General features: G+C 39.1%; 2 protein-coding genes and 1 long non-coding RNA gene across 3 annotated transcripts; 2 read left to right on the top strand and 1 right to left on the bottom strand.

Annotated features, from left to right (window-relative positions):
* Window positions 1–21,395: 21,395 nt before the first annotated feature.
* Window positions 21,396–24,405, bottom strand: LOC124255672 (glutamate receptor 3-like). Its single transcript, XM_046689568.1, has 4 exons — window positions 24,232–24,405; window positions 22,560–22,822; window positions 22,133–22,257; window positions 21,396–21,448 (listed from the first exon to the last, which is right to left on the bottom strand). The coding sequence occupies exons 1-4, from the start codon at window positions 24,403–24,405 to the stop codon at window positions 21,396–21,398; spliced, it is 615 nt and encodes a 204-aa protein (XP_046545524.1).
* A 4,403-nt stretch (window positions 24,406–28,808) lies between these two features.
* On the top strand, window positions 28,809–44,810 carry LOC124255681. The gene is made up of 3 exons (XR_006892730.1): window positions 28,809–28,819; window positions 29,488–29,494; window positions 44,579–44,810. It is a non-coding gene; the product is annotated as an uncharacterized LOC124255681 (long non-coding RNA).
* Window positions 44,811–47,005: 2,195 nt separating this feature from the next.
* On the top strand, window positions 47,006–49,468 carry LOC124255670 (amiloride-sensitive amine oxidase [copper-containing]-like). The gene has a single exon (XM_046689567.1). It carries the CDS (start codon window positions 47,006–47,008, stop codon window positions 49,466–49,468), a length of 2,463 nt encoding a protein of 820 aa, XP_046545523.1.
* The last annotated feature ends 22,621 nt before the right edge of the window (window positions 49,469–72,089 follow it).

The raw sequence follows: 72,089 nt of genomic DNA, 5'->3' as shown, positions 1-72,089 counted from the left end.
CAGTTTCATATGTAACTCTTCGTCAGACTAATTCCCAGTATCGAAGTCCAGTCCACGACACACGCTATCCTTTCTTTGCTGAACTAGCATCATGAAAGCAGTGTAGCCATTTTGCAAGTTAACAACACTGTTAAAAAGCTAAGATAACCCGATGTTATTAGTTAACAGGCGGTTAAATGTACTTAAAGGCTGGTTAAAAGATAACAGAGTTTTGAACAACCGGGCCCAGGGATATAGCTTGACCAATCTAATAATGTCATATTTTGGGTCCGAAATCAGGCCTGTGAGTGCTTTCAACAATGTTTTGGGTCGTTGTCCTGCTGGAAAATCCAAAAATTTCCATAGAACACGTGAGCAGATGGAAGTAAATGTCCCTCGAGAATATCTGTGTACCGCTCACTGTTCATATTCCCTTCAAATACACAGAGGGGCGTTTCCCCTAACACAGATATGCCACCCCACACGTTAAATTTCGGACTGTACTTTGGGCGCTGATACAAATGTTTTTCAGTTTGTTTGGTCCAGAATTGCAGTGTATTAGGAAACAGCCACACAGAACTTTCATCTGAGAAAATCACATTGTCCCGGTTAAAATTTCTATGCTGTAAGTATCAGTTCAACCTTCGCTCCTTTTTGTTCAGGTTTCATGATCGGTGATGGAATTCCTCGACTTTTCTGCAAACCCATTGCATGAAGCTAAGTTCTAATTGTCTCCTTACAGACAGCCACAGTTCCTCTATCAATCATATCCAGCCTTAAGTTTTCTAAGCTCCTTCGTTTGTTTTTAGAAACAAGAATACCAAGGGCCTACCTGCGCCTCCCTGGTGCTCAATGCCATATCCATCTGCAATATTTTTCAAAACACGATAAACAGTGGACAAAGGGATGCCTGTTCTACTTGAAATCACTTTAGCTGATCTGATGTCCTTGTTATAATATTCTAAAATCAACCTCCTCTTCTCTAAATCATCCATACTGAGGATCACTGCAAATGCCGTCTGCTAGCAAGTAAACAAAGGGGGATAACTCTTCACAAACTAATGAAAAAGGATAACAGAGTTGTCTCTCTTGAATGAAACCAAGCACTTGATAGCTGGTCAAGGTTGTTTATACTAGAAATCCAATTAAACATATTCCTAAAATTTTCAATAATTTCTGGTCATACTATACATATACAGATAGATAGATACAACATGTTTACACAACATAGGGTGGGAAACTGTACAAAGATAACAATGTAACACTTGTTGAAAAAAAACCCCTTTTTACCAAAATATTTCTGTGTCAATCCCTCAATCTGTAAATTTATTCATCAAATGAAATGTGATTACATCAACCACTCACCCTTAAATTATGCAAACTTTTAAAACAGTGCTTGTGCCTCTACAAATGATATCATGTGAATATATTATATTTATTTGTATAAACCTGTACGTACTCTATATCACTTTTATAGTTTTTCTTTTAGAATTAAATTCTGGTTTGTTCTGTTAATTAAATAAAGGTTTAATAATTCGTTCACAATTTAGGCTGCGTTTCAGATTATTGGATTTAACTGATAAGTAAGAACTAGGACTTTATAGAGTACGTTGTCATAGCAGCAGAATATATCTTTACAAACCTTTAGATATATGTTCGTCTACTAAAATGTTTCTGATCACGAAATGTTGATTAGTTATTGTCTCCTTTCTCGAATATCAATATACTATAACCATTAACTGATTTCTTTTTCATTTTCTCAGGTCTTACAACAACTATGACTCCAGACAACGGTGAACCCTTCCCACATTTGTTGCAAAGACTTCAGTGGAAAAAAGTTGCCATATTACTTCATGGAGAAAATGGTAATGGCCTTGCCTTGTAAAATCACCCGTATATGACTGACGCCTTCAGCTGTTGGCGATCTCTAGCCATTTTTTAATATTGTATTGTCCAAATAGTGCTATTAGTTTTAACTTTCTAAGCTAGTTTTAATTCAAATTGTGATATTCTAGTTGTTTTACTGTCCTTCGTCTGCAGGTTTTTATAATATATATATATATTCTATTTCAATGTCAAATGTTCTCGTCACGATATGGCTGAAATATTGCCGATGTGACGTTAAATAATAACTCACTCATGACTGACGCACTTTAAGTAATTTTAGGAAGTATTATCAGCCTGTTTACAGATACGCAAAAGACCACAATGACACCATTGACCATTAATGACAAACACTAAGTAAATAAGGACATTAGTGACACTATCAACAAATATATTAGTAGCCTATTTTCGACAGAGATATACATAGTATGCTTTGCTTATTTGCAGAGAATGACTGTTCAGTACCTGCTCTTGTCCAGTCATTCACCAACAGTCCCCAGATTCTTGTGTTTGACCTCAGTGTCGTTGACACAAATAATACTTTACAGACCATCCACGAGGCTCTCTTCCCTGACATACACGTGGTTGCTTCTATGAGTCAAGGCCATGTGACCAAACTATTGAAGCTGGTATGTATTTTCCAATTCTCTTGTCGTCAAGGCTACGTGAATTAACTGTTTTCTTGTGAAATGCATATGAGTTTCATTCATGCAAACCCAGATTGTCATATGCTGTGGCAATGCAGAAAAAGGTACTGTCTCTGTCATTCAGGTTGATTCCTTTGATGCAAATACAAAGGGACTGACTGACTTTCGACATCATTCAAAGTGGCTGCTTCTTGCCGACGGAAGCAATGTCCCTGAGCTACAAATCCTGGACTTGGAAAATGTGGTTGTACTTCGTCACCTTAAGGTGTGTGTCTAAATATTCAGTTATGATAATATTTGTGACGATTTGCATTTGGTTGAAAGCATGGTTCTATTGTCTTGGATGGAAATATTGGTGTATATAGTTACAATTATTGCTGTGATACCATTGGATACATGTACAACAATAACAACAGAAATGTGTCGTCCTACAAATTTGACTTTATGCAACATCAAGACAAAGCCATACCGGTGTTTGTGCAAGCCATATATTCAACAGATTGCTATGGAAGTTGTAAGTGTGAGTTACGGAGACACTGTCATCTGGTCACTTTGATGCCTGTAGGAATATTGCCTTCTTCGGGGCTGTGTATATGTCATAAATAAAGCCTGTAAGCATTGAAACTATTGCACGTCCTGCATGCAAACTGTTGAGGGAGTACCAAACATGGGTCGTTGTTTGGCTCAGTACCAAACATAAATCATTGTTCAGCATAGGACAGTCTTCATATCTTGTTTGTCACAGATTATAAGGTCCATATTATTACACTTAAACGTTACTACTGAATTACTGCAATTACAAACATCTGGTAGATACTCTCACTCACTTTAACTTGCAGGCACCCATATAGAGCCACCTCCTCGTGGTGGTTGCTGGATAACGCTAAGCGCTCTTCAACCCCCCGAGTGGACCCGGGGGCATAGTGGTCCACAGCACCCAATTGCTGGTCTTTAGACCGAATTGGGCAACGTGTTTGCCGTGGGTTGCGCCCCTGTGTCGGTGGAGGAAGGGATTCTGGTGGCTGAGGGCAATAGGAGCCTGGAACCGTGTTCCTACTGCCCAACACACCACTTCGGCCCTAACTTCACCTAGACGGGTGGTAGAATGGGCCCGGTTCTACCAATCGGCTGGTCATGCCAGGCCCTGTGCATAGTTAGTATTATTGCACAAATTTAATATATTATTTGGTCTTGGCTTTTCAAATTTACAATTATTCATGATATTATATTGGCGGTGGCTCATGGGCAATCTGGTGATGTTGACCGCTGTATTCTATATGTTTCTAAGTTATTGTTATGGGCAGAACCAGCCTGCCGATAAACTTAGTAAACAGATATAGCTATTTATGTCATATTTCCTGGAGTATAGCACCCCTGTATCCCTGATGTTTGCATGTTGGAGATCCGATGCAGTTAGACACCGTCCTTGTGTGACCCTCCATGGTGGGTGGGGAGCAGGGTTGTCGAATCTCTTTCACATAATCATGGCTCACATATATTCTTGTTCTATCCGAAATGGAAAAAAGAGACGTTTGGAGGCTGAGATATTGTCGTCTGATGATGATATTTCTCTACCTCAAAATTCAAATTCTTGGGCAAGATATATTACTGTAGAGTCCCAGAACTGTTCTTAAATGGCACTCCCATTAAAGTTGTCAAGGAGGCCAAGTTCTTGGGTATAATTTTCGACTCACATTTAACTTTTCTTCCGCATATCAAATCCTTAAAAACTAAATGCCTGAAGGCACTCGATTTACTGCAAGTTGTTTCCAACTCAAAATAGGGAGGGGATCAAGCTACCCATGGTTCCATCGTTTATGGTGGAGCCTGCAACAGCAACCTCAAACTATTAGATTCTGTCCACCACCAAGGTCTGAGACTTTGTCTTGGGTCCTTTAGAACCTGTCCTGTTGACGGTCTCTACGTCGAGGCAGATGAACCATCTCTTACACAACGCCGTATAAAATTATCTTTACAACATATTACAAAACTATTTTCTAACAAGTCTAACCCTGCTTATAACTGTGAGTTTAATCCCCTCTATGAGGATTTATACACCAAGAAATCTTCTCTTTTTCCACCCCTTGGGCACAGATTTAAACCATTCCTTTCTGCTGCCGGCATTGAGCTGGAGAATATTTCTCCTTCGCGTTTGCTTTCTTCTCCTCCTTGGCAATTAGTGAGGCCACACGTTAACCTAATATTAACCACATTTACAAAATCAGAAACTAATGAATTACAGTATAAACAAGAATTTAGTCAATTAAGAAACAAATATAATACATACAAATTGTTATTTACAGATGGGTCCAAGGATGGTGGCGCAGTGGCTTGTGCCACTGTCATTGGCTCCAAAACAATATCTTCTAAATTGCCCGATAACAGCTCTATTTTCACAGCAGAAGCTAACGCCATATTAACAGCCTTAAAATATATTAATTAACACCCTAAATATAAACAATACGTAACCTTTTCCGATTCTCTTTCTTGCCTTCAGGCTATCAAAAATATTTTCTTCCAAACATCCACTTTTAATCGAAATTATTGAATTGTATAATGATCTTGCTGCTGGCCAATACGACATCGTCTTTTGTTGGTTACCCAGCCACGTTGGCATTTCCGGGAATACAATGGCCGAATTTGCTGCCAAGGCAGCACTCAACAAATCTGTGACACCACTTCTAATTCCATACTCCGATTACAAAGCAACCATTCGCTTATACATGCGTGATCTAATGCGGGGAAGTGGGACACCCAAGTAGGCATTACTAAATTACATAAAATTAAACCAATAATCGATTACACTTACTGGGGTTGTCAGTCTAGATTTAAAGAGGTCATCATGCGACGATGTTGCATTGGCCACTCAAGGTACACCCACGAATATTTGCTAAAAGGTGAGGATCCTCCGTTTTGCATCCCTTGTGATGAGAGAATCACGGTCAAGCATGTCCTGCTTGACTGCATTGAATTTTCCATCACAAGGGATAAATATTTCAAACGTTAAAACTGTGAAGGATCTTTTTAGTAAAGTTAACTATCATTTAATCATTGAGTTTTTAAAAGAAATAGGATTGATTGATGAATTTTGATTTATATGTTTTGTGAAATGATAAATGATATTTTATAATCGGTAGAATAAATAAGCAACTAAGATAGTTAGTGGCTGTATCCTCGAAGGGGGTTAAAGTACTGTAAAATTATTGTCCTCCTGAGAGGGTACGTAAGTCCCAAAACTTTATTTCTACACACCTTGTTTAATCGTAGAATATTTGTTGTTTTATTATGGCTAAATATTAGTACAGTCGCCAGTGGCTAGGGTCCATGCAGGTAGCCAAATTACTGTAAGTCCTCATGGTCCCTAGACTGGTGATCTACCTTCAGTTGTTGGCGATCCTCAGCCTTATTTATATGATATTGTCCTAATTTGAAATCCTATTTTAGAGATATACGCTAGTTTCATTTCCTATCACTATGATATACTAGTTGGTTTTATTGTCCTTCGTCGACAGGTTTTTAAAATTTGCGATTTGTCATGAATTTATAACTGTCTTAAGTCACGATATGGCTGAAATACTGCCGCTGTCACTATAAACTTTAACTCACTCACTCATTTAACTTGTTTTCCACAATATTGTTTCCTAGTGTTGGATACACAACGTTTTCACCTTAAGACGTCATTCTACTAAAACCGAGCTGGTACCAGTGGCTGACTGTACTTCAGGAAACACCATGGGATGCTATTTTCCTAATGTTGCATATCGTTATAACAACCGACATCTGCTGGTGACCGTTCTTTCTGAGGTAACACTATAAATGGCTTTTGTTTACTCAGATATGCTATTTGTAAAGAGACCTTCAGTCATCACCAAATTCTTTACTTGCGTTTATATCCCAGGGAAATTGAGGCATACTCGTGGTATTGGTCGAAATGTTTTCAAATTCGGACTGAAATAGAAGTTCAGACTTCACAACAGACATCTTTCGTGACCGTTCTTGATAAGGTAATAATATGGATGGAGTTGTGTTCACTCAGAGATGCTATTCACCCTGAAACATATTAATGAACAAATTCATTGTTTATTTTTACAGCCCCGATCTAAAAAAGGTCAGGGACATGGAATTATACCAAGAACATTTTTTTTCAACCGACATCTTCAAAAACTATTGTTTGAAATGTTTTCAACTTTAGGGACCACCCCCTTGTGTAGTGCAAATTTTAATACTGTATTTTTACAAAACTGAAGTTTGAAATGTTTGTTAAACCAAAATAAGGAAAGTATTAGTCGCAATGTTTCCAAATTTTCAAATGTCTGTAGGAGAGAAGCAGTGCCAAGTTTGGTTCCTATTTTCTCATTTTTGTAAGAGTTTGGTCAATTTACATATTTTGAAATTAAACAGAAAACCCATGACAATGTTTTTTCAACGAATATCTTGAACACATTTAAAGGAGTATTTTCATATTTGGGGACTTCCTTCCATATATACTTATGAAAGGTTCACAGCACAGTTTTGTTATGTTATGTTGAATTTATCAAGAATTATCACAATTCACATCTCTTGAAACCTGGGGAAATAGTTTCAGTATTGTTGTGAACCTGCAGGTTGGGGTCAGTTGACTCCCTCTGGATTGTTCACTATGTATCATAGTAATCATTGTTTAATTTCGTTACAGTCAAAGGTCTACATTGTGAAGTCCACAAACGATGGGAAGACGCAGTATAAAGGATATGCAATAGATATCTTGGATACAATCGCCGACGTTCTTAATTTCAGGTGAGGTAATGTCAGTTATATCACAATCTGTCAATAGTTCACTCACTTTACTAAAAGACATTATTTCGGTTGTGCTCGTGTATTTTGGCCTCCATCTAAAACATTTCTCCTTGCAGTTACAGTATCACTGAACCACAGGATCAGTCGTATGGACTTCCTGTCAACAACACCTATGATGGAATTGTGGGGCAGCTGAACAGAACGGTAATTTGGACATGCAAACTATATCATACCATTTGGTTGATTGCTGTTTTGTAACGTCGTCTGAACATAAATTAGAAAATGCTCAGTGTTGTCTTGGTTAGTTGCAAGAGCCAAGTAGACGGTAACAAAGTGCCTGGTGAGATGCCCTATTGCCTGCCATAATGCCCTGATAGAGTGGTACATTTTCAAGCCATGGTTTACCAGATTAAACTTGAATATTTATCCCCCCGCCCCGCGGGGGATATAGTATTAGGCTATATAGTATTAGTATTAGGCTCCGTCCGTCCGCCCGTACGTACGTACGAATTTGAATATCTTAAGAACCGTTCTCTAGATTCTTTCCAAATTTGGTACCTAGGTGCATCACAGTATAAGAAAGGTCCAAGTCAGGTTTGGTGACCTTCATTTCAAGGTCACAAGGGGACTTTCACGTTTTACCTGCATGTTAAGCTATCTCAAGAACCGTTCACTGGGTTTTCATAATATTTGACACCAAGCTCTATCAAGGAAAGGCGCAGGGCCCAGTTAACCTGAATTGTCAGCAAGATATTTCAAGAACGGTTCACTGGATTTTCTTCAGACTTTAAAGACTTCACTTAAATGTTTTTCAATAAGCAATTACTTTAGTACTATTTTTGCATATTTGATACACTATGCCATTCATGTCAAGGTCAAAGTCAGTCTTGAAAATATGTGTGTGTTTGAACACCTTAAGAGCAAGATATCAAGAGAGGTTGACTGGTCATGTTATTGTTGACATTTAACTTACTTTCATTACTTGATAAGTTTGATTTAATAATTTGCGGCGGGGGGATTATGTCACCTTAGTGACAATGCTTGTTCAAACTGTCATAAGTTGTTGGTGTTGCTGAGCATATTTCTTTTGTTTACGCAACAACTTAACACTTCGTGGGAGTACTACACATACGACTCTTTATGAAGTAAATGTGCGTGAAAGAAAGGATGTATTTTCAATGTGTTTGTATTTTTATAGGAAGTGGACATTGCTGCTTGTGACTTGGCCATAGAAGAAGGTCGTTCTTCGTTCATAGACTATATATATCCGCCAATCAGCACGGAGTACATGGATGTTGTGTATAAGAGGCATGACAAAGAAGGAAGTAGCTCTCTTTATCTTTTGGCACTCCCACTCAAACCCAACGTGTACCTCGTTCTCTTTCTGATGACTGCATTGTGCCCAGTTCTCTTTGCCCTATTCGAAAGTGTGGATATATTCTTGCATAAAACACCTGCAGAGTCTGAAGGTGTAGGGCTTTGCCTTCTAATGAAAGTCAAACATAATCTGTTTCATGCTTGCTGGGAAGTCATTGGATCAATGTTTAAACAGGGTATGTATAAACTGAAGTTCATGTTCAATGACAGGTATATTTTAAACCTGAAAATAACATTTTCTAATGAATGACATTTACATAGCTGAATACACGTGACACAGAGTCTTGCGGATAACAGTACAAGCTTGGCAAAGAGTCTTGCGGATAGTTGAATTAGCTTGACACACAGTCTTGCGGATAGCTGAATAAGCTTGCGGATAGCTGAATAAGCGTGGCACGAAGTCTTGTGGAGTTGAAAAAGCGAGACACTCAGTCTTGTGGATAGAGCTTAATAAGCTTGACACACAGTTTGGTTTGCTGAACAAGCTTGACAAACAGGCATGTGGAAAATGTTTTGTGATGCTGAAACTTAAGCTTCATGCATAAATACAGACAGAATCAGTCGAGGCGGTGGCACCTCCAGGCCAGGTGGGTAAATTGATGGAAGGGAACTGTGATTTTTACCTTTGTTGAATATCAGTCCATCGAAAAACCTGATAACTTCTTGGTCAGACTGTTTGTTTTTACTTTAAAAAATTGAGCGTAAGCAAACAGATCGGGGACACATTATTTGCACTGTCAAAATATCTGACTTTGCTTTCAGTTTTTATGAATTTTCTAAAATGTCTAATGATTGATGATTATAGATGTAAGTAAATGTTAAGTAACAAATGCCCCTTGGATCAAGAAGTTAAGTTTTCCCTTAGGTTTGACCTGTGTCGATAACAATTGTTTTGACAGAACTGAACTGTTGGTTCGTAGCATACCGCCAGTCTAATTAATAAACCTTTACTTATATGTCTAAATGTATTGTGCAGGCTTTAGAAAATATCCTAGGAGTGTGTCGGGGAAGGTTTTGATGACGTCGCTGTGGATGATGTTGATGGTGATAACTACAGTCTATTCTGCCAACCTGGTCGCCGCTCTGTCCGCACAGACTGATGTTAAACCGTTCTCTGACCTAGAGGGACTACTGGACAGTGATTATTCTGTTGGTTTTCGAACATTCGGTATCTCCCATCATATATTGAAGGTATTTGCGTACTAATTACGAGGTTTTGCGTTTTATTAGTACTGTGGTGTTTAAAATGGTTTAAATTTATTCCGACGTTGACGTGTTTGCCCAATTGGGTGTTTAAAGGCATAATGTCACACATTGTTGACAATATTTTGGCCTATATTATATATATTTGGGCATATTTCACTCACTTTAGCTTCCTATTGATGCACAAAACAGACTTGTTATCCCTTACGACTTGCCTGAAATCGATAATTGAAACTTCGAGGCGGACAGCTTTTAAACAATTGCCATATATGGAATGTAAACAATTGCCCTTTGCATCGAAAACTGTCGCACGGGGTGTTGTCGGTGTTTGCCAAACTGGTTTCAGTACAAGTTGTGGTAGGATATTCGTAAAGAGGACATAACTCTATGTGATTCGCGTGAAATAATGTTCGGCCAGTAGAGGGCGCGGGAGTCGATTTAATGCAACGTTTCACTAATTCATTCTAACTTTTAAATTTATTATTGTAACCTAAATACGTAATTTCTTTAGGAATAAATTGAAAGGTAGCTTCCCTAACGGCTGATAGCATTATTGAAAGAAATGCATTATGTATTTTTAGAGAAATGTGATATGACAGTGTGCCTTTAACAGGCGAAATGACATAGAATAAGTTCAAGGTGTGAGTTCAAATCCACACTCTTTAAACGTTTGTGACCCATAATAACTAAAGTTAGCTATTGTAACATAATTAAGAAAATCATATCCTCATAACATTAGAGACACCCTGTTGAATATTCTGGTAGCTTGGCTTGTGACACTGTATGTCTGTATACATTTCAGTCATGTACATGTGGTAATAGACTGGTTGAAAAGGTCCTGTCTTGATTTCCTACTTGGTATCTGGAATGATCAGAAAGAATAAATATTTGCTGTAAATTTGTTCATTGTCTGTCACTTTTCATTTTAACCATCAGACAAGTAACCCATCAAGTTTGTATGGAAGACTATGGTCAAAGATAAAAGCCAACGACCCAGTGTTCTTGGAATCCTCGACTGAAAATCATCTGAAACGAGTGGAACGTGAGAAATATGCGTTGTTGATGTACTCATCAGAACTAGAGAAGAGCATGGCTGATGACTGCCAATTACAGGTTCTGGGAGAGAGACTAGTATACTTACAACTAGCATTTGGATTGCCCAAAGGGTCTCCTCTAAAAGCGGATATAGAGAAAGTGTAAGCTGTGACAGAACCTTTAAACTTCACAAACACAATACAAAGTGTTTTTTAAACAAAAATATAAATATGGATAATGGTTATCAGCAAACAATATGTTAAACTTCTACTCAATCTGACATATATATTTGAAACATATTTAAGCTGACTTTATTTGGTCGTATTTCGCTGAAGATGATTACATAATCGTCATAGAAACGAATAAGGGAACACATGAACGTACAAGTGTTCCTTTAGTTATTTCCAGAATTCCACTCACAGTGCAATACATACCTTGTGAAGAAACTTGGAAAAGAGTATATGTTGTAGATAACCTCACAGACGCACTACATGTAACATGAAATGATGTCGGAGTTGCATGCTTGTAGTCAGGCAAAGTTTTCATAGATCTCATTGTATTTTGGCAGAATGTCTCAAATGAATGCGGCCGGCCTTCTGGATCGATTCTGGGGAAAGTGGAGCGTCAAGAGAAACCTGACACATTGTCCGGAAAAACGAATGTTGAAGGCAATCACAATTAGCCAGATCGGAGGTGGCGTCATCATCGTGTGCGCTGGGACTGCACTCAGTATCATTGTGCTGTGTCTTGAAATACTAACACACTCAGTAACAAGATAATCTTATTTTGGATCCGAAGAAGAAAACAGTAAAGTAATGAAGATGTTTATTTCATTGAAAAGACGCTTTGAAAGTGGAAGAAAATGTTTGACGTGTTCATGAAACTTAATGACAATAGATTATGTCATCTGTTAAATGGATTCTTTTGTTTTAGGAACTAAAGGGGCCAAGGGTGGATGAGTGGCTGAGTAACATGTGCTTGTTTGTTGTTTTAAGCCACCCACCAGCTGTATGGCGGTGGTCTGTAAATTATCGAGTCTGGAGCAGACAATCCAGTGATCAACAACATGAGCATCGATGTACCCAACTGGGATACGAAGAAATGGCGTCTTAATTTTAAGCTTCCCATCAGTGCATGGATGACAGCGACTTAACTCAAAGCGAACTCAAAGCTGAATCCATTGGGCGATTTGGACTCATAAACACGGGTTTGAATGGAACTGCTAGGTTTTTCCTAAAACAAGGTACGAGTATCCTGTTCCAGTGGTGCGTGTCCGCACAAACACATGCAAAGGAAAGTCAATGATACACCTTAAAAACACGGGAATATTGATTAAACTCAGAATAGGCAAAGACGGAAAATCATTAGGTCGCTGAAATCCCCAACAAAGCTTGCCGACGTTAATTTCTTTCAGGTTGTAAATAATAATATATGAATAATAATATAAATTTTCCATTTTCAAAAATACAACTAGATTTCTAAATTAGCTGATAAGAAATGTACAAAACTATAACGTCCAGAAGGTTTTGTTTTCGTGTTATACATATGGAGCAGTAACACTAACCTTTACTACAATCAAACTTGTCAAACAATGCTGACAAGTGCAATTGTACTAGCCAATACTATGTCGAACGGATATAAGTACACTTTCTGTTTCTTCTTATTCAGTGTCATTATTCTCTGTGCACACCAACGTCAGATAATACACAAGATCATCAGATGGTGCTTCCTGTGTTCCATTCTCAACATCTGAGCACAAGTGAATGAAATAGACGTAATTAAAGTCAACGTATATGCAAAATAATATGTGAGACTGTATGGCATTTGGGATTAACGTGTCTTGTAAATTCAATTGTAATTTATAACGCTGCTTTGAGCATTATTTCAGCTATGTAACATCAGGTACGGACTGAACACACCCTTGTGGAATCAAACCCAGGAAGTCGGCTTGTGCAAGCGAACATACTGGGGACCTCTTCCACTACGATGAATAGTGAGGGAGTGAGAAGAGTTTTACGCCTCATGTGGGATTATTCCAGCAAAGACACGGCGGGGGACTCTAGAAATGGACTTTTCACATTGTATCAAAGTGTTCGGCGTGACGAGCGAACGCTTTAAGCACTACGGCTCACACCGCCCTAAACGATGAAGAACACAAATATAGAACATGTATAAAGTTAATTCTCCTGAGTATGTCCGTATATGCCAAGAAATTACATGATAACAAACTCAAAAATTGATTACCTAGTTATGCAAAAGAATACAAACAATATGTAACACACACCGAACAGTGAAGCCAGGCTAGTTGCGCACGCGCGTACGCGCGCACGCACAAACTGTACACCTGAAAAAGCCGTTGAAAAAATACGGTGAATGCAAGCGCTTCTATTAAATACAAAATACAAAACAGGCTGTAGATCGCCAACAACTGAAGGTAAATCGTCACACTAGGGACCATGTAGTATGAAAAAGTCGTTGAATGAAATGGGACTTACATACCCTCTCAGGGGAACAATCATTTTACGCAACTTCAACCACTTTGAAGGTATTGCCACTAACAGTCTGAGATATTAATTCATTCTACCAAATTAAAATTCATTTACTCATCCCATAACAAAATCGAAATTTATCAATTAAATCAATTTTCTTTAATTAAACCAATATATAAATGAACATGTAAATTATTACACAGGAATAGTTTTCCATTGTGATGGAAAAATCAACAGTCCAGCGGAACATGCTACGTGTTGTTTAGATACTATGGCAATTTTAACAAAGGATTCCAATCCTACTAAATGATCGATAGTAATACGATTTTTCCGGAAACCATAATGTATATTAGTGATTAAGTTATTGGTTTCAAGATACCAAATATATAATTGTCCATTCGTTCCATGTTTCTTTTCAGACACAACTCGTTAAAGATATTGGTATGTACTCTGTGTGATCCCGGCCAGGCTTTGGAATAGGGACTACTATGGCATTATGTCAGGAAGGTGGAAAAATCCCCGACGTCCATATTTTGTCAAATGTATCTAAATCTGTATTCCAGACATGAATCAGGCAAATGCTTCAGGCTCTGATAGTGAATATCATCAGCCCCCGTTGCTGTATCATGAGCTTACTCAAGGGCAGTATGGAGCTCATGTAATGAAAATAACTCACTTAAGTCTTCACCATTGTCTGATTTTTAAAAATTCTTTTCTATTCCTGATGTTTTTTGAAATTCAGGTGCTTAATTTAATAATGAAGAATGTTTGGCAAAAGTTTATTTGCAATGTCAGTTTTATTAGTTAATAAATTATCACCGTCCTTTAGATGGTGAACAGTAGATTTTGAACCTTTGGCTTTGTAACATGTTCCACACCTTTGACATGGGATACATTATGGAAACATATACTACCCATCAAAGGTTTAGACTCACTAGTGTAAATGTAGCCACTAACTTAAGTCAACTGGCACCCATGAAGAGCCACCTCCTCGTGGTCGGTGCTGGGTAACGCTAAGAGCTCTTCAACCCCCCGTGTGGGCCCGGGGGTATATTTGGTCCACCAACCTGTTAGCCGTGGGTTGCGCCCCTGTGTCGGTAGAGGACGGGAGTCTGGTGGTTGAGGGAACTGGTTCCAGGAACAGTGTTCCTTTGCCCAACACACCACTTCGCCCCTTTCTTCACCTAGACGGGTGGTAGAATTGGCCCGATTCTATCAATCGGCTGGTCACGCCAAGCCCTGTGCATGGTGAACATTTATGCACACATTTGGAATTTTGAAATGTATCCTGTGGTCTTGGCCATTAGGTTTTGACAATAACACAAATTATTGATTTGTTAATTTGCCTAGAGCCCTATATGGCAGAAGGCGGTGGCTCATGGGCCAATCTGGTAGGATGCATCTTTTAAAGATATTTTCTGGCTTGAGTATACCCTTCTAGTATCCCTGGTTTCGTCTGTTGGACATGTTGACACTCCATGGTGGGTGGGGAGCTAAGGGGATGAATCACGTATATTTCTATCATGGCACCCCCACTCAAAAAACGCTCACACGAATCTAATGATTCGTTGTCTTCAGAAGATGAAGGTCAGGCAACCTTTAACAATCCTGATAACTGGCCTCGTTTTCTAGTTATGTGTGCTCCTGACGGTGGCTCTTTAAAATTGAACCCCTTTGCTGTATCAAAGGGCATTGAAGGTTTGGCCGGAGACATGAAGGAAATCAAAAAAGTTGAGATCTGGTTCCCTGCTAATCGAGTGCAGGAAACAAATACAGTCACAAATTCTGCTCAAAACAAAATCGTTAGCAAATGTTCCTGTGGAGGTGTCCCCTCACAGGACGCTAAACAGCAGCAAGGGCATCGTCCGGGATACTGGATGTTGCCTTTCAGACATGAGCGAAATTGATATCATGACTGAACTGCACTCCCAAGGAGTGAGTCAGGTCAAACGATTTACAGTTAAAAAGAATAACGAAGTTATCAAGACTAACACGTATCTATTCACATTTTGTCTACCAGTACACCCACAATCTCTGAAAGCAGGGTATGGCAAATTGAGAGTGGATACTTTAATCCCCAATCCCTTATGGTGTTATTTCGGTTGTTGGCGATCTATAGCCCGTATTTTATATTGTATTGTCTTCTTTAATTGGAATATTTTAACTTTGCGCTAGTTTTATATTTATAACTGTGATTTTCTAGTCTTTGTACTGTCCATCGTCGACAGGTTTTAATCTTCACAATGTTTCTACTTTTTATTGTATGGCTTGTTTTCGTCACGATATGGCTGCAATATTGCCGATGTGACGTTAAATATTAACTCACTCACTCACTCACTTAAGGTGTTATACTTGTCAGAAATATGGTCACGGAGCCAAGTCTTGCAACAATCCAGCTGCATGTCATCGATGTGCTGGAACATGCGAAGACAGTAACCTTTGTGACAAAACACCTGTTTGTGTCAACTGCGCGGGTTGCCATCCTTCTTCATCCCAGGAATGTCCTTCCTGGAAGTTGCAATCAAGAATTTCCTTGTCCTTGAGGACATGGATGTGTCCGACCATAGCCATGGTAGGACTCATAGTTTGTCGCACTCAAGGAAGGTGAGGGGTAGATCTCCTGTTCATCCGCCGAAGAAGTAATGTCTTCTCCTATAATTCGATGAAATTGTAGAGGACCCCGGAATAATTTAACGATTTACAGCTATCAAACCAAGATTTAATACCTTCAGCGTTCTGCATCCAAGAAACTTATCTGAAACAGAAAGATAACTTTGACTTCCGTCAGTTCAATGCATATCACTGTTTTTCTCCTCCGGGTGATTTAGCTTCTGGTGCATCATCCATCCTGGTGAGGAACACTATTATTCATAGCCCAGGTCCACTTAAAACGAATCTTCAAGTCGTTGCAGTTCGACTTACATTACAGGTTGCTTTTACTTTATGCTCTTTGTACATTCCGCCTTCATCGGCTGTTCAACTAACCGATCTGCAAGCTCTTTATGATCAACTACCTAAACCCTGTATAATCATGGGTGATTTAAATGTCCACAACCCGCTCTGGTGTGGCACTAATACAAACACCAAAGGTAAATTACTCGAGGAATTTATTTCCAATAATGATTTATGCATTTATAATGACGGCTCAAATACGTATTTACATCCTGTCACAGGAACATCTTCAGCTCTTGATTTGTCTATTACTGACTCCAACCTAATGAGTGAATTTGAATGGTCAGTTCACGACGATCTCTTTGGTAGTGATCGTCTCCCAACAATACTAAAACCCGTGAATCCATCTGATGTTCCTCCATCATCGAGATTGAATTTTAAAAAAGCTAACTGGCCTCTGTATAAAATTCTCTGTGCTGAGAAACTAAAACCTGAACTTTTTAATGATATTCCTGATGCCATACAATGTTTTTCAGATGAACTAAATGATATAGCTGACGAGTGTATCCCAAAGTCCTCTGCAATTCCACATGTACGAAAACCATGGTTTAACGATGAATGCAAACAGGCTAAGAAGGCACGGAAGAAAGCCGAGCATTATTTCCGTCGCCATCCTATGGTCCACAATTTAGACAAATTTAGAATTTTAAACGCTAAAGCACGGCGTACTTTCAAGCAAATTCGTGCACGCTGATATCAAAGGTGTGGAATATGATCCAGAAAATCAAAGATAAGGGGTCTAAATCTAGCATTCACCATCTGAAAGATGGGAACCAATTATTAACCAATAAATCTGATATTGCAAATAAGTTTGGTGAGACGTTGGCCAAACATTCTTCCTCATCTCATTATATACCTGAATTCCAAAAATATAAAAAAAAAACAAGAAAAGAAATCTTTTAATTTCAAATCAGATAACGGGGAAGACTACAATGAAACCTTTTCGATACATGAGCTTCATACTGCTCTTGATCAGGCTCACGATACTGCTTCATTATCAACTCCTGAAGCACTTACCTGAATCATGTTTAGAGACGCTCAAGATAATTTTGATGACATTTGGAAATCTGGAAAATTTTCTTCGTCGTTGCGTGATGCTATCATTGTTCCCATACCTAAACCTGGACGTGATCATACTAATCCCTCTAATTATAGACCAATTTCACTGACTAGCTGCGTTTGCAAAACCATGGAACGCATGATCAACAATCGACTTGTTTGTTACTTGGAAACCAATAACCTTATAACTAATATACAATATGGTTTCCGTAAAAACCGTAGTACCATCGATCATTTAGTACGTTTAGAATCTTTGGTGAAACATGCCATAATTATTAAAAAAACATGCAGTGTCGATCTTTTTTTATTTAGAAAAAGCATACGACACGACATGGAAACATAGGATTTTAAAGGATTTGCATGATTTTGGATTACGAGGCTGTTTGCCTCAATTTATGTCCAACGTTTTAAATGACAGGCAATTTCAAGTACGAGTGGGTTCAACCCTGTCTGACCATTACAATCAGGATCAGGGTGTCCCACAAGGCAGTATGTTGTCTGTCAGATTGTTTAGCATCAAGATCAATAGTTTATCAACGGTTTTAAATGATTCAATTGATGGATCATTATTTGTGGATGATTTCAATATTTCTTGCCGTGGTAAATATATGTATACTATTGAAAGGCAACTACAGTTATGTTTAAACAAAATAAATAAATGGCGACTTGAAAACGGCTTTAAATTTTCTAAATCAAAAACTAATTGTATACATTTTTGTAGAAAATATAAGCCTTATAAGGACCCAGAACTATCTTTAAATGGCACACCCATCAAAGTTGTAGAGGAGGCCAAGTTCTTCGGCCTAATTTTCGATTCCCATTAACATTCCTGCCACATATTAAATCCCTTAAAGCTAAATGCCTGAAGGCACTCGATTTGTTAAAGGTTGTCTCCAATTCAAAGTGGGGAGGGGATCAAACAACCCTCCTTCACTTACATAGATCATTGGTGCGATCTAAACTTGATTATGGCTCCATTGTATATGGTGGAGCCTGCAAAAGCAACCTTGAACTACTTGATTCTGTCCACCACCAAGGCCTAAGGCTTTGTCTTGGGTCTTTTAGAACTTCTCCTGTTGACAGTCTCTATGCTGAGGCTGATGAGCCATCCCTTAACCAACGTCGTATCAAATTATCATTACAGTATATAACATAACTCTATTCTAACGAGTCTAATCCTGCATTTAACTGTGTTTTCAACCCTCTTTATGAGGATTTATACAACAAAAAGTCTTCTCTTGTTCTGGGCTAAGAATTAAACCGTTCCTTTCTGCTGCCGGCATTGAGCTGGAAAATATATCTCCTTCCCGTATTCTTTCTTTTCCTCCTTGGCAACTGGTGAGGCCTGAAGTTGACCTAACTCGGACAATGTTTAAGAAATCTGAAACTAATGAATTACAATATATACAAGAATATAATGAATTAAAAAAGAAATATAATACATACAAATCCTTATTTACAGGTGGGTCCTAGGATTGCATGTGTCACTGTCATTGGATCCAGAACAATATCTTCTCGACTACCAAATAACAGCTCTATTTTCACAGCAGAAACTAACGCCATATTAACCGCTCTTTAATATATTCATAAACACCGTAAATATAAACAATACATAATCAGTTCCGATTCTCTTTCGTGTCTTCAGGCGATTAAAAATCTTTCTTGTAAACATCCACTTTTATTAGAAATTATTGAATTGTATAATGAGCTTGCTACTGGCCAATACGACATCGTCTTTTGTTGGTTACCCAGCCACGTTGGCATTTCTGGGAACACAATGGCCGATCTTGCTGCTAAGGCAGCTCTCAACAAATCTGTGACACCACTTCTGATCCCATACTCTGATTACAAAGCTGCTATTAGATCTTATATCCGTGATCTGATGCAGAAGAAGTGGGACACCCAAGTAGGTATCAATAAATTACATGATTTGAAGAGGTCATCATGCGACGATGTCGTATTGGCCACACAAGATATATACTCATGAATCCTCCGTTTTGTATCCCTTGTGATGACAGAATCACAGTCAAGCATGTCTTGAATATTCCATCACAAGGGATATATATTTCAAATCACGAACTATGGAGGATCTTTTTAGTAATATAAGTCCTCATTTAATTATTGCATTTTTAAAAGAATTAGATTTGTTAACTGATTTGTAAATAGCTAAATATTTCATGATTGGAAGTTTGAATTGATAACTAAGATTGTTAGTGGCTGTATCCTCAAGGGGGGTTAAAGTACAGTAAAATTATTGTCCTCCTGAGAGGATACGTAAGTCCACAAACATTCAAAGCAAATTGAAACTCTCTGCTATTTTTAATCGTAGAATATGTGTGCTTTTAAATGTATGGCTAGATTTGTCTACGTTGCTAACGGGTGAGGGGATGGTGCAATTCCAGCTAGGGTCCATGCAGGAAGCAAATGTACTCTAAGTCCCCATGGTCCCTAGTATGGTGATCTACCTTCAGACGTTGGCAATCTATAGCCTGTTTTTATATTGTATTGTCATTTATAGTTCCAATATTTTAGATTTAATTGCTAGTTTTAAATGGATATCTGTGATACACTAGTAGTTTTACTGTTCTTCGACAAGAGGTTTTTTTAAATTTCTAACTATATTGATCTCTAATATAGTTATAAACTGTTCTCGTCACGATATGGCTGAAGTATTGCCGATGTGACGATAAATATTATCTCACTCACTCACTTAAGCTGGTTTCATAGTGCTAGCCCACTGAGATACCATGACGCAGTGAAGCATGAATACCCCACTCAGACACATTATACTGACTCCGAGCCGACCAGTCCTTGTTGTACCCATTACAGCCGAGCAACAGGCAGGGACCAACAAGTAACATATTTCAACGTCTTTTGGTATGACGCGGTCGGGGATCGAACCCGCGACCTTCCGCTCTCCGGGCGGACGCTCTAACCACTATACCACGGAGGCGGTCAAACCAACAAGAACCAAAGTTTGACTATCAAGAGGACTTACAGTGCTTTTGCTTCCTACCTGATTTTCTAGCAGATTGTCTCCCTTTTGTTGTCAGTGGCTAAGGTTATGTTAGCCAATATTAGATGGCCACAAACCAGTCGAAATTCTAAAACACTAGACAATATTCTTTAATCAACAATGGACTTTTATTCCAGTGGCAGAAGGGCGCTACTTTACGCCTCCTTGTGACACAACCATCTGTGATGTCAGTTGATCATAATATTAGTCTAATTTTAAAACACATATCAATTGTCGAAATTGATGTATCAGGGGAAAAGTGTACTGTATTACACTATACCTGGGGGGTACAGCGAACTGTATTGCTTTTCTAAGATGCCAAAATGTAAGATACACAGGGATACATCCACGCAGAAAACAAACGGAAAAGCGACAGTGCCGGTGACCTAAATTAACAGTCCTCGTCCAGGACTCACGTACAGGCTATTCCAGTGAACGGTATTACAATGTAAGACATGGAACAATTGAGTATACACTGGGTAGGTAAATGCCTTGGTCTCGATTAATGGCTGGCTTCTTTTCTTGGATCTGGATGCTTCCTCTTTTCACAGAAGTTGAAGTTGGTATGTAGAATCTTTATGTTGGTTTGTTCCAGGGAATATGGTGGTCGGGATTTTTGATGATACATTCCAAAAGGGCAGATTTCATGACAGATTTTTTTGCGGAGGTCTTTTGTTCCTTTATGCTTCTGGCTATTGGGCCATGCAGTTGCATGCTAATTTGTACACACATCATCTAGGGTTTAGGGTTATATCTCCCACCCTGCGTTGTTTAAACGTGTTCTATATGTATATGTATGTATGTATGTATGTATGTATGTATGTATGTATGTATGTATGTATGTATGTATGTATGTATGTATGTATGTATGTATGTATGTATGTATGTATGTATGTATGTATGTATGTATGTATGTATGTATGTATGTATGTATGTATGTATGTATGTATGTATGTATGTATGTATGTATGTATATTTTCACTCTCTGCTCTGTCTCAGCATTGACCTAATGTAAGGAGCAAGGATTAGCTCTGGAAAGTCGCATAAAGCATAAAAAGAAGTTCTTATCAATAAAAACGTGTCATCTTTTCACGTTCGTCCAACTTCTAAATGCCTTTCAAGAATGTAATGTGTCCACAAGTGATGTTAGCCGATTGAAGCAACTGCAAACCAAGAAACGGGTGGCTACGGAGTAGTTTACTGTAGAAGACGATGACAACTGACCTGTATCGTGACGTCGGTTACCAAGGATACGTTTCATTACGAGGGGATAGACGAGCATGGCGTAGTAACGTCAATACAGGGTGACGTAATGGAAAAAAGTGTACGATATCGCCGATATCCTTTAGCGAAGCATCTATGAATCAAATTTCATGAACACGTCACGCTACCGAGTCAGTATTCATCTTGTACTGAAGTTGTAGATCCATACAATTATCATCATTCTTCATCTTGTTACTGAGTGGGGGCGGTGGGGTAGCCTAGTGGTTAAAGCGTTGGTTCGTCACGCCGAAGACCCTGGTTCGAATCCCCACATGGGTACAATGTGTGAAGCTCATTTCTGGTGTCCCCCGCCGTGATGTTGCTGGAATATTGCTAAAAGCGGCGTAAAACCAAACTCAGTCAGTCAGTCAGTGTTACTGAGTGAGTTAGTTTTTCAAGACACAGCACAATGATACTGAGTGCAGTCCCAGCACACACGACAATGAAGCCACCTCCGATCTGGTTTACTGTGACTGACTTCAATACTCTTTTAGCTGTACAATGAGTCAGGTTTCTCTTGAGGCTCCACTTTTCCCACAGTCTATCTAACAGCCCAATCACATTCATCTGAGACATTCTGCGAGAAGACAAAAAGAAATTACAAATGCATTGCCATTGTAAAACCTGAGCCGAAAAAAGCTTATTATGGTACTCTTGATATTACTTTTGGCACAATATATCTAAATCATATTCCACGAAATACAACCAAATTAAGTATACACAAACGTGTGTTTTTTTTCAGACAAAGCAGAAGAGCTAGGCGTATCAGAATGAATACATCCTAATATACCATTTGCTTAAATTTTTTATCCATACTATTTTATTAATGTTGAAAAAGCACTTCGTATAATGTTTATAAAGGGGTTTGAGATAACTTACATCTTCTCTATGTCAGCTTTTAGAGGGGACCCTTTGGGTAATCCAAATGCTTGATGGATAAACAATAGTCTCTCTCCCAGAACCTCCAACTGGCAGTCATCAGCCAAACGCTTCTCTAGTTCTGATGTGTAATGCAAGAAGGCGTATTTCTCACGTTCCACTCGTTTTAGGTTATTTTCCAGCGAGGATTCCAAGAACAGCGCTGGGTCGTCGGCTTTTATCTTTGACCACAGCTTTCCATACAGACTTGATGGGTCACTCCGCTGGTTAAAAACGAAGAGTAATAGTATTACCTGGAGATGTACACCAAGTATATACCGAAGTGAAATAATTTACACCAACAATATCCCATATTTGCCCAATACAGATTTTATACACCAGAAGAAACAGTGCTGCCATATAGGAACTCTAGACAGGTGGGGATGGAGGATGGGGGTGCTTGGTGAGAGCTATTAGGGTTACCCAGCACTCACCACGAGGAGGTTGGTCTTGACGAGTTCCGGGGGGATTACAGAAATATAAGTTGGACAGATGCTGATGCAAAGGCATAGATTATGGTATTGTGAAATTATTGTCGCCTGAGAGGTCATGTAAGACCACGTCTTAATCCTACCACAATTTTAATCGAAGATAATTCGTAGGTTTAATTTATGGCTAAATGTGTCCACATCGCCAACAGCTGAACGGATGATGTAACGCCATGGGATTCTGAATAGTGCTGTTGTTTTGACGTTACATGATAGTGTCAATTCTAACTGTGATACTCTACTTGTTTTACTGTGCATTGGTTTATAATATACATATAATCCTTATCAATGTCAATTTTGTTCTTGTCAAAATATGACTGAAATATTGCCGATGTAAAGTTAAGTATTAGCTCACTCACTCACTCTTGTGTAGGATACAGAGTTCTAACAAACCATCTAATTTCTGTAACCATGTAAAACAAGTTTTCGAATCTCGAATTTTGTCTGAAAACAATCAGGCCTGCAATTAGTTCTACTACGATTAACAATTTATCGTTTTCTGAGTGTTTTTGTGAGTGAGTGAGTTTGGTTTTACGCCGCACTCAGCAATATTCCAGCTATATGGCGGCGGTCTGTAAATAATCGGGTGTGGACCAGACAATCCAGTGAGCTACAGCATGAGCATCAATCTGCGCAATTGGAAACCGATGACATGTGTCAACGAAGTCAGCGAGTCTGACCACCCGATCCCGCTAGTCGCCTCCCACTACAAGCATGGGTTACTGACGATCAATATTCTTACCCGGATCTTCACGGGTCAAGTGCTTTTGTGATACACATATCATCATCCAAAAGTAACAAAAATGCATGTGCAAAGATTGCACAGTAACAATTTGTATAATGAATTTGTAATACTAATTCATAAATTACGCCAAAATAAAGATTGAATATATTTCATTTGCAATATATGAAACGTTTAAGAATTCCCTAGTCATTAAATTTCTAGTAAAATGAGTGTCCATTTTGAGATTCCATTTTGTGTGAAATCACGGTCGAAGAATGACGATACAGTAGTTCATGGAATGCTGATCCAAACCCTCCAATGGGAGAAACGCGTTATCGTCGGAATACATTATCAACACTTAAAACACCAAGTATAAATTAAAAAAGAATAACCGGTTTTTAGAATAATGCACGCAAAATACCTTCAGTATATGACTGGTGATACCGGATGATCGCATACCCACAGCATAATCACTGTCCAGAAGACTTTCTAGGTCAGAGAACAGTTTAACATCTTTCTGTGCGGACAGAGCGGCGACCAGGTTGGCACAGTAGACTGTCGTTATCACCATCAGCAACATCCACAACGACGTCATCAAAACCTTCCCCGACACATTTCTAGGATATCTGCTAAAGCCTGAATAGGAATAGTACTAAAGAATGATTACCATTGTTGACATCCGAACAGATGAGCTCTGTCAAAACATTTGAGCTTTCTCAGTATGGATTACCCTACAAGTCATAGTCGTCTGATTCTGTCTGTACTTATGCATAAAGTTTAACATTCAAAATCACAAAGCATTATCCACAATCTTGAGTGTTTGTCAAGCCTATTCAGCAATGTAAGTATATAGTATGTCATGTATTAGAAAAACGTTGAAATGCACAACTAGTGTCACTCACTGTCAAACATAAAAGTTCCAAATATATCGCAATACGTATAGCAGACAGGTACATGAATTGCAATACATTACAATACAATTTATTTGCCAATACACATCCCTAATCCTTTACCTGTCATTTATAATGAATTTCATTTTATACATACCCTGCATGAACACGGATCCAGTGACTTCCCAGCAAGCATGAAATAGATTCTGTTTGAATTTCCTAAAAAAACATAGACCAACACCTTCAGATTCTGCAGGTGTTTTGTGCAAGAAGATATCCACACTTTCGAACAGAGCAAAGAGAAGTGAGCATAGTCCTGCCATCAGAAACAGAACGAGGTACACGTTTGGTCTGAGTGGGAGTGCCAAAAGATAAAGAGAGTTAATTTGTTCTTTGTCATGCCTCTTATACAAAACATCAAAGTATTCCGTGCTGATTGGCGGATATATATAGTCTATGAACTTTGAACGACCTTCTTCTATTGTCAAGTCACAAGCAGCAAGGTCCACCTCCTGCAAAAGTACAAACACAGTGTATAAGGCAGTGTAATATACATCCTTTCTTCCTCACTTATACACATCCCAAAGAGTCCAATGAGCATAGCTATCCTGAAGTGTTAAATTGTTGCGGAATCAGAAAAATATACACAAGAAAGCATTTGATGATTTACAAAATTTCAATTTTGTAAAGTTCATATTTACCACGAAAATTACAAATTTTGTAAAGTTGATATTTACAACGCTTGTCAATTTGGGAAAACTTTAGGAAAGATTTTACCACTACTTCTTTCAGTTTCTCTTCAATATCTCTCTCATGTCGATGACAGGAGGAGTGAAAAGAGTTACTTTTAGGCAAATGTTGTTCTGTTTGAGTGGCCATACAAAACCGATTTCATATCACATTGGAGAAATACTTATTGCTTCTTGCATGAGAGAGATTTATGCATAAAACGAAATGAACTGCAGGAGCAAGCCATATTTTAATATAATCCATTTAAACGCGTAAAGAAATACCATAAATATTGTCGCTCAATAACTGTTTTTGTGGGTTTTTTTCCTTTGCAGTCATCTGTGATCAACATGGAATGAGTTCGTTGAATATAGTAGAACTTAACTGAATCGTTATCCTTCTTGTTCTGTATTTCAAAATTGATATTGACTGAAATTACCGAAGCTACGTCATAGTATGGCTTACAGTTCTCTTATCCGTTTCATCACATGGCATGTATTGCATTCGATATTTAAATCTGCACATGACAGCATGACCTATTTTACTGTTTCAGTTTAGTTTGAAGTATGAAATCATTTTCATTCTTCGGTTACAGGTACCACTAGTCTTTCAAACAATATCGTCATTATGTTTACAGACGGCCTGATTTTAATAGTTTCAGTTTAGATGTTACAAATGAGTATATGTGTTCAGTTGTAATGGATGGATTGTATACTGTTCACTTGAATTGGTAGTAGGGTTTCTTTGTGCAATAAATGCTTGCGATGGGGAATTAAGTTTTAAGTAAGCCCTTTGCCTTGAGACACTTTTTGGGATGTAGATTTATCTATGTCAAAAATGTCAATAAAACCATAACATGTAACTGAGAAAACTGTTTCTTCTCAAACGTTATTACTCTTCACATAATATGTATTTGTAACATTTATTGTATTGTGTGACCGCCTCCGTGGTGTAGTGGTTAGAGCGTCCGCCCGGAGAGCGGAAGGTCGCGTGTTCGATCCCCGACCGCGTCATACCAAAAGACGTTAAAATATGGTACTTGTTGGTCCCTTCCTGGCGCTCGACATTAACGGGTACAACAAGGACTGGTCGGCTCGGAGTCAGTATAATGTGTCTGAGTGGGGTATTCATGCTTCACTGCGGCATGGTGGGCTAGCACTATAAAACCAGCTTCAGGCTGGGCTAGTACAAGCAGCCGCAAATACACATACACACGCATGCACGTCGTCATATGAGCGAAAGATTCTCAAGTACGACGTTAAACCCAATTTCACCTCACCTATTGTATTGTGTATGTTATACAATAAAGTCACATTCTTCTTTTTAAACATTACAAATGTTAAGCTGAGCTAAAATTGATTGCAGTATCGTCATAATAGCGAAAATGCACCATTTACATATATCACCAAATCAACGCTTTCAAGTGATTACAATTAGCCTTGGCTGCCTGTTCAATCTGTTTGGTGCACAAGAGCATGTAAGTAATCGAATGGTAATATACGAAATACAAGTGTGAGGAAAACTATCAGACACATAGTCACCTGTCCATACCATTGCAAGGATAGTATGTGAACCCGCTATCACAATGAAGTTACACGCCACAAGAGAGAAACATAATTTTCAATTGCTCACCAATTGTAACATATGTTATATTTGGGATTACACTTTCTTTGTAAAGAACAGATTCTAGTACTTTTGTAGGGTTGAGTCCCATCCGGGATTCGAACCCCCACCCTCAGAGTCAGGCACATAATCGCCAGCACACAAAGTCAGACGCCTAGACCGCTCAGCCACCGCGGCTTCCACTAGTGGCAAAGCACACCAATTATCCCCCTTTGTGAATATTTGCAAAATAGGCATTTGCCTCTTACAACTAACAAAGAGGCATCTAGGCGTTTTATAATCTGTGTTCAGGCGATATTACAAACAGCCACCCATCAAATGGTATGTTATAGTCTTCATTCCCAATTACCGTTCTATTTAGCTGCCCCACAATTCCATTATAGGTGTTGTTGACAGGGAGTCCATACGACTGATCCTGTGGTTCAGTGATACTGTAACTAAAAGAAGGAATGTTTTAGATGAAGATGGCTACAGTCATATGAACAGTCAAAATTCACTCGCGACTTAATAAAGTGAGTTGTGTTTGAATGAAACCATTGACAGAATGAAATGTATCTAACAGTTTCTCACCTGAAATTAAGAATATCGGCGATTGTATCCAAGATATCTATTGCATATCCTCTATAACGTGTCGTTCCATTGTTGAGGGACTTCACAGTGTAGATAGTTGACTGAAAGAATAACAACAGTGCCGCCCAATGTGTGTACATATTGGCTGAGGTAAACAAGCATTCTTTTAAACGGGTTTTGCAGAGTGAACAATATGTGTGTATAAATATCAAAAGCACCACAATGTTAACATTTTCAAAATCCTATTTACAATGATTATTATGTTATAACGAACAAAACAGAGGAAGTCAATAGACCTCCAACTTGAGCTGAAAACAAGAAATGTAAATTGTGATAATTCTTGATAAATGTGACAAATTGAAAAATCCCACAATACAACTCTGCACTGCGCCTTTCTGTGTGGAAAGTGATCCCCAAATTTGAAAACAATCCATTAAAACGTGAAAGTCATGGTTTGAACAAAATTACCATGGGATTTCTTTTCACGTTCAACATATGTGTATTGGCCCAATTCTTGCGAAAATTAGAAAAAACACTTGACACTTAACTTTCTTTCAGACAAAGTCGCAATTTGAAAACATTTCGACGAATACTATATTTAGTATACCTCAATTCCCAAGACTATGTTATTTTGGGGATGTAAACGAAAGTAAAGAATTTGGTGATGAATGGAGGCCTTTTTCACAAATAACATCTCAGAGTAAACAAAAGCCATTTATAGTGTTACCTCAGAAAGAACGGTCACCAGCAGATGTCGGTTGTTGTAACGATAGGCAACATTAGGAAAATAGCATGCCATGGTGTTTCCTGAAGTACAGTCAGCCACTGGTACCAGCTCGGTTTTAGTTGAATGATGTCTTAAGGTGAAAGCGTTGAATATCCAGCACTAGGACACGAAATGGTGGAACTCAAGTCTAAGCATAACATATAACGTGAGTGTATCTATACTCAAGGATTTTTTAATTACAGTAGTTCAGTAATAAACTTCATGTGTACCCCTATGGCACGTATGATCTGTGAGAGGTGAATGAAAAGTTTTGATCTCAGTGACGATTGCTGTTTAGTACAGTTTGCATGTACAAAGTGCAATACTGTCAATGCTTACAGGCTCCTTTTAAGATGTGCACACACACAAACGGAATACATTATTTCTGCAGGCATTAACGAGACCAGTTCTAGTGCCAGATGTATAGCACTGTGTATAGACCTGTGGGTATTTAGCGGCTGTGGGTATTTGTAGATGGTCAGAGGACGACTCGGGAACAAAAAGACCTTAAACTGCCAGCACACAGGATAAAGATGATAAAATAACTCATTTGTCAACATTCTGGACAGTGGACCAAACGTAAGATTGGTTTCAACTGCGTTCCAAGGCTGTTTTCAACTGATCAGCCAGTGACAAACCAACAGTTAAACCAGCGTCTTCTTCAACAAACAACACAAAGTCCGTTCCATCAGCTGGCTGGGTGATGACTTCAGCTATTCTGGGAACACAGTGGAATCTTACCGGAGGAACACTTCCCAAAATGTCAGATCGGCAAAAGTATGCTTACCTGCGTAGGCACCTGCATTCAACTGATATTTTTCACAAATATTATCCTTAGTCCCTATTTAGATACACACCTTAAGGTGACGAAGTACAACCACGTTTTCCAAGGCCAGGGTCTGTAGCTCCAGGACATTGATTCCGTCGGCAAGAAGGAGCCATTTTGAATGATGTCGAAAATCTGTCATTCCCTTTGTCTTTGCATCAAAGCAATCAACCTAAATGAGAGAGACAGTTATTATGTTTTCAATGACACGGCATTTGACAATGTATGTTTGCATAAATGAAGTTCATATACATTTTTAAGCCACAAGAAAAGTTTATTCGTATGATTCTTATGTCAAGAGAGAGGGTAAGTACCAACCGTCTTCATTAGATCTGTCATATGGCCTTGACTCATAGAAGCAACCACGTGTATGTCTGGGAAGAGAGCCTCGTGGATTGTCTGTAAAGTATTATTTGTGTCCATGACACTGAGGTCAAACACAAGAAACTGAGGACTGTTGGTGAATGACTGGGCAAGAGCAGGTACTGAACAGTCATTCTCTGCAAATAACCAAAACATACACTGCATATCTCTGTAGGGAAAATACATGTAACGTGCTGATATATCTGTTTATAGTGCGACTAAGGGACTTATGTTATTAATGTTTTTAATTACATGGCCAAAACACACCCTCACCAAAACAAAAACAAAATGAAAAGCTTCATTCGTTTAATGTTATGTAGTCTAATGTCTGGTCGGTCATTCATGTATCTGGAAACAGACAATACGTCCTAACATTCAAATGCACGTAAAGTGCGTTGGTCATATGCTATAGTGTGCTATGATAAGTAATTAAATGGAACACCAGATGTTTACCAGGCGAGGTCATTACCTTTTGTTTCATGAAGTAAAACAGCAATTCTTTTCCACTGAAGTCTTTCCAGCAGATGTTGAAAGGGTGCACTGTTGTCTGGAGTCATTGTTGAACGACCTGACAAAATGTAACTCAAATTATACCAGTTTCAATGGGAAGGTTTGCAATAATAATAGTACTGACCATCCCCGAAATATCGCAGTATTCATTTCAAGTGAGTGAGTGAGTGAGTGAGTGGGTGAGTTAACTTTTTAACGCCGCTCGCAGCAATATTCCAGCTATAAGGCTGTAAATAATCAAGTCTGGACCAGAAATGTCAGTGATCAACAGCATGAGCATATATCTACGCAGTTGGGATACGATGACATGTGTCAACCAAGTCAGCGAGCCTGACCACCCGAACAGTTAGTCGCCCCTTAAGACAAGTATGGGTTACTGAAGATCAATTCTAACCCGGTCTTCACGGGTCTCATCTCATCTCTCTAAACGTTTCACATGGTTATCAGGATCCTTATATCAGGATTTGTAGTTTTTGTGTGTGAAATATAATCTAAAAAAACCCGTAACCTCTACTTTCCTATATGTCCGCTGTTTTTATCACCAATATCTCACTATTTTGATTTGGCATCCTTCCCTGTTGAAAAGTAAACAATCCAAACCTAGACAAAATATAAGTGACTCAGATTTTGTGAAAAGGAAGATAGGCACATAGAGCAGGATCTTCAGATATGAACATAAGGGTTTCAGTGTAGGTTTCCAGTATTTTGATCTTGCATTCAAGAAGGAGTGCGTGAGTTAATATTTATCGTTACATCGCCAAAATTTCCTCCATATCGTGACGAGAACAAGTAATTATAGAACATTATAGATGACCAGAGATCACCATACCAGAGACCATGGGGACTTATAGCACTGTTGCTTCCTGCATGGATTTACATCATCCATTCAGCCGTTTGTGATTGTATTTAAATTTTGCCATAACTAAAAATCACCAAAAATACTAAGTTTTAAAATATTTGATAAGTTTCATTTACCTTGAATGTTTTACCCGCACGAGAGGACGCATGAAGAGACATATCGTCTAATAGTCAAAAGTCACCATGACACTACAAAGTCAATATTTTTGATATGTTTACTTCTCTGACTAAACTACAGCTTTGTGTCCTTTCAGATGAATGGAGGCAGTTGGAAGACAGGTAATTTGAAATGCGACATATATACGACTGGTTATGGGCACGAGTAATTCAATCGTGGACATTCTTCATATATTGTCAATTTGCATCATAATAACAAGCGTCTCAAAATATATATCACCTAAAACTGGCATATTTTATAAGAAATACTTGCAATGCCGGAATACTAACATGTTCATTGTGATCAATCCTCATTTAAAATCTAGTCAGTTTTAAAAGCAAAACAAACGTACCATGAGAAATGCCGTCTCCAGTGAAAATAAAAACGATGATCAGAATAACCTGCCTCATCATGGCACAGGACTCCCTGTCATGTATTCTCCACAGAGAGAGTGTTCAATATGTCGCTGGGTACGAGCGAGATTGGACTTAATGGCGTCTAAATTTGAGCCGAAGTCTGTGACTTCTGTAAATACATTCACTTTCGAATTCCTTTGTTTCCGTTCATCGTGTGCGTTTATGAATCGATAATCGGATCATCTTCACTGATAAAAGTACAATCACGATGGCAACCCTAATGTAGTGTCTTAGATAGAATGACGATGGTTTGGGTGATTGTATTTTTACAAGATTCGCATCAACAAAGTATGACTATTTTACTTACAAATCATTGTACACTGGCTGCTGCCTAGAATCTCATTCCATATACACTTACTGAGAACGCATGGTCTAGGCCAGTAACCGGATTTTCCATTATTTACATTTGGGCCAAGCACGGGTAGAAGACGTATGTCCTTATACTGTACGACGTTCTTGATAAAATTGTATATTTTTATTGTTAATTATATTTTGTTCGTGAAAACATTTAGATACACATCGTTTGTAAGTAAGATGTTAGTTTTAACTTATTGCATAACCTTCAGAAACACCTTCAGGAAAATCACTTTTTATTAGGCTTATTTACTCTTGAACATACGTTCGACTATGTTTTGTCTTACAAGCGATAGGGACCAATTTATCTATAATTCCAATTAACGTTTATAGTGTTCAATTTCAGTCTGTCACAATGAAAGTCATTTAGTGGTACGTTGACATATTGACCAGCACTTAAATGCTCCTTGTGGTAAATACCCAGTCCGTATCATTTTATCAATCAATATGTTATCACCGTTTAACATCCGCCCATTTCATGCTGGTAAGTGCCTTCGAATTGACATGTCATCGCCAGTGAATAATCAGTTTTGGATAATGTCACATATCACATTCAAATTATTGGGATGGCTGAAGATGATGTTTCACACAATCTGTTAAGCAATGTCCAGTTCTAATAATTGAACGCACTGCTCACTGTTTTTACCAGGTATTTCACCAAATTGAAGCATCGCCATATTTAAAGTTATCACTGTACAATGATGAATGAAAGAATAAATATTTAACGTCACATTGGCAATATTTCAGCCATATCGCCAATTGGATGTTGAAAAGGAATACGTGCATGTCATAAAACCTGTCGTCAAAGGACAGAAAAACAACTAGACTATCACAGTTGGAATTTAAACAAGAATGTTCAGTTAAAACTAATAGCACGCCAACCGCGCCCCACAAATTACTGTGGACTTATACGTCGCTGAGCCTGTAGTATTAGAATTATATTCTTTCAGTATGTTTGTACCTTTATTTTATCCATGCATCTTTGAGAGAGACAGAAATATATAAACCCTCTGCGTCTTCTCTTCTATCGACTGGAGTTTCCGGTTTATCAACCACTTGGTTATCTGCTTTGGTTATAGGTATGTTGTTGCATGGCAGAAGTACTGCTGTTTGGTGTAAATGCGTATATTTTTAGGGAATGTGAGTGAATTGCTGGTGCTACCTTTATTGCAGAACATACGTTCCCTTTTCGCGAACACCTGGTGTCATCCATGGTTTTAAGAGGTCCATACATATGATAACACAGCCGTTTCGTCATTTACGCAAGAGGGATTCTGTTTTGAGGGCAGTCAAAACGTGTGGCTGAGTGGTTTCTATTAGTGAGTGACTGTGTGAGTATGGTTTTACGCCGCTTTTACCAATATTTCATAAATATAATGGCGGGGACACCAGAAATGGGTTTCACAGAATGTAGCCATGTGGGGAATGGAACCCGGGCCTTCGGCGTGACGATCAAACGCTTTAACCAATGGGCTACCCCATCGCCACTTTTAAGACTTCAGTGAAAAGAGTTAAGATCCTTTTGTTCATTTTCTTTGGTCAGTTAGTTACTCGTTACTCATCACACTTTCGTTAATGCAGTCATGTGATCAGATAGGTAACGCGCTATCTTCACCGTAATGAAAGCCTTAGGGACATTGTCATGCTTTCAGCTGTCGGATGTCAGGAATAGCTGGCAAATATGTTCACAACAAAGCCCAGGATCGATCTATCAGAAAGAATATGAAGTGGATCCCAAACAGCCCATCAAATCGCTGTCGATTCATGACGGGCTTTTAGGGTACCATCATCCGTTATCTATGCAATGTGATTCTGGTTGTTAATAGCTGGACAACATTATCGTTTATTCATCTGAACATCACCACAAGGAAACAACAAATATATACACAATGTCTGGGGTGTTGTCATTTCCATTATAACACTTTCCAACATGGCATCCATTATCTATGCATTGTGATTCTGGTTGTTAATAGCTGGACAACATTATTGTTTATTCATCTGAACATCACCACAAGGAAACAACAAATATATACACAATGTCTGGGGTGTTTTCATTTCCATTATCACACTTTCCAACATGGTGGAAAGTCAATTTCGACGTTCATGTTTGCATGTTTTATAAACTTGCTGAACAATTCTCAGATTGTTCCCATGGTTCCTAGTATGGTGATCTACCGTCAGTTGTTGGCGATCTATAGCCCGTTTTTTTTATTGTATTGTCTTCGTAAATAAAATAGTTTTATATGTCCATGCTAGTTTAAGACTCCATCTGTGATACTCTAGTTATTTTACAGTCCTTCGATGACTGATTATTTAGCAACTTTAATTTATTGTTTATGTAAAACATTTCTCGTCATTATATGGCTGAAATATTGCCGAGGTGACGTTAAATTCTAACTCACTCACTCACTCACTCTCAGATTGTTATAGACGTTCTGTTGTTGTTAAATACATTCGCGATAACAGATCTGTTTATACTGTAAATATTAAACACCGGTGAATAGGAATACCAGAGCTGAATGTCATCAGCAACAGATTCCATTTGGTGTTAATGGGATTGATAAGTATGAGAATGGACGACTGAAATCAAGCTATGACACCAGGTGTTTGCGGACGGGTCAGCTGTCTATTACTTCAAATAAAACCAACTATCGGTTACACCTACTAAGGCTGTCAGTCCAGATTTGAAGAGGTAATTGTGCGACGATGTCGTATTGGCCATACGCGATATGCACACGAATACTTATTAAAAGGTGAGTATCCTCCGTTTTGTATCCCTTGTGATGAGGGAATCACGGTCAAGCAAGTCCTGCTTGACTGTTGATTTTTCCATCACAAGGGATAAATATTTCATTGCAAAGACTGTTAAGGATATTTTTACTTCTGTTAATTTTCATTTAATTATTTGTTTTTAAGGAAATAGAATTGATGCATAAATTTTGACATATGTTTTGTAAATAGATACATATTTTTATAATTGGTAGTTTGTCAATTATCAACTGATATTCTTAGTGGCAGTATCCCCAAAGGGTGTTAAAGTATTGTAAAATTATCGGCCTCCTGAGAGGGTACGTAAGTCTCAAAATTTTCAAAGTCAATTTAAACTTACCACTTTGTTAATCGCAATATATATGCCTTTATAATTTATGGCTAGATTGTCTAAAATTGGGAATAGCTGAAGGGATGGTGTAAACCAGCTTTGGTCCATGCAGGAAGCAAATGTACTGTAAGTCCCCATGGTCACTAGTTTAGTGATCTACCTTCAGTTGTTGGCAATGTATAGCCTGTTTGTACATTGTATTGTCTTCTGTAATTAAGCTGTTTGAAAGTTACATACTAGTTTTATATTCATATCTGTGATATTTTAGTTGGTTTTACTGTCCTTTGCTGACAGTTGTTAAAAAAATTACCTTTATTATTCTAAAATTATTACTTGTTGTTTTAGTCACGATATGGCTTAAATATTGCCAATGTGACTTTAAGTCTTAACTCACTCACTGTCCTAACGGTATGTCTCATGCTTAAAATAAAATATGGTATACTTTCAAAACTGGCGACATTAACGATGGGCCTAAATTATCAGGGGTCGTTTACGTCATAGCAATATTCCAGCCACGTGGCGGGTGTCGGTGAACAATCGAGTCTGGACCAGACAATCCAGTGACAAACAGCGAAAAAGGATGATTTCACAGAATAATTACATAGTGCATGTGTGATAGTTTTTCCGCAATTCTGATAAGAAATCTGTAAAGAGAGGGATGGGAATACTTGTTAAAGGGGTGTTTCCCGGTAAACTTTATCTTGGCAAGCGTATTTGAATACAGAGCGGGGAACACTTACCCGCACTCCAAGATCTTACACAGTCTTTTGTCCATTTTCTGAAACATGTGTCGTAACCGGGATTTGGGTGTTAGTAAACCCTACTACCAGTTACCTATTAAGATGGCCGTTCCGCATTTTCAGGGGTGATGTAAGCTCAGGTTACATACTCGCTTGGTCCGTCCGGGGCTTCTACGTTTAGGAGTGAGAGGTCTGACGACCGACACTCCTAACTACTACATTACATTCATGTACTGGTACTCTGGCATTACAAGGAATAACTCAACGCTAGGTTCTATACTCACATAGGTTTACTTGATCCCTCTCTTCATTACAAGGTGACGTGGTCAGGACAGGATAGGGCAAGCTCTTCACCAGATATGGAACTGATCGATCGCGATGCGAACGTTCTGCTGACTTTGTAACCCGCACCACTTTCTAGTGCTAACCCTACTTTTTAAGGTGTTCGAGCCTGCTCCACCCTTGTCACATGACCAGATACAATCCCTCTGATTCGTTTAAAGTTACATCATTCCATGGTCTCATGTCGTACCTCGTGATCGGAAAATTACTGTAAACTCATCGGTGACTCACCGTTAATTGCTACTTTTAAGAGTCTTTTCTGTTCTGTTACTGACAGTTATCCTGTTCTCTATTCCTTAGTTTATTACCAAGCAGTAACAACATTGATTCTATGACTAAATAATCGTACTTCTCAATAATGGATTTGTGATACGTTTCTTGAATAACGGATGCATTTTCGCCTTATAACACATGTAACTAATGCATTTAATGAAACTTAATTCTCATTTTCCACAGAAAGTTAAGGAGACGCACCAAGTCTGCTTACAAACGCTTATGTTTTTTTCTGTAAGGTTTTAAAAAAAATCATTGAGGTTTCCAGAAAGTTAAAATATATTTACGGATGAGTAACCGCACCAAGTCGACAAAACACTGACAGCGAATCCACCAAACGCAAAGGGGAATATTTATCTTCCACGGTGCAAATAAATGTTTGATCTGAAAATAAACACAATGCTTAAATCCTGTTCTGAAGCTCAAGCTACCATAATTTAATTGAGAAAAGACAAAGACGGCTCAGAGTACATTTGCATCTAGATCCAGATACGCCGCTGTTATGATACAGATACACCTCTGTAATGATCCAGATACACCGCTGTTATGATCCACAGATACACCGCTGTTATGATATAAACACCATTCGGGGGCTGGTAAATATCATAAGATCCAGCTCGGAAGTATTTTTGTCAATAATCAGTTCCAAGAACTATCTATAATCCAAACGAAGCGGAGGTAAAATGTCTCTTGTTGGCGTACATGCAATTGCAATACATATACTCTTCACACAAAAAACTTGACATAGAATTTTTTTTGAAAATATTGGCATCATATGTATGAATAAGTGAAAACATGAGAGTAAGTTTGTCCTTATGGTTACGTCACCTAAAAAGTAGTGTCTCCAAAACAGGCTCTTTCGGTAAACATGGAGGGGTGAGTCACTTTAACAAGCGATAGTAGTTTCATATTGCTTTTTTATGGACTTAAATATCAAAGTTTGATTCAAGAGGACTTCTGCCTATCCCAAACACACAAAATGTGTCTTGCATATTTTGTTTCCTGATTTTGCATTTTTGGGGGGTACCAAGATAAAACGTCAAACAAAATTGGGATCGTGAGGCTGGAACATAGCAAAACCAATTCGCTTGAGGTTGACAGATAATATGTAGAAAAATAAAACATAAAACAGCTGCATTTGTATTCTTTTCTAGGTGTGGCTTAGGATATTTTAACGCCCCTCGTACAGTCCGTTTTTATTTTGTTTGTTTAGATAGAAATGAAGTTTTAGCGATAGATGCTAGTTTTAAATTCTGGTTCTGTGATATGCTTATTGGTTTTGCTGTCCTTCATTGACAGGGGGTTATACTTTATATGAATTTATCATGAAATTAGAACTTGTTTTAGTCACGATATGGCTGAAATACTGCCGATGTCACTTTGTCAGTCCTCGTAGATCCATTCATCTGCCCATGTCATGAGCATTACGTTTGCAGTTACATAGAAATGTTCATACAATTATTTGCTTTTATCGTAAATACTTGTGGCCTACATCTTTTGATCATATCTAAGTTCTACAACGCTTTATTACATACATTCTATTGTGGAAAAAAGGATGCCTTAGTCTGATTGGTTAAAATGAGGTATGAGGTTAGGCTTGTTACACAATACATCGTGCGGCAAAAACGCGTTCGGCTTCAAATAAAATTTAGAGACTATCAATTCGGTCTAACATTCATCTAATTTCCAAACACAGTATGTTTATCTCCTAATTATGTTTTTGCCGCACGACCACATGACCAGTGACCTAAATCAGTACACTTTACTGCACGTATTGAACAATGCGGCATTTATACATGGACATTAACGACATTTATTATTATGTTAGGCTTTCATAACATCGATGTGAAATAGGTGAAGTGTGAGTGGGTGAGTGAGTCTAGTTTTAGGCAGATTTTAACAATGCATCACAGGGGATAAGTATTTCAAAGCATCACCTTTAAAGGATCTTGTTAACAATGTGCGTGCAGATGTAAAATTATGCTTTTTAAAGAAATAGATTTGTGTAATAAATTTTGATTATCTTTCAACTGGTAGATTTGATAACTGTAATTGTTAGTGGCCAGACCTCCTCTATGGGGTATGTAAGATGTGCTCCGAGGTGAGGTGAGGTGAATTGGGTTTTAACGTCGTGCTTGAGAATATTTCGCTCATATGATGACGTGCATGCGTGTGTATGTGTATGTGCGGCTGCTTGTACTATCCCAGACTTAAGCTGGTTTTATAGTGCTAGCCCACGGAGATACCATGCCGCAGTGAAGCGTGAATACCCAAATCAGACACATTATACTAACTCCGAGCCGACCAGTCCTTGTTGTACCCGTTAATGCCGAGCGCCAGGCAGGGACCAAGAAGTACCATATTTTAACGTCTTTTGGTATGACGCGGCCGGGGATCGAACCCGCATTAATGCCGAGCGCCAGGCAGGGACCAACAAGTACCATATATTAACGTATTTTGGTATGACGCGGCCGGGGATCGAACCCGCGACCTTCCGCTCTCCGGACCGACGCTCTAACCACTACACCACGGAGGCGGTCTGCTCCGAAGAGGGTATGTAAGACCACATCTTTCAATGTACTATTTTTTTGCTCTGCTTTTAATCGTAGAATATATGTTCTTTTAATTTGGATGTTTTGTCAACAATCGCCAAAACCTTAGCAAATGATGTTAATCCTGCAAGGGCCCATGCAGGTAGCCAAGGTAGTATAAGTCCCTATGTTCCCTTGTAAGGTGATCTACCTTCAGTTGTTGGCGATAAATGTCCTGTTTTTATCATGTACTCTTCGTATAGTGATGTCGTGTTGTGGTAAGACACTAGTTTTAGAGACAGTCTGTGATAATCTATGTATTTTATTGTCTGCATTGATTATTATGTTATCTAACCGTATTTATGAGTAATTCATAGGTAGTAATAGTATAGGTAAGAACCGGAGGACACAAAACAGTATAGCGATGGATTGCCCAAGAATTCAGCAAGGGTACGCAACGCTATAGTATAGCAATACAACACAGCATTTTAGGGAATGGTATAGCAATAGTATGGATGGTAAAATTAGAGATCGCTGGAATTCAGATAGAATTCAACAAGGGAACACTATAGTAAAGGATTCCTGGCAAGTATAGCACATTTAGCAAGGAAACACATTGCACCCATTCGGGGAATCGAAATCGGACCTTCAACGTGAAGAGCGAACACTTCACACACACACACACACACACACACACACACACACACACACACACACACACACACACACACACACACACACACACACACACACACACACACACACACACACACACACACACACACCTCCCTCAATTATATAGCGAGGAGTTGCTAAAGGGTAAAGCATTGGTACAGTCCAACAGAAGGGATGTTCTGAGTATGGGGACAGTACCAGAGTACAAGTGGACTAGAGAGACACAAAAGTTCAAACCCTCCAGTAACACGTGTTCAGTTACCTTTTTAAATTCACCAGCAAAAGCAACAGAGTGTGTAAAATAGTTCACGAATGATGAGCAGTTCTTGACTGTGTCGTTTTGTAGGCATTGTGCACATACATACTTTGAAGAGATCCTATAACCTTGCCGGGATTTAATAGTTTGTGGTTCATTCACTTACGTAAGTGGATAATTGCGGTCTTCAGTAGCCGCGTATTTACGACAGAGATAAACAACATATTTGTGGGAAACACTAGCCTTCGGCCGCAATGGAGCTGGCATATTCTTGACAACAAATAACCAACCAATACAACAAGGGGTGGAGCTCTAGGGGTAGGAAGGGAGTGTCAGTATTGGTCGCTGGTGGCGGGGAGGGGATTGAATTTATACGTTGCCGGCGTTGCACTTAGTGATAGTTTGACAAATGTTCTTGCAAACAGCTTTTCGGGGACGACTGTTTGTAGTCTGTCTCAGGAGTGTGTCTTCAGATTAAACAACACGCATGCGTTAACGTGTTAACGCCCAAAAAGCACAACCATTGGAAACAACGACAACCCAAATGTTATCCCTTGCTTCCTCTTCATACACCCGTAAACACTTGCTAAGGACCACATCATTAGCTAAAGATGATATTGGAAATGTTGACATGTTTTAAGGCAGTGTCTCAAACAAAAATCAAACTTTGAAATGGTCTTTCCCTTACCAGTATCAACATGTGATATATTAGGGATTTCAAATTCTCAGATTTTAGACCCATCTAGTGACCACATACTTACTCAGCAAAGTATAGATTCTTGTAGGAAAAATGAGTACAAGATTCTGTACTTTACTGAGAATGAGTAATCCCAAATACAGTATATGTTAAATTTGACCACTATCTAAACGGTGTCTTAAATGTAATTGTGCGCTGTTGAAACTGAATTTGAGACAAAGGTTATCACCACTAGAATTTCTCCATATACATGTATTCCTAATTGTAAAGGGACTGCATTGCTGCTATATTTTGACAGGCCACGAACTAGAAAAATCTAAGAAAGAACACAAAAGTATCATTTCAGTTACTGGTATTTTTACTCATGAGCCCACCCGCAGCCATATTTAATAGCTGAATGACGTTACATTATTAACACGCGAAGGTTCACGATGTAACTATTCAAATAGCACGGTTCATGCATGGTATTTAAGAACCAGGATCTGCTCAAGGCTCACAAGCCTGGCTAGCTAACACCGGATACTACACTGTGGGAGATTTGGTTTTGCGCCAAGGTAAGGCGTTTACCGGAGAAAGTCAGGATGTTTTGATAAATTGTAATTTGGGGGCGTACCTTTCTAAAAGGTCTTAAGATTTATTATCAAACAGAACGATAAAACATGTATAGTAGGCTTTTGACTCGATTTATATTACTTTCTTCAGATATTAAGGCTTTCTCTATATCAATCAATCTTTATTTACAGTACTGAAGAGGCCGTAGGCCTATAGTACATTTTACATACATACAGTACTAGAGGGTGCAATATAAAATAATAGATAGTAAATAATATCACATCTGTAATGCAGAGGATCTCATATTCATGGCATGGTATATACATTGCGAGATATTGTGTGGCTGTTTGATTTTGGGATGCGATGAGGGTATAGAATTTGTCTTTTCGGGGGTTCAAGTAGAAATATTTCTTTATGTATTCTTTTCTGATATTTGCATACAATGGACAAACAACCAAGAAATGATATTCATCTTCTACCTCCTGATAAGTACAATATTTACGTGGTATCCCTAAACGCCTACCTTTTTCTATTAGAAGATCATGGGAACTACATCTGAAACGGGCTAATGCTGTTCTGAATTTCTTAACATTAATGTCTAGAAGATATTTTTCTGTACGAATGAATGCTTTAAAACAGGAATAATGGTTTAACTTAATGTGTAAACGTAGTAAAAAATGCCACTTTTGAAAATACATATCTTTTAGCTTTTGTGTTAAATCATATAGAAAATGGCGGCAAGTTATCGAAACATGAGAAATGGTTATTGAATGGGAATCTACTAGAAATTGTACCGTCTTATTAATATTTAGGTGTTATTTTTTCAAGATCCCTGTCATGGATTTTTCATGTAAATAGTGCAGCTTTACAAGCGAAAATTTTGTTATATAGTGTGCTTAAATCTCTACATATATTTAATCCATGCCATATGATCTTTTTTAAGAATCTTTTACTCCAAAATTAGTCCCATTTTCCTCTATGGTTCAGAAATATGGGGCTTAGATAATTATAAAGAAGTTGAAATTTTACAAATGTTTGCATGTAAACGATTGCTGGGGGTTAAATCCTCAACGTCGAACCATGTTGTCAGAGGAGAATGTGGACGTTATCCAATGTATATTTTTACTTATGAAAGGGCCGTTGCCTACTGGTGTAAAATATGCAATATGTCTGATACGAGATTTGTGAAAAAATGTTATTTATAAGTTATTAGTTCTAGATTGTTTGATTGTCCAAAGGGTTTGCGACAAGGGTATGTTTTAAGCCCGCTATTGCTCTCATTCTTTATTAATGAATTGGCTCTAGATATTGAATCCACATGTTACCCAGGTATACAGCTTCACCCTGATATTGTACAAATGTTCCTACTACTTTTTGCTGATGATATGTACTTTTTGCAGACTCTGTATTTGGTTTACCAAAACGTATAAATATTTTAGAAAGTTTCTGTAAAAGTCATCAATTAACTGTTAACTTGGAGAAGACCAAGATTGTTATATTTTAAAAATGGTTGTAAATTATCAAAATATTAAAAATGGCATTTCAATGGAATTCATTTGGAAACTGTTTCATCTTTATTTGGGTATTTTATTTGCGCTGCTTTGCAAGCCAAGAAAATTGCATATGACATTCTAAAATCTCTTTTTACGTTTAATCCACTTCCATATGATTTATTTTTTAAGATATTTGATACAAAAATTAGTCCGATTTTTTATATGGAGCTGAAATATGGGGAGTTGATAACTTTAACTGACTGACTGAGTTTGGTTTTACGCCGCTTTTAGCAATATTCCAGCAACATCACGGCGGGGGACACCAGAAAGGGGCTTCACACTTTGTGTCCATGTGGGGATTCGAATCCGGGTCTTCGGCGTGACGAGCCAACGCTTTAACCATTAGGCTACCCCACCGCCCCTGATAACTTTAAAGAAGTCGAAGTTGTACATATGTTTTGTTGTAAACGGTATTTAAATGTCAAACGGTCGACTTCGAACCATGTAGTTAGGGGAGAATGTGGCCGTTATCCAATGTATATATGTATATATCAAAAAAATTGTTAAATATTGGTGTAAAATATGCAAAATGCCCGATTCCAGATTTGTAAAGAAATGTTATAATATGTTAGTTTTAGACTCTGTAAATGGTAAAACAACTGGGCATCAAAAATTAAGAATATTCTTTGCTCTTTTGGATTTGGCTTTATGTGGGAACAGCAGCAAAATTTAGGTGAGGTGAGGTGAGGTGGTGAAGGTGAGGTGAGGTGAGGTGAGGTGAGGTGAAATTGGGTTTTACGTCGTACTTGAGAATATTTCGCTCATATGACGACGTGCATGCGTGTGTATGTGTATGTGCGGCTGCTTGTACTAGCCCAGACTTTTATAGTGCTAGCCCACTGAGATACCATGCCGCAGTGAAGCATGAATACCCAACTCAGACACATTATACTGACTCCGAGTCGACCAGTCCTTGTTGTACTCATTAATGCCGAGCGGCACGGAGGCGGTTGCAAAATTTATGTAATGTCGATGAATTCATATCAGAATTTGTTTTTAGACTAAGAGCAAGTTATGAACAAGAATGGCACACATCGCTTGTCAATAGTCCTAAATGTTCACTTTATTCTTGTTTTAATATCTCATTTAATGTTGAATTTTACATAAAAGATTTATCAATTTCAAAATTCCGATCGGCCCTTGCTAAATTCAGATGTTCTTCACACCGCCTCCAAATTGAAACCGGCCGATATATTAATGAACCCAGATCAATTAGATTATGTTTTGTATGTAAAGATAACTTTATTGAAAATGAATTTCATTTTATTTTGGTATGTAAATGTTATCAAAATATGAGATGTTTGCATTTACCACATAAGTTTTATTCGAATCCCACTATTCATAAGTTTAATATGCTCATGTCAACTGGCAATCCATATATTGTAAAAAACCTAGCTATTTATATACACAATGCAATGAAACTTAGAGATTCACTTCTATGCCAATAATATCATATTTCCTTTTGTATACTTTGTAAATTAACTTATTGTCTTCTGAACTATATATGCACATATGTACCGCTCTGAAATCCTGAAGTGTAGCCTGGGCCTATGGCCTCCACTACAAAGAAAATAAAGATTGATTGATAGTTCTAGATTGTATCAAGGGGAAAAGTAACTGGGCCGCTATAATCAAACATATTTTCTACATGTATGGATTTGGCTATCTTTGGGAGGACTGACTGACTGAGTTGGGTTTTACGCCGTTTTTAGCAATATTCCAGCAACATCACGGCGGGGGACACTAGAAATGGGCTTCACACATTGTGCCCATGTGGGGATTCGAACCCGGGTCTTCGGCGTGACGAGCCAACGCTTTAACCATTAGGCTACCCCACCGCCCCATCTTTGGGAGGAACAATGTGTAGTTGGTGTTAGAAATTTTATGTCGGGGTTTGTATACAGACTTATAGTATATTATGAGCAAGATTGGCATGTAGCCCTCGATAGCAGCACTAAATAGTGAACATATATTTCGTTTAAATCAGAATTTGTCTCAGAATTGTATATCAAAGAACTCACTATTTCAAAATTCAGGGCTGCGTTTGCTCAATTAAGATGTTTTTCACACCGGCTTCAGATTGAAACTGGCAGATATGCTAATGAAACTAAAGTTGATAGATTATGTCTTGTATGCAAAGAACGATATATTGAAGATGAATACCATTTTTTATTAATATGTAATGTATACAAAGATCTAAGGTCTTTACTTTTGCCAAAGAAATATTATTTGAATCCTACTGTACATAATTTAACATGTTAATGCCAGAGATAAATCCAGAAACTTTAACAAATCTAGCAGTGTATGTATATAAAGCTATGCGTCTTAGACAGTCATTTGTACATATTGTAACATAACCAAACCGTATGTTATTGTTCATATTGTATATTGTATATACTCTCTCATAGTCAATTGTAAATGTAGAATGGGCCTGTGGCCTCCACTACAAGAAATACAGATTGATTGATTGATTGATTGATTGATTGATTGATATATAAAATGCACTGGTGCTGTTACATTTTGTTCTCTCCAGATATAATCATAGCCGCAAGACTGAAGTATCTTTCTGACACCAGAGGTCCAGTTATTCTTACATCTATCATCGTAAAGCATCATCATGTTATAACATTTTTGGGGGAATCTGGTGCTGGGCATTTTAAGCAATCTTATCCAATATTTTATTACTTTTATGTAACAAAATATATACATGTACATAGGGTATCTCCCACATTCCCCATAAACTGTAACATTTGGGGTGTTGGAGTTTACTCCTAAAAATCTTTTGCACGCATATAGATGTACCTTCTCTAATGTGTCATAGATTTCTTGGCCCCATACTTCTGCACCATACAGTAGAATAGGACAAATCTTAGTGTCAAAGATCTTGAGAAAGCTGTCAAAGCTAATATTTAGGATCGGTCTTATGGTTTCTTAAAATGCCTATTAAAAGTCTTTTTAGCCTGTAGTGCGGCTTTGTTGCAGTGCAATGACCAAGTTAGTCGATTTGTAAAAAAGTACACCCAAGTATTTGTAACTTCTTACAACCTCCAATTTTTCACCTTTATAAACCATTTTTCCCGTTTTGCTAATTTCCCTCCACTTTTGAAAACTATGACCTTTGTCTTATCGATATTGATATATTGTGCACTACACTTCTACTTTCTCTATAGTGTTAATTATAATGTAATAATTCTCAAATAATAACGTATTCTTTCAATGATTTCGCTGCAATTTCTACAGTAACAATATGCTACATGAAAAAATATTGAATATTGTTTCATAAATATTGCGTTCCTTGGTTAAAACTATTAACTGTTTTATGTACAGAATCAGAGAGAAAGGAGGTTACCGGTAGTAATGCCATTTGGCTAACACTAGTAACTATGCAGTCACATTCGAAGGGACCGTCTTCAATACTTCGAGTAAGCCGAGATTCGGTACAAACCCAAAAATGAAAAAGAACTAACGATTTTCTTCCTTTTTATTATGTAATAATTTCTTTTCACTTAATCTTGAATCATGAAATGCACCCGATCCGTCAGGCAAACCTGTTCTTGAAAATGTCCCATAATAATGTAGATAAGTCAGTTGAACCAACTAAAATGTGCTATCTTTGAGTTGTATTTTGGAAGCAATTATTCAACTAAAATACGAAACATTTTTTTAAAAATTTCATAACAATATTAACGAAAGGTTCACGTCCATAAAGGACCACTCATAATATATATGTGTGTGTGTGTGTGTGTGTGTTTTTGATGATTTAAAGGGGTAACCCATTTTGTTCTGGGTATTTAAGGTGTAACCAAATACTAGGGGGCCAGTAACTTTGTACATAGAAACATTAAAACATTATGCTTATACATTATGGGAAGGAAGGGTTCATTGATTTTGTACATGACATGCAGGGGTCACTTGCTTTATACATCTTAGGGGAAGGCATTCGCATTGTACATGCTTCTCCATAAAAACCATCACCCCACACCGAAGCCATAAATTATTAACGGCCCCTAAATTCTACCATTTCAAATAGTCACATACTGATGTTATAAGACGTCCTCCGGTATTTACAGATAAAAATACTGATGAAAAAATACGCGAGCATGTTCTTGAGGATGTTTTTGTTATATTGGACCCGTGAAGATCCGGGTTAGAATGCATCTTCAGTACGCCATACTTGTCGTAAAGGGCGACTAACGGGATCGGGGGGTCAAGCTCGCTGACTTTGTTATCACATGTCATCGTATCCCAATTGCGTAGATCGATGCTCATATTCTTTATCACTGGATTGTCTGGTCCATACTCGATTATTTACAGACCGCCGCCAGATAGCTGGAATATTGCTGAGTGCGGTGTAAAACTAAACTCACTCATTTCTTATATAATTGTTTCTCTTTCCTACATTAGATTCCCCAAGATGACGGCAAACAACACGTATAGTGTTGAAAGGGGAGCTAAGGATTCAACAGATTCCACAACATTCAAGAGCACACTGTGCCACCAAGTATCAGGAGTAATTATTTTCGCCATTGGCTTGGGAATTGGAGTCATTATTGGCGTATATGCAATCAAGCCAACAGATGGTGATCAATGCCTCAATGGTGTGGCCTCTGTTGCCCCGGCGGTGGTAACAACTCCAAGACCTGTGGTTCAACCTGCAACAAACAAAACATCCATTCCATCGTGCCCTGCAGATAAAAGTCCCACCCGATCCAGTAAATCAGAAGACAAGGGGATGTTTGAATTATTGTCTAAAGACGAAATGAACGCAGTTAAGAATTTTCTTAAGGCTCAAGGCCATGTCTCAATAACTGAAGGGACTCCTACTCTGAAGGATAGCTATATTTATGGAATGTCTCTCTACGCTCCATATAAATCACAGGCCTTGAACCACCTCGACAAAGGAGGTCCAAATCCAGGCAGATACGCAGATGTCCATGTTCACAGAGGCAATAGAGCTGTCCCAGACTTGATGGAGTACAGGGTCGGACCTCTTGGCGGTGCTATGACAGCTCAGGCTATGTACAGAGATGGAGAACTGCCTTACAATAGTCGACCAAGAGATGGCATTGAGTGGGATGGAATCACTGCGACGGTGTCTCTTGCTATGGCCACTTTACGTCCATTGCTGCAAGAAAGTTTCGACGGAGCCTTCTATCCCAATGGAGGATTGGTCTTTCATCCACAAGCTCCACCAAGCCTTCAAGCAAATGAGAGAGGAACAAGGTTTGTGATGGCCTTTATTGTAGATGGAACGGCGCGAGGACGTGATCTGAACTTCTTACCCCTCACCGGAACAGTTCACAACCCAGGAGTGAATACCAATACCTGGTACGCCCACAGTCTGTACTATTTAGACCAAGGACCTTTTCCCACAGCCGAAGCTCTTCTGTCTGCCTACAACAACGGAACACTCAGGAAAGTTGCACTGCCAAGAGGTTACCGCCAAACGCTGTTCTCAACTACTTATCCTAAACAAAACAATGACAAACACAGGGAGTCCTCCGACAAAGCCCCACCCAGGTCCTATTATCCCTCTGGTCAACGTTATTCAATCCACGACCACGCAGTGAAATGGATGGACTGGGAATTCGTTGTTGGTAGTAGCCAGTTTCGCGGTCCCAGTGTCTATGACGTTAAATTCAAGGGTGAAAGGATTGTATATGAGAATTCGCTCAACGATGTAACATTAGCTTACGCATCTGACGTGACCTCTGGAGCAAATACCATCTATATGGATGCCACTTTCGGTGTCGGAGAGTTCCAGAGTCTCATACCCGGTGTGGACTGTCCTCATCACGCCACCCTCTTAGATGCTGCTTGGTTTGACAGCTACAGTCAGTCGCCTATTTCAGCTAATGCAATTTGTGTATTTGAAACAGCTGGTGAGCATTCACTGTGGAGAAGAAAGGACAAATTTGCTGCAGGAATGGCAAACAATTTTCTGGTGGTCAGGACTGCATTGCCTGTTGGGAACTATGACTATACTATTGACTTTCTTTTTTTCCTTGATGGTAGCCTCAAAACAGATGCATCTGCTTCTGGGTATCTGCAGTCCAGCTTCTGGGACCCGGAAAACCCCCGTGCTGGACAGGACAAAGCAATTGATGCATTTGGCTACCGAGTTGGAGATTATGTTCACGGTGCTATTCATGATCATACGTTTGGCTTCAAGGTTGATATGGACATACTGGGAACAGAAAACAGCTTTGACATCATTAAATGGAAAGCTGGAGATGTAGCTACAGCCCTGAAGACACAAGCAAATGTCACTGAGAAGCCTTCGTATTTCCTTTATAACGAAACACGTTATGTGGAATGGGAAACCCTTGCAACGGAAGCTGGTCTGAAGATCGACTTAAACCATCCTGAATTCTGGACAGTGATGAGTGAAAATAAGAACAAGTGGGGAGTGAAAAGGGGGTATAGAATTGCACCCGAAACCTTGGCTGCACAGGTTCTTACTGACCAACATCCCAGTATGAAAGCAACATCGTACACAAAGTACCACTGCGTTGTAACCAAACAGGATGATGCTGAAAGGTTTCTTACTGGAACCTACGACCTTAACCGGTTGGCTGATCCGATGGTATCCATTGACAACTACATCAACAATGAACCAATCGTCAAAACAGATCTGGTCACATGGGTTGTAGTTGGCTTTTTACACATACCAACATCAGAAGATGTTCCGATGACAATTGGGCCAACGACAGGCCATGGAAACCATGGAACTATTTTGACAGAACGTCAACATTCGATATGCCTCAGTACATGGACACCAAGGATCGATCGTTCACGCAGCGCCCCCCTGAATCGGAACCCTGTGTTGAGCAGAAAGCAAAAGACTGTTACTTTTGTGAATAACTGTTTTATCTAAATCGTTTCGTCTGGTAACACATTCGACTGGCTGGTCTCATTGAATAACGGCCTTGAGTAATCATTAATATTACCCTAATATTAACTAGTTCACGTAACTCTAATTATTAACATATCATAACTTTGAGCAGTCGCAAACCTTAAATGTTGTTCAGTGTGAATTGGTTACTTCTTTTGAATAAAATATATTTTTACAAAATTGTATGTGGAAATTCGAATTCAGTTGAAAGTAAAACAATGCTCTGCCGCTGCCGGTTGGGTCCATGCGGTAATGGAATATGCCGGGTGCAGTTTATTATATTTGGTTGCTGTGACATAGTCACAAGTTAATATATGGAGGTCACACCCAATAACTGGAGGTCACACATATGTGGAGGTCACGTACGATATCTGAGTCAACACTATGTATCTGGAGGCGACACTAAGTATTCAAATGGTCAGTCAACAGGTACTAATATGGCCACACCCTATATCTCGATGTTCGACTTAATATCTCCATGGTCATCAGGTACTAACCGGAGGCCTCACCCTATATCTCGATGTTCGACTTGATATCTCCATGTTCACCAGGTACTAACGGGAGGCCAAACCCTATATCTCGATGTTCGACTTAATATCTCCATGGTCATCAGGTACTAACCGGAGGCCAAACCCTATATCGCGATGTTCGCCTTAATATCTCCATGGTCACCAGGTACTAACGGGAAGCCAAAATCTATATCTCGATGTTCGACTTAATATATCTATGGTCACTAGGTACTTACCGGAGGCCACATCCTATATCTCGATGTTCGGCTTAATATCTTCATGGTCAGCGCGTACTAACTAGAGGCCACACAATATATGTCGATGTTCGACTTAATATTTCCATGGTCACCAAGTACTAACCAGAGGCCACATCTTATATCTCGATGTTCGACTTAATATATTCGTGGTCACCGGGTCTAACCAGAGGCCACACCCTATATCTAGACGTTCGACTTAGTATCTCCACAGTCGACAGGTACTACGTTCAGGCCACATCCAATATCTCCAAATTAGACTTAATATCTCCACAGTCTCCAGGTACTACGTTCAGGCCACACCCAATATCTCCAAATTAGACTTAATATCTCCATAGTCGACAGGTACTACGTTCAGGCCACACCCAATATCTCCAAATTAGACTTAATATCTCCATAGTCGCCAGCTACTACGTTCAGGCCACAACCAATATCTCCAAATTAAACTTAATATTCCCATAGTCTCCAGGTACTACGTTCAGGCCACACCCAATATCTCCAAATTAGACTTAATATCTCCACAGTCGGCAGGTACTACGTTCAGGCCACACCCATTATCTACAAATTAGACTTAATATCTCCACAGTCGCCAGGTTCTACGTTCAGGCCACATACAATATCTCCAAATTAGACTTAATATCTCCATAGTCGCCATGTACTACGTTCAGGCCAAATCCAATATCTCCAAATTAAACTTAATATTCCCATAGTCTCCAGGTACTACGTTCAGGCCACATCCAATATCTCCAAATTAGACTTAATATCTCCATAGTCGCCATGTACTACGTTCAGGCCAAATCCAATATCTCCAAATTAAACTTAATATTCCCATAGTCTCCAGGTACTACGTTCAGGCCACACCCAATATCTCCAAATTAAACTTAATATCTCCATAGTCGCCAGGTACTACGTTCAGGCCAAATCCAATATCTCCAAATTAAACTTAATATTCCCCATAGTCGCCAGGTACTACGTTCAGGCCACAACCAATATCTCCAAATTAAACTTAATATCTCCATAGTCGCCAGGTACTACGTTCAGGCCACATACAATATCTCCAAATTAAACTTAATATCTCCATAGTCGCCATGTACTACGTTCAGGCCACATCCAATATCTCCAAATTAAACTTAATATCTCCATAGTCGCCAGGTACTACGTTCAGGCCACATACAATATCTCCAAATTAAACTTAATATTCCATAGTCGGCAGGTACTACGTTCAGGCCACATCCAATATCTCCAAATTAAACTTAATATCTCCATAGTCGGCAGGTACTACGTTCAGGCCACATCCAATATCTCCAAATTAAACTTAATATCTCCATAGTCGCCATGTACTACGTTCAGGCCACATACAATATCTCCAAATTAAACTTAATATCTCCATAGTCGCCAGGTACTACGTTCAGGCCACATCCAATATCTCCAAATTAAACTTAATATCTCCATAGTCGCCATGTACTACGTTCAGGCCACATACAATATCTCCATATTAAACTTAATATTCCCATAGTCGGCAGGTACTACGTTCAGGCCACATCCAATATCTCCAAATTAAACTTAATATCTCCATAGTCGCCATGTACTACGTTCAGGCCAAATCCAATATCTCCAAATTAAACTTAATATTCCCATAGTCTCCAGGTACTACGTTCAGGCCACACCCAATATCTCCAAATTAAACTTAATATCTCCATAGTCGCCAGGTACTACGTTCAGGCCACACCCATTATCTACAAATTAGACTTAATATCTCCACAGTCGCCAGGTTCTACGTTCAGGCCACATACAATATCTCCAAATTAGACTTAATATCTCCATAGTCGCCATGTACTACGTTCAGGCCAAATCCAATATCTCCAAATTAAACTTAATATTCCCATAGTCTCCAGGTACTACGTTCAGGCCACATCCAATATCTCCAAATTAGACTTAATATCTCCATAGTCGCCATGTACTACGTTCAGGCCAAATCCAATATCTCCAAATTAAACTTAATATTCCCATAGTCTCCAGGTACTACGTTCAGGCCACACCCAATATCTCCAAATTAAACTTAATATCTCCATAGTCGCCATGTACTACGTTCAGGCCAAATCCAATATCTCCAAATTAAACTTAATATTCCCATAGTCGCCAGGTACTACGTTCAGGCCACATACAATATCTCCAAATTAAACTTAATATCTCCATAGTCGCCAGGTACTACGTTCAGGCCAAATCCAATATCTCCAAATTAAACTTAATATTCCCATAGTCGCCAGGTACTACGTTCAGGCCACAACCAATATCTCCAAATTAAACTTAATATCTCCATAGTCGCCAGGTACTACGTTCAGGCCACATACAATATCTCCAAATTAAACTTAATATCTCCATAGTCGCCATGTACTACGTTCAGGCCACATCCAATATCTCCAAATTAAACTTAATATCTCCATAGTCGGCAGGTACTACGTTCAGGCCACATACAATATCTCCAAATTAAACTTAATATTCCCATAGTCGGCAGGTACTACGTTCAGGCCACATCCAATATCTCCAAATTAAACTTAATATCTCCATAGTCGGCAGGTACTACGTTCAGGCCACATCCAATATCTCCAAATTAAACTTAATATCTCCATAGTCGCCATGTACTACGTTCAGGCCACATACAATATCTCCAAATTAAACTTAATATCTCCATAGTCGCCAGGTACTACGTTCAGGCCACATCCAATATCTCCAAATTAAACTTAATATCTCCATAGTCGCCATGTACTACGTTCAGGCCACATACAATATCTCCAAATTAAACTTAATATTCCCATAGTCGGCAGGTACTACGTTCAGGCCACATCCAATATCTCCAAATTAAACTTAATATCTCCATAGTCGCCATGTACTACGTTCAGGCCAAATCCAATATCTCCAAATTAAACTTAATATTCCAATAGTCTCCAGGTACTACGTTCAGGCCACACCCAATATCTCCAAATTAAACTTAATATCTCCATAGTCGCCAGGTACTACGTTCAGGCCACACCCATTATCTACAAATTAGACTTAATATCTCCACAGTCGCCAGGTTCTACGTTCAGGCCACATACAATATCTCCAAATTAGACTTAATATCTCCATAGTCGCCATGTACTACGTTCAGGCCAAATCCAATATCTCCAAATTAAACTTAATATTCCCATAGTCTCCAGGTACTACGTTCAGGCCACATACAATATCTCCAAATTAGACTTAATATCTCCATAGTCGCCATGTACTACGTTCAGGCCAAATCCAATATCTCCAAATTAAACTTAATATTCCCATAGTCTCCAGGTACTACGTTCAGGCCACACCCAATATCTCCAAATTAAACTTAATATCTCCATAGTCGCCAGGTACTACGTTCAGGCCAAATCCAATATCTCCAAATTAAACTTAATATTCCCATAGTCGCCAGGTACTACGTTCAGGCCACAACCAATATCTCCAAATTAAACTTAATATCTCCATAGTCGCCAGGTACTACGTTCAGGCCACATACAATATCTCCAAATTAAACTTAATATTCCCATAGTCGGCAGGTACTACGTTCAGGCCACATCCAATATCTCCAAATTAAACTTAATATCTCCATAGTCGCCATGTACTACGTTCAGGCCACATACAATATCTCCAAATTAAACTTAATATCTCCATAGTCGCCATGTACTACGTTCAGGCCACATCCAATATCTCCAAATTAAACTTAATATCTCCATAGTCGCCATGTACTACGTTCAGGCCACATACAATATCTCCAAATTAAACTTAATATTCCCATAGTCGGCAGGTACTACGTTCAGGCCACATACAATATCTCCAAATTAAACTTAATATCTCCATAGTCGGCAGGTACTACGTTCAGGCCACATCCAATATCTCCAAATTAAACTTAATATCTCCATAGTCGCCATGTACTACGTTCAGGCCACATACAATATCTCCAAATTAAACTTAATATTCCCATAGTCGGCAGGTACTACGTTCAGGCCACATCCAATATCTCCAAATTAAACTTAATATCTCCATAGTCGCCAGGTACTACGTTCAGGCCACTTCCAATATCTCCAAGTTAAACTTAATATCTCCATAGTCGCCAGGTACTACGTTCAGGCCACATACAATATCTCCAAATTAGACATAATGCCTTTCAGGGTCACCGGGTACTGTCTTCAGGCCACACCTAATATCTCGAGGTTAGACAATATCTCCATGGTCACCGGGTACTGTCTTGAGGCCACACTCTATTTCTCGAGGATGGACTTAATATCTCAATAGTCACCAAGTACTGTCTTGAGGCCTTACCGTACGTCTCGAGGTTTAAGTCTTGAGGCCACACCCTATATCTCAGGTTAGACTTAATATATCCATGGTCACCATGTACCAACCAGAGGCCACACCCTACATCTCGAGGTTACACTTAATAACTTCATGGTCACCAGCTACTATTTTGAGGCCACACTTTTGTCTTGAGTACGCATATATTATGTCAGTGGCCGCTCTCAATATCAGGAGGACGATCTTATCTATGGTAAACATAACATATGGAGACCACCCACCTTATCAGGAAGACAACGTTACATCTCTATGGTTGTCAGTTAATATGTGGAGACCACACTGAATATCTGGGGGCCACATTTAATATATCTATGGTTGTCAGTTAATATGTTGAGACCACACTGAATATCTGGGGGCCACATTTAATATATCTATGGTTGTCAGTTAATATGTGGAGACCACACTGAATATCTGGGGGCCACATTTAATATATCTATGGTTGTCAGTTAATATGTGGAGACCACACTGAATATCTATGGTTGAGGCCACATTTAATATATCTATGGTTGTCAGTTAATATGTTGAGACCACACTGAATATCTGGGGGCCACATTTAATATATCTATGGTTGTCAGTTAATATGTGGAGACCACACTGAATATCTGGGGGCCACATTTAATATATCTATGGTTGTCAGTTAATATGTGGAGACCACACTGAATATCTGGAGGCCACATTTAATATATCTATGGTTGTGGAGACCGCTCTCACTGTCAAAGGCAAATTTAACATCTCTGTTGTTGACAGATACCATTTGGAGACCACACTCAATATGTTCAGCACACCCGTAATATCTCAGTGGAGGAAGTGGAAAGTTGAATGTGGAACTTTATTATCTCATTTGCCGCCAGCAACAACACGCACAATCACAGTGTTTGATGTGTGATTCAGGTAACGGGATCATGTTCAGAAAGAATGTAAACCTTTGGAAAAACAACTGAGAGATATTTACAATTCTTAAGGTGTATATACGCACTAATTCATATGACACAAAGAATTTCTCTTATACAACAACACAAGAGATCATGTTACCATACAAAACACGATTGATGTCACGTTAAGTGGTATAAAAAAGACAAACTCATGGTCAGGTGTGCTTCTGTGGTATTCAGTGACAATTGGAATGCTTTTGGATTGTCTCGCATCCAGGTTTAAACTGCTGCTTGAAATAGTTGAATATTTGAATGTAATAGTAACATTTGTCTTACGTTTTCCACGTTATAAAGCAATAATCAATTTGTTAAAAACAGTAATGTATTTGAAACGGATAACAACTTTTCTTTACGTCAGCAAAGGATACTTATTCTCCTTTGTGATAAAGGAGGGGGTGGTGAGTGAGTGGGTTTTACGCCGCACTCAGCAATGTTCCAGCTATATGGCGGCGGTCTGTAAATAATCGAGTCTGGACCAGACAATCCAGTGACCAACACCATGAGCATCGATATGCGCAATTGGGAACCGATGACATGTGTCAACCAGTCAGCGAGCCTGACCACCCGATCCCGTAAGTCACCTCTTATGACAGGCAGGAGGTGGTGGGGTGGAAGACGTAGCTAAAATGTCGTTACAAGAGAAAGAATGAGTGAGTGAGTTTAATCTTAGGCCGCTTTTAGAAATATTTCAGCAATATTACGGCTGGGGACACAGAAAATGGGCTTCTCACATTGCAGCCATGTGTTGAAACGAACACGGTCGTCGGCGTGACGGGCGAACGCTGTAACCACAACACTACCTCAAGTTTCATTTTTTTCATGCTGTCAAATTTTGGAGGCATACCAACGACTAAAGTTACCATGTAATAATGTGGGTATTTATATAGCGCTAGATCCAGGTACTATACCCGCTCATGGCGCTACAATACTATAGGAGAAAAGAAAATAGGTAAAACTATTTACAGAGAGACAATTGAACATAGAAAGTCTAGCAATAGGCAAGTGGGTTTTTAGAGACGGTTTAAATGTGTCCAAAGATTCAGCATTCTTGATGTGAGTGGGCAAGTTGTTCCAGAGACTGGCGGCTGCGTGTTGTAATGATCTTTTCCCATAGGATGAGAGTCGAACTTTAGGAATGACAAGTAGCTGGTGATTCTGGGATCGTAATTGTCAGGTTTGAATGTACTGACACAAAAGACTGGAGAGGTATTCAGGTGTTTGTCCATGTAGAGCTTTGAAAGTGGTACAAAGAATCTCAACAGTCACGTCCTATGTATAGCATGGGTTTCTGAAGGGATTTTCGGGATCTGATAATAATTTTGTATTGAAAGTATTAAATAGTTCAATAAAGGACTAATCTATGATTACACACTATGGAGTCCCCCACCGTGATATTGCTGAAACATTGTAAAACTAAACTCACTCACTCACAGACGCTAAGGATACCAAAATGCGTTTAGAGAGTGGATGGTTGAGTTAGTGATATTAAGAGTTAAAATGTTGGTTATGTCCAGAAGGTTCCGGATCAATAGATAACTAGATGTTCAGAGTAAACCAGGTCACCGAACACCTAATGCCCTAACCACGGATGCGAACTATTAAACACTCTAGTTTCAAACTCGAAAGCTTTATATAATAACTAGCCGGTCGAATAATTTCGGTCATGCGTAAACGTCCTGCCTCATTGCGCATTGTCAGTTGTTTCCCCGGCTATCCTCGACATTTTCGACATGGTTAACTTGGATATTCACAATGGGAATCTACAGGTAGTTCATTCATTCATGCACGTCACTATTGAGATGACAAACATTTGGATACCTCACGTGAGACATATTTTACCAGTAATTGCAGTATTGTTGCGATAATCTGATATCAGTGGAATTCGAAACCACAGCAACCGAGTAGATCCGGGTTAGAATTGGTCTTCAGTAATGCATGCTTGTAAGAGGCGACTAACGCGATTGAGTGGTCAGGCTCGCTGACTTGGTTGACACATCGTATCCCAATTGAGTAGATCGATCCTCATGCTGTTGATCACTGGATTGTCTGGTCCAGACTCGATATATAGAATTTTAAGTCGCCGGAGATTTTCCTCCGTCAGGTAAGCGAACATTGGCATGGCATTTTCACAATTCAGTATATAGGACTTTTCAGGCCATCTTGTCGCTTTTGCACATTTAAGTAGAGTGTATTTTAGATGGTCATGGTCGGGTTCGGTTCGTTCCCCAAAGGCAAGTCCCATCTCCAGTATAGTTGGCATCATTACCGGAGGAACGCTGACTGGGCTGCGGAAGTGAACGAAACAAATCCTCTTGGCTGTCGGGGGGAGTGAGTGAGTATAGTTTTACGCCGTTTTTAGCAATGGTCCAGCAATATCACGTCGGAGACACCTGAAATGTGCTTCACACTTGTGCCTATGTGGGGAATCGAACCCGGGTCTTCGGCGTGACGAGCGGACAATTTAACCATTACGCTACCCCACCGCCCCCCTAAGTTGGTGACGTACGTTCAGAGAATATAATTCCCCTATCAAGGCCCACCAAGGACAGGCGTACATCATCAGGCCCCTATTAGTATAATTATTCGTTCAGCACAATTGAGTTTGTGTCATTACTTCTATCTAGTCGACACTTCTGGTGTAAGCTGGTATGCCGATGGTCTGACCCACACACATGGTCTGGTCGGATGTGTCAGATTACAGTCAGCTAAAATATGCTTTTGTTAAAAGAGACCACAGTTGACGGGATACGTTTTGACGTCAAACATGTCGGCTCAATTTCCAGAAAGCAGTCTTGTGATATTTATATCCAAAGCCGCATTACTTGTATGACTGTTAACAATAACATAACAAGTATCACAACTGATGCCTGATTTGATAATGCCCCAGTAAAGCCAAATAACAATGGTATAAGCAATGGATATCATGAACACGAGACCTAAAACGTCAACGGAGCGATCTAAGAAGGTAGCGAAGCGATAACTTTTCAAGTTTCATCGGTATGACCCCTTCCAGACTCAGGGACAAAACGGATCTGCAATTGTCAACATATCACGATAAAGGCATACCTTTCCAAAAAAATTAAACGCACAGGTGTATTGGCCACAATGAGCCCGCAAAACTGCACTGCACCATCTCGCCATAGACTGAATAAGTCTTTGAATTGGACCTTGTGGAATTTTGGCCCATTCCTCTTGCAATGCCTGTGACTGCTGATCTAACGTCTTGGGCGCCGGTTGACGTATACGTACGCGTCCGCCGATGTCATCCAACAAATCCTCGATGGGGTTGTGGTCGGGCGATTTGGAATATTGTTCCCATGTGGGGAGGGTCGGTGGGGTAGCCTTGTGGTTAAGGCGTTCGCTCGTCATGCTGAAGACCCGGGTTCCATTCCCCAGATGGGCGCAATGTGTGAAGTTAATTTCTGGTGTGCCCCGCCGTGATATTGCTGGAATATTGCTAAAAGCGGCGTAAAACAAAACGAACTCACTCCAATGTGGGGAATCGAACCCCAGTCTACAGCGAGCGAACGATTTAACCCTTAAGCTACCCCACGAAAAATGAAGGAACAAAGCAAAAGCACACATACGCTACCGTAATGATGAACATTTTGTTTTTACTTTATATTTTTCTATCATCCCATAATCCCCACTCCCTTAACCGTTGGCGTTTAGAAGCGGTCTTGTGTTCTAGTGGTCAAAGCGTTCTCTTGTCACGCCGAAGACCGGGTCGATTCCCCACATTGGTACAATGTATAATTATATGAAGCCCATTTATGATGTCCCCCGTCATGATATTCCTAGAATGATGCTAAATGCGGCATAAGACTAAACTCACTCACTCATTCACCTAGCGTTAATGAAATCATGACCATGAGAAGACGCAACTTCCAAACGAGTTCACCTCCCTCGAAATCGTTCAGCCTCTGAAGATGTAAAATTCGGATAGACGCAAAGAACCCCATTTTCCATTTTGAATTGAAAAGGCGTTTCCTCTGCTTCTTTAGGTTGCAACAGGGTGTTATGTGGTTCAAGGACAGTAAGATGAAAACATGTTCTCCTTCTGCCTTGTTTCAAAGCATGGATTAACACACTGAAGAGATTTTTTCATGTACAATATGTCCACCCGGTATAGAATGTGGAGTGGTGTGGTACCATCCGCAAAAAATTCCCAGGATATGTTATTATTTAACGAGATACATACTTCAACCTGTGTTTGATAAATCCCTTGATATCGTAGTCACTGTGACATTCCAAAGTGTGGTCAGTCGTATAGAGATTGACCCTATGTCCAGATGAACACCTATTCACACGAAATGTGCACCATTTGTAATTTTACATGTCTCCCCATTACAAAAACAACTTTTAACTGATTTCACCTGTTTATTTCATGTTAATATTAGACGACAGGCTTGGTAGGTATCCGAGACAAAGAAATTGTTAATGATCTGTTATTCATGTGTGTGACTCAGGGTAAAGATCAAAATCACCAAAATGTGCATATTTCAAAGTAAATATTCATCTTGTGTGAACAACACAGATTACATTTTCAACATAAGGTATTGTCCCTTTCGTCCATACCCAGAACATATCTTCATATAGTTTAATATTTTTGAATCTAAGTTTAATATGATGTCTCCAGCAAAGTGTAATCCACGTTACCCCATGAAAATGACAGTATAATTATTTCAAACATTATATCTATTCTATAGATAGCATGCCCTATTTACAGGTTTATGTCGGGACAATACAATATCAATCTCATAGGCTCATAGCCACTACATTTCAGCCGATTTCTCACCATAATGCCTAACAGGTTTAAAGTTTTTTAATAATATAATCTACGTGAAAACCATAAAATAAAAACTGTACACCCAGTGCCACCAAAAGGGTTTTAAAACAAACGGACATATTCAGTAGAAATAACTAAGTGAGGCAGATGCTCTTCCTTTACACTTTAAACGTTTGGTGGGGGCTGAATGACATCTCTGTAATCTACGTTATGTAATCTACGTGACCTCATTTCCAAAGGAGCATCATTTATTCGCGGTATGCACACACTAATTACGTATCTTTGGCACTGACCGTCCACTGGCTCCAGAAGTAATGTTGGCACAGTCATTCAAGCGCCCGAAGTACATGGCATGACGGACATTTCGTTTAGTGGCGTGACTGAAATGTGCCCGATTGTCCAGTGACACTTTACAGTTCATTACACGCTATCAGGGTTACACAGGTAAGATAGGTTTATGGCTCTAAAGTTATGACATGAACTCTTCTAAACATTAAATGATTCTTTACTTTTAATTGGCTTATCATTGCTGCTATTCTACATCAAACTAAACAGGTAACGTGATTATAGTTGTCACTGTACTTCTGTACTGTCTGTACGTTTATATTATGAATAAAATGAAGAAACGGTTTATCACCTTTGTATCATTCAATGTAAATCTGTGTAATAGTATAGCAACATTTCACCAGTGTTTTTATACGTTTCTGTAAAGTAATGTTACGGTAACGTAGATCACAAGATTGGTATTCAGTTTGTGTAATGGCCAAGTTTTGTTGCTTATCACAATATAATACAGATAAAAAATATGTGCAATATATTTCCAGTTGCACGTCGTTATAAAAACGTATGTATAGTACGTTTGATGATCATTTATGCAAATTTACCCAATCATGGTTCCCAATCATGATTGGTGATCTGCATTTTCTCCTTGACATCTGACTTTTGATAGTTTTAATTTCGTGAACAATGATGACTTTCTAACAATGACTTATCATGTAGAAAAGAAAGATCTGTAATTATTATCAGTTCCAGTTATCAGTTGACGCACATTTCGACCCGAGAAGGTCCGGATTAGAATATTAATCTTCAGTAACCCAAGCTTGTCGTAAGAGGCGACTAACGGGAATGGGTGGTCAGGCTCGCTGACTTGGTTGACCACATGTCATCGGTTCCCAATTGCGCAGATCGATGCTCATGCTGTTGATCACTGGATTGTCTGGTCCAGACTCGATTATTTACAAACCGCCGCCATATAGCTGGAATATTGCTGTGTGCGGCGTTAATTAACAAACAAACCAACTTGGATAGGACAGTGACCAACTGTTTCTTCACAAATTTCCTTATGACTTTGTACGTTGTATTCCATTCTATTTTACTAAAGTGTAGGCCAGAGACTGACTGACTGACTGAATTTAGTTTTACGCCGCTTTTAGCAATATTCCAGCAATATCACGGCGGGGGACACCAGAAATGGGCTTAACACATTATGTAGGCCAGAGAAGTAAGATGGTTATATAGAGTGAGTGGTACAAACACGTTTACGTTTATACAGTGCATGGTGTACAAACATAGCAACATTCTGTAGAAGCTGGACATTTTCAGTTGACACTGATAAGTATTCAGAAAGTGTAAATTGTGGGACAGGACGTACACGGAGATGGGATTTAACGCCACTATATCCATCTAAAACTCTGTATGCCGATACACTTGTCTTGCTATTGGCCGCATTTGTCAGATATTTCTTCACCGTGTTCAGGGTTCTTCCCGGGAAAGTTGGTCGAGTCACAGACTCACTTTAAAAGTGTGCCCTATTCCCATAAGACGAACCATCCTAAATATGCATGAAAATACATTTCTGTCATGTAGAAATCGTACATCAATCACTGTAGCTCTACCATTTGAAGTGAACTAGGAATTCTGTGCTGATGCCGTCAGCAGTTTCTGTGTCTTCAAAGGGGAACGCATTGAAGTTCTTATGTGAATTATCACTCTTTGAAATGTGACGTTCACAACTGCTAATGCCATTCAAAACATTCACAATAGAGGAGATTATGGAGAGCTGATTTTACCAGTTTTGGGAACTCGCTGTTTACTGGTGGTGCCATGACAGATTTAAACAATTCCATCTAGGAAGTCGGATACCTCACATGACGTTTGTGCCGACTGATACCTCACATGACATGAAGATTTGTTTCACCAATGCAAGAAAGATGCAACAATAAATTACAAATTTGTGTAGAGTGACAACTTTATTAACACAATTTGTTCGATATTGTGTCAACGCAAACACACGCATTTTAGGCTTTAGAAGATACGTGGTCTGTCCAACTAAAATATTACACAAATTTTTGACAGACGCAGGTGTCTAATAGTCGTGTTCTTAGAGAATCGTGGCCGTAACGAATGATATGACCGAGTCCATGGCGACTCATTCCCCAATAGAGGCTATGTACATTCTTATCCACACCACTGGGGTTGTGTGTGTGAGGGTGTGTGTGTGTGAGGGTGTGAGGGTGTGTGAGTGTGTGTTGTGAGTGTGTGAGAGTGTGTGTGAGTGAGTGAGTGAGTGTGTGTGTGTGTGTGTGTGTGTGTGTGTGTGTGTGTGTGTGTGCATTACTCTGTTATCTCACTAAATTTCAAGGCCGGCGGTTGAGAGAAGATCATTTTTCCAAATTGTGAATATAACCTTGGCTTATTTTTGTTTAGATTTGTCTCACTTGCTGCTTGTCGAGTACGACTTGCTATAGACTGTTTGCAGTGAAATCGTACCGATGAATTTCACTTTAAACATAAAAGTAAATCGAATAAAGTGAAATTAAGCTTGCGAATCCTTATATTTTACCTTGCCAATTGAACATTTAACCCTCAGAATTTTATTCAACTTATGATAAAAGTTGTTTAACAAACGATCATACATTCAAATCGCTATTATTGGTTTGTATTACAACGGGGTACCTGTATCCGTGGACACACGATAACATGGCTGACCGCACAGGATACTTGGGTAAAATTTTACCCTTTATTAAAAATACATACTCGAAAAGGTTGCCATTAGATAGCACACTATACAAAGTGTTATGCAGAATGAAAGAACAAAAGAGTGAATGGGTGAGTGAGTTGAGTTTTACGCCGCACTCAGCAATATTCCAGCTATATGGCGGCGGTCTGTAAATAATCGAGTCTGGACCAGACAATCCAGTGATCAACAACATGAACATCGGTCTACGCAATTGGGATACGATGACATGTGTCAACCAAGTCAGAGAGCCAGACCACCTGATCCCTTTAGTCACCTCTTGCGCCAAGCATGGGTTGCTGAAGATCAATTCTAACCCGGATCTTCACGGGTAGAGTGGGTGAGTGAGTAATTAATGAGTGAGAGAGAGGGTGGGTAAGTTGAGTGAGTGAGAGGGTGAATGGGTAGGTGGAGTTCGAGTGAGTGAGTGAGTGGGTGGGTGGGTGGTCTGGTGAGTGAGTGAGTTTGTATTGCCCTGTGAAACTAGGTATTCTATTATGCAAGTGTTGTACAATAAAGTTGTTTTGTTGTTTTAAAATAGAAGCGACGAAACCCTCCCCACACTCATAGGAAATTTCTGCTGAATTCCTAATATATCATGAGTATGTATTTGTTTAAGTAGAATTCGTTTGTATACAGATTTCTTGGTTAAACGTATTGGCAGAGTTTATAAACCGACAATTAACACAGGAGAAAAAACACACATTGCTGAGTGATATATATGAATAAATGGACTGACTGACTGACTGAGTTTGGTTTTACGCCGCTTTTAGCAATATTCCAGCAACATCACGGCGGGGGACACCAGAAATGGGCTTCACACATTGTACCCATGTGGGGATTCGAACCCGGGTCTTCGGTGTGACAAACCAACGCTTTAACCATTAGGCTACCCCACCGCCCCTGAATAAATGGAAGGGTGGATAATGGACGAGCAAATACATATTCCTAAATGGATGGAAGGGCAGGGGTGTTTATAGATGTTGCTTGCCATGTCCTTGCTAAAAGGAGTCCGGTAATCACTGAATCGCTCATAAAATATCTTCTTTTGAAAGTTGCAGCGGATGGACGAAGACGTCGTATTCGTGAGTGTGTTGAATCCTGTTCAGCTTCAGACGAAGCATGCGCGTTAAGAAAATAGCATATAATTTCTTAACTACAATAAAGGGTTTTGAACATAACTTACAGCTTTTGGTATTTAGCACCAATACATAATCAAAATGTTTCACAGCTTTAATCTCCACCTCAACGAGTTCAAATTCTAAGAACATGAATATACACCAAAATAACTTGCGCTCACGCTGTTGATCACTGGATTGTCTGATCCAGACTGGATATTTTACAGACCGCCGCCATATAGCTGGAATATTGCTGAGTGCGGCGTAAAACTAAACACACTAACTCACTCACTCTAAATAAACAGACTGATAACAATACTGATTATTATAATTATTTGTCCCATATTAGTAGTTACCCAAATGAATCGTTAGTTTCGTGTTACCCAGACTCAATTATATACAGAGTACCGTAAAATAACCAGGCGCTTGCTGAGTAACCTTAAACAAACACAAACAAGATAACGTTATGTCATATGTTACAGATTTAGGGTAATTGTAAAATAGCTATTTCGCGTTCAGAACCATAAGCTTATCCTGTGGATTACGTTTTCCTGTAGCCTTTCGGAATAAGCCTTTCGGAATAAGCCGCACACGACAATAGTGCGAGAAACAGGGATCGCGAGATTTGCCAAAGGGAAGTGATGGGTAAAGGGAAGCAACTCTTTCGGCACTGTGACCCAATCTCACTCGGGAGCAGGACATGACATTCAACCGTGCGACTTGTCATGACTCACTAACTACCCTCTGCCGCCATATAGCTGGAATATTGATGTGTGCGGAGTTAAACAGTGTGTACATTATGAACTTGTGTACATTATGAACGAATGAACTAGTGTAAATTATGAACGAATGAACAGTGTGTAAATTATGAACGAATGAACTTGTGCAAATTGCCATTATTTTATTTTTGTTAATTAATGTGAACTTGTGTTTATGAAGTAAATTATGAACTATATGTATTGCCATTACATGAAAACTTAGCTACATGCTTGGCTATTACCATGCCATTACCATTTTATTAATGTTATGGGGGTATTATGTTTCCATGCTATATGTGTCAGTAAATAATGTATAACCTTTTTTTCTAAACTTTTTTCTGTTCGGTCCATATGACTAGGAATAAGGCCCTTGTGAATTTTTGTCACGGCCCATTTGACTTTCACCTCGGCCCTTTTGACTTTTTCCATCGGCCCTTTTGACTTGGCACTTCTCGGCCCTTTGTCCTTCGGCCCATTTGACTAGTTCCCGGTTATAATCCATGACCATTCAGCTTATAAGACAAGTCGATTTCATAAACATTTACTACTTGGAAATATCCAAATCTTACGAAGTTTGGGACTGACTCTCTACCGGGATCGACTGTCTATCGGGGAAATGGTAGTTGATCACGACCAACTTCCGGTTGAGCATAGATAGGGCTTACCCCTGTGTAACTACCAACCTACCAACCTAATTAACTGACTTGCGAATCGCTCGCACTAACGATCTACAATGTGCGAGAGAATAACTTGATATAACTGAGTAACTACCTACCTACCAACCTAATTAACTGACTTGCAAATCGCTCACACTAACGATCTACAATGTGCGAGAGAATAACTTGAAGTTACTAAGTAACTTACTACCGTGCGAGAGAATCACTTGATATAACTGAGTAATCAACCAACTAACTAACATGCAAATCTTTTGCAAAATATAACTAACCAACGCGAGACAGAGAATTACAGATATAACAGACTGACTGTCAAAAAATGCGAGAGATTCACTGGACATTATATCAGTTGCAATTTTCCGCTTTCATACAGTTTTTGTCTAAGGTGAGGTGAGGTGAGGTGAGGTGCTTGAGAATATTTCGCTCATATGACGACATGCATGCCTGTGTATGTGCGGCTGCTTGTACTAGCCCAGACTTAAGCTGGTTTTATAGTGCTAGCCCACTGAGATACCATGCGGCAGTGAAGCATGAATACCCCACTCAGACACATTATACTGACTCCGAGCCGACCAGTCCTTGTTGTACCAATTAATGCCGAGCGCCAGGCAGGGACCAACAAGTACAATATTTTTACGTATTTTGGTATGACGCGGTCGGGGATCGAACCCGCGACCTTCCGCTCTCCGGGCGGATGCTCTAACCACTACACCACGGAGGCGTTTTTTTTGTCTAAGGAAATACATTATAACTATTTGATGGAGGGTGGATGGGAAGCTTAAATAAATTATTAGTCTTTAAATTGACAGCTAGAGAAAATATATTTTTATAAGATGTAAGGTGAACACCATAAAAATAAGGGCCAAAACATAACTATCAAATACATCACCATCGAATATTTATTTCGTGTTTAGCCACAATTCTTTTACCCTGCAGATTATGTAACATGTCTAATATAAACACTTTCTTATCAAATTTATTGTATATACATGCAACACTGGCTTCTTGTACATTTTATACTCATTGATGTTTCTTGTTTGTTACAACTCACCTGACGAAGGGGCAGGAAATAGCCCAGAAACGTTGGGACATACAATAAAGAAGAAGCTGTCACCCAAAATATTTGCGCGTTTTACTCCTGGTCTTTTTTTTTGGACAATTTAAAATTCCGCTGTATTAACTCACTGAGACTTTTGATATTTACACGCAGAAGTGGGTGTGCCCATGTAACATTTATTTATGTCTGTCTTGTTTTGAATACCGACTCTTATGTTATAGCGATCTCTTAGTAAGTTTCTTTGAAGTTCGTGACACGCATTGGTATTCAGAGTAAGAATTCAGGTCCCCAGCGGGTGTATCCAAAGAACATATTTTAAGTCTGTCATGCATGGAATACCAATGCTTATATTATAGCAGTCTCTCAGTTCGTCCTACTTAGTAAGTTAATGATGGTGTTCTTTGTAAGAATTCAGACCACCAGCACCCTGTCTCTGTCGTAAAATGCGAATAGACAATGCTCACGGTCGATTTTAAAATCTTGTCAACCCAGGCGAACCCGTCGTGATCAAATTAACGCGTGTTAACTGATATACTTTATACATCCCTTGAACTTGATTGGCCACTGGACTTCTTAGAGAAACGTAACGTCATTCTTAAATCTTGGGACGATAGGATAGCGTCGTGGTAAAACGCGTTGGTTCCCGCCGAAGACCCGGTTCAATACCCAACATGTGTACAATGTGTCAAGTCCATTTCTCCAGTCCCCAGCCTTGATACTGCTGGAATATTGCTAAAAGCGTAGTAAAACCGCACTCACTCACTACCTCCATATTGAAATCAGGGTACCATTCATAACTTGATATATGTGAGAAACTATCAGTAAATATATAGCTAACGTGATGCCTCAGCGGCTTGAATTTAATACACGATGATGGACGAATACGAACCTAAAGACATAATCACCACCCTGATATCAGGGTGTGGGACTCGCAATTTTGCCAGGTATTACCTGATTAAATGACATACCATGGATTACTTTTAAACTTAAGTGACTTATAGATTTGATAGAAGTTTGCGATCACTACTGATTTCGACCTTTTAAGGCCGCTGGAACTGACAATCAGAAGAGTGAGTGAGTGAGTTTAGTTTTATACTACCCCCAGCTATATGGAGGCGGTCTGTAAATAATGGAGTCTAAACCAGACAGTCCAGTGATCAACACCATGAGCATCGATCTACGCAGTTGGTATACGATGACATGTGTCAACCAAGTCAGCGAGCGTGACCACCCGATCCCGTTAGTCGCCCCTTACGACAAGCATGGGTTGTTGAAGACCAATTCTAACCGGATCTTCACGGGTTCGCAATCAAAAGACATCAAAGTTAGCCGCTAGCTCTCGTTACGTTTCGTCTTTCATAAGTGGCCACATCTGCTGAATACATACACGCCCGTGGACATTTGATTCACCGCAGACAATTGAGTTATCATAGTCTTAGATGTTGCTTAGACGTAGATCTTTGATATTTATTATTTTACGCTGATTGATAATTGATGGACACTGGTAATTCTGGAATCACGTTTCTGCCAGATGTGAAAATATGAAAACTGATACATGTTTTGTTCAAGGGAGAAGTAAAATATACACGTACTGAGTAAATATAGGAATACTGTTCGTCGAAGTTTCTTTTCTGACAACCTCGCCGGAAACTTTGGGTTTTGCACCGAGTGACTTCATACTATCTAGGGCCGCAGCTACGTTGGCATATGATCCACCAAGCATTACACATTTAGTCGCTTCCGACAAAAACAGGTTGCCACAGTCCGTACCGAAATCCAGGACATACAGACCCTTCACAAAAGTTAAAAAAAGCTTATCAGATTGCCATTGATAATCTGAATGATTAACAATATTAACAGAATTAACACAAAGCTGCAATTAGAAGGCATTGTTGCAACGCGTAGCCTTTCATACCCTCAAAGGAGGATGTTTGCTATTGCCGTAAAATCGTATACAATACGATAAGACGTTTACAAATGCGAAAATACTTTTCACAGATGATGCAAATTTCATTGCCTTCTGAGGAGAAATGGCTTTCAAGTGGCTAAAATAGTTTCGTTTATAATGCGCCTGGTTTGGAACGTACATGCAGGATTCTGGCACGCCCGGGGGGAAACATATTTTCGGGGACGGTGAGGTAGCCGAGTGGTTAAAGTGTTCGCTCGTCACGTCAATGTTCCGGGTTTGATTCCCTACATGGGTACCATGTGTGATGTGCATTTCTGGTGATATTGCTAAAAGCGGCGTAAAACTAAACTCACTCACTTACCATATTTTTGGATAAAGATTAGCGATTTGTACCTGCATAATAATTGCAGGGCCGGCGAACATGGGAATTCCCAAACAGATAATTATGTTCAGATCCCTACTTTAGGCACTGGTGTTTTATGGGAAAGAACGACGTTTACAGCTTTTTCGCGGTATCTAGTCAAATCTGAGGACATTTTCCGGAAGGAATTATTCTGTCAAAGTACCACTAAATGTCAATCCATAGTGATAGTAAAAAGACATTGGTTTCCATTTTTACAACCGGCTAACCCGTGTTGATCAAGGTATAACCAAAGGCAACCTTGTTGGAAATGAAACGTCGATAGATGACATCAACTTTGATGGTGGTTTTACTGGGTGTTCTGCGCTTTATTTTGGACTTTCATGTCTTTCTCCGTACACAAAAGAAACAAAGTACATTGTCAGCTTTGATAAGAAGTGAAATACTCTCATCGGTTCCGGTTACAGCAACGCACATGCTTGTGTTTCTTAGTCTCACGGCAGCCAGTTTGTATTATATGAAAGGTTTCATTCTATGCGTTGTATTTCGCGTTCTGCCAAACGTTTTCCTTGATTAGAACTGATCAGCTCACGTTGAATCGAGCCAGCCCTGGTCGTGGGAAATATGATATCTCAACTGACTCAGTTCACACATCTAGAAAGAACGTGTTGAAGATGAACACATTTTATGGATAGACAGCTTCTTTATTGAAATAGATGCGTCGTTTCGCTGTAGATGTTAACACCGTTATTACTTGCCCAAACGTCGCATCTATTGTAAAATGCAGTTGTCTATCCATAAAAAGTGTTCCTCTTCATCATGTCATTTTCTAAATGCCAGTTAAAGAAGAAACGTGTTGTAGCATTGCAAGCGGACGTAAAAGCTCCTCAGCGCTATGTTTGGACTGCGTTTCCAGCTTGTGTAGAAAGTATTTTTATTTAAATTTCTGCAAATATAAGTAAGCAAACAAGAGACAATATCACAACGCGTTTGAACGGTATTTGATAGAATTTGGTGAGTCAAAAATGAAGCACAGACCTTGTAGCACTTGCAGCTTGATAACGGTGTAAGAATTTACATCGAAACGTCGCTCTATGCAAATATCAAGACGTTAAAAATCCATAAAGTTGCATGCTTCATCAAACTACAACGATCAGAAAGGGCAACATCACTACAGTTACAGCAACATTACAACGTTCAGTCAGTAAATGATCACGTCAACACCAGTATATCCTGCGACTGATAACACGTCTATTGGTCTATGCAATAAGGACAGATGGCATGCTTCAACCTCTTCAGCTTGCCTGACAACCCGCTCCTCTTACGACCAGCATGATCGCTGAAGATCAGTCCTGAGGCAGATCTTCGCGGGGTGTAACAATCACTGTTTGTCCTCTCTACCATAAACTCTGAATTTTCATCATACATCGGCTGCATGCGTGACATATGTTTTTGTCATGAACCAATATTTTAGTTGTAACTCAGGATTGGAATTTCATTTGCGAATTGTGGTAAATGTTATAAAATGTTGGATTAATCAATTATTGAATGCGCCATAAAAACGTAATGTTATATTTCTTTCAGTGGCATCATGCAGACGTGTGAAGAATAGTCAAATAATATATAGGCAACCGTTTTAGCTCTTATCGTTTCGACATAAGATCTTAATGAAGACAAACTCATACCTGAATCCGGCATCCTATTTTAGAAAAGGTGGAAAACTGTACATTACTAGGTACTATTACATATACCCTTTACTTGGTAACACTACATATACGCATCGCGGACACAATTTAATCCGCCATTAGCAACCCAAAATATTAAGGTAATTTAAAATTGAGTATATTTGGAAAGAAACTTGTCCGTTTATTGGATTATTCTACCATAACATTTGTCCCGCCATTCCGTGTGAACAAACATGATCTTGTGTAGTTTACTCTTGGCCATTAGGATGAGGCTTCCTGTTCTTGTTCTTGTGTCTCCGCCAACACTGGCGCAACTTTACTTGTAAGTACTAAAAGTGAAATCGTAAAGGTATTAGTCATGTGGTAAGTTAAACGTTATTTCGTATATTCAAATACATATTAAGAAACAAGAATTGAAGCCATAAAAATCCATAAAAATCCAACGCTTCAACCTCACCATGAACCGGGATCGAGGTTATTTCATCTCCTCGGCGCTATCACCACCTAATTAAAAATCACCAGTAATCCACTCATACCTCGTCCAATAGGCTTCCATGCTCCCTTTTGTGTATCGTAATCACAACTCATCAATGTGTACATCAACCTACTCTGTTCAACTCACTATCACCATCTCAGTGTGCATCAACTCATCTGTTGTATAACTCATTCTGCATATTGTTTTTTATCACTATCACTCTGTACATCATATAATAATACAATAATAATATAGATCATTTGTAATGCGCTTGACTCCACAAGACTTGGCCATGCTCTAAGCGCAAACACAAGACAGTCAATAGCGAAGAAAAAGAAATGTCTTTAGATGAGATTTAAAACTTGAGAGAGTTGGAGCAGATTTTATGTCTGTAGGGAGAGAGTTCCACAAGAAAGCAGCTGAATGTTTGAAGGATCTATGTCCGAAAGTTTTGAGTTTATATGGAGGCACAACAAGAAGTGATTGATCGGCATATCTAAGATTCCTCGGTGGGACATAGGGTGAGACAAGGGCTTGGAGATAGAGTGGAGCAGTTCCGTTTAGTGCTTGATAAGTTAGAGTTAACATCAACCTACTCTGTTCAAATTACTAATTAGCAGTCCAATGTATATCAACCTTGTCAACTGTATATACACACTATACAGCTATGTATATATTCTCCATGTTACAACTCTCTGTAT

Source organism: Haliotis rubra, unplaced genomic scaffold (assembly GCF_003918875.1).
Source record: "Haliotis rubra isolate DU_JTF1 unplaced genomic scaffold, ASM391887v1 Scf605, whole genome shotgun sequence".
Taxonomy (NCBI): Eukaryota; Metazoa; Mollusca; class Gastropoda; order Lepetellida; family Haliotidae; genus Haliotis; species Haliotis rubra.
The sequence above is the reverse complement of the archived record's forward strand: the minus strand, read 5'-3'. Positions and strand labels throughout refer to the sequence as shown.

Coding starts and splice junctions, on each gene's coding strand:
- LOC124255672 (XM_046689568.1), bottom strand. CDS start 24,405: ATGACGTCGTTGTGGATGTTGCTGATGGTGATAACGACAGTCTACTGT. Junction 22,258..22,559: donor AAAGCTGACATAGAGAAGAT/GTAAGTTATCTC, acceptor GTCTTCTCGCAG/AATGTCTCAGATGAATGTGA. Junction 21,449..22,132: donor CACAGTAAACCAGATCGGAG/GTGGCTTCATTG, acceptor GCGACTTTCCAG/AGCTAATCCTTGCTCCTTAC.
- LOC124255670 (XM_046689567.1), top strand. CDS start 47,006: ATGACGGCAAACAACACGTATAGTGTTGAAAGGGGAGCTAAGGATTCA.